This window comes from Lampris incognitus, chromosome 3 (assembly GCF_029633865.1).
Source record: "Lampris incognitus isolate fLamInc1 chromosome 3, fLamInc1.hap2, whole genome shotgun sequence".
In the NCBI taxonomy this organism is placed as follows: Eukaryota; Metazoa; Chordata; class Actinopteri; order Lampriformes; family Lampridae; genus Lampris; species Lampris incognitus.
In genome coordinates this window covers 109,498,831-109,570,919 of record NC_079213.1, presented here as the reverse complement: position 1 = coordinate 109,570,919, position 72,089 = coordinate 109,498,831, and the positions used below count along the sequence as shown (strand labels likewise).

Sequence of the window (72,089 nt, the reverse complement as noted above, 5' to 3'; positions counted from 1 at the left end):
CAGGCTAGCCACCTACTTTCAGTGTGGTAGTTCATCTTATTCTATTCCATCACTCATCCACTGACCCCCCTCCCCCACCGCCATTACCACCACCACCACCACCACCACCAATCCTTTTCTGTCAATCGTACTGGCAGCTACGTCAGCGTTGGAGATGCACTGTGAAAACAATGCCCTGAGGGACTCAGCCCAAAGGTAATCATAGTACTTGACAGTCAGATAGATGAGTTTGTCCGGCACCTTTTCATCCACTCTCCAAGTCTGAAAGAGTGCTGCTGCTGGCAAAACTCTCAAGCATAATCCCTGAACCCAATAATGGATGTTCATGTTTCCTGAAATAATTCAGGCCACTGGCATTGCCCCCATATATAATGAAAACCTTTGAGAGGCTGGTCCTGGTGATGGACGATTTGCATATCAGGACCACATACTGTGGGTGCGGAAGACACTATTGTTTATCAACCCCACCAAGTTTACTCCCATCTGGATCGGCCAGACACACAACTGCAAATCTGTTTGTTTATTTCTCTGGTACCTTTAAATCCATCCAGCCCCTCCTCCAATGGCAGAAGCTCGGGCTACACAGATGGACACTGGCATTAATCTCTTGGATTATGGATTACCCCATAAACAGGCTAAAGTTTATCCATAAACTCTGCATCAGATGTGGTGCGGAGCAGAATGGAGGGACTATCCCAGGGGGCTGTACTTTCACCCTCTATATCCACTCTCTAAACTGAAGTCTTCAGACACAGTTCAAAGCCACACTACTTCCAGAAGTATGCATCGGGTAGGGAAAGGAAGACGACTACAGGTTCTTATCAGAAAGCTTTGTTGGATGGTACAAATAGAGCCATCTGCAGCTGAACTTCAGCAAGAAAAAGGCTGATTGTAAACTTCGAGCAAAGCAGGAAGCCATCGGTAAAGGGTAAGAGGGTCAGGGTGCAATCCCACAAACATTGACAGGTGAACTTAGACAATTAATTGGACTTGTCAGACACAGTGGTGCTGTGCAAGAAAGGGCAGAGTGGATTTGTATTCTTGAAATGTTTCAGGTCCTTCCTTTGTTCTACATGGTGGGGTCCTGGGGAGGCACACACCAAGACAGGTAATGCAGGCAGGCTGGACCCCTGAACAGCCTGAACCTCTTGTGCTGCGTTCCAGACAACTCGGAAATCGAGATTTTCCGACCTCCTATTTGAAAAAGTACAATGGAACGTCACTTAAAGTTTGAGTTCCTACTTGTAAACTATGGGCAAATCCATCTACCTCGACTTCATGGAGAAGCAGTTGTCTGACGTCACACAACAATGGCAGCACCCATAGAGGGGCACAGTGTAAATGGTAAACCATCAACTGAAAGGCAACATAACATATATTTGTCTGTATTTAATTAGAATAATACATACTATCAGGGCGTCTGGGTAGCGTAGCGGTCTATTCCGTTGCCTACCAACACGGGGCTCGCCAGTTCAAATCCCCGTGTTACCCCCGGCTTGGTCAGGGGTCCCTACAGACACAATTAGCTGTGACTGCGGGTGGGAAGCCAGATGTGAGTATGTGTCCTGGTCGCTGCACTAGCACCTTCTCTGGTCGGTTGGGGCACCTGTTCGGGGGGAGGGGGAACTGGGGGGAATGGCGGGATCCTCCCACGCGCTACATTCCCCTGGCGAAACTCCTCACTGTCAGGTGAAAAGAAGTGGCTGGCAACTCCACATGTATCGGAGGAGACTTGCGGAAGTCTGCAGCCCTACCCTGAATCGGCAGAGGGGGTGGGGCAGCAACCAGTCCAGGACAGCTCGGAGAGTGGGGTAATTGGTCAAATGCAATTGGGGGGGAATAACACAAACTATCATATAGTAAAACTTGTTCTGCATGTAAATTGATGTCAAAATATGTTGCCAACGGTATCAGGTAGCCGGTTACGGTAAACAGTCTCTGAAAGTTATCTTCTCTGCACAACAGTAATTCTGGAAAACGTTAGAAATACCACAAAAAAACAAAAACAAACAAACAAACAAACAAACAAACAAACAGTGAAAATTGTTCTCCCAGGTTAGTTTGGCAATGACTTTAGAATCAGAATCAAAATCAGAACCAGTGGGTTTCGGACCAGTCGTCATTATTTTCGGCATACTGTTGTCAAGTCATAGTAGAAACATGGCAGATAACAGCTTAATAGAGTTGCATATCTATACATAATGGTCTACTGTCATTGATGTAATATCACATGTTCAATTCTTGATTAAGGGACAGAGAACTGCAGCAAGGGAAAGAGACAGGAACGCGATAGTATGGAGGGAGAGTCTTCTAGCGCCAGCAACCCAAGCAGTGTGTCACCGCAACCACATGATGGCTTCACAAGGGCGCAAACCCTGTTTCTAATCGACTTAATGAGGCAACACCTCAAGTCAGACGGCAGTGAACGCCCATAAAGCCTAGCTGAGCTCAATACTAGGACTAAAAGAAGCAAAGGATCCAAGAAACAAATGTGGAGGGATATGGCCAGTATGATTGCTGTCTGACCGCTTTGGCCATGTGTTTGATCCAGACAGAGTTTGTAGAAATTGGAAAACACTTGAGGATGCTTACAAAAACGTCAAAGATAATGGTCATAGCACATGAAGGGGAAGTATGCCCTTGAAGTTCTTTAATGAAATTGACGCTCTTTTGGGGGGACATCATGATGTAGATTTTCCAATTGTGGGAACATCATAAAGGATTGACATTGGCAGGCCTGATGTGCTCGGTGCTGAGGGGAGGATCCAGCACATCTCCACAGCGTAGCACAAGGGGGCACATGTAGACTGAGGAGAGCGCAGCAAACTCACTTGTGGAGTTCCTCTGTGAGTCAAAGGCCGCAAGCCAAAGGAGACGATGAATTACTGAGTCAAATGAGAGCTTCACAGGTCTCTTTTGAGACTCTAATGAAAGAGTATTTAAGCAAGTCTTAAGGTGAAGTTATGTTTGAGGCAGATGGGTCAATAATGTTCAAATTTTGGCTACTGTTTCTACATTTTTGTTTCTTTATACTTTCGTGTCAAGTTTTATTCTGTTTTTAAAAACCATGAGAACCTAGCAATATTTTGAGGTTACTATGATCCAGCCCTGCAATTTTGGTAAGCACATCACAAACAGTGGATCTTTAAGTGTTAAATTATAAGACTATTCATTGCCGTTTTCTGCAAGTTTACAAAGTGTGCTTGTTTGGGATTGAGAATTAAGTTTCCTTTATTATTCCCTTTGGGGGAAATTAAGTTACTGCAAATGAACCCATCCTAGCTGTGATCTGTGTAGCTAGGAGCAGTGGGCTGCCACTTTCATGCTGCACCCGGCGGCCTACTCCAGTTCTTTTCCCGTCGCTTCGGTCAGGGGCACAGACAGGAGTATTAACCCTAACGTGCATGTTTGTTTGATGGTGGGGGAAACCGGAGCACCCGGAGAAAGCCCACCGCAGACATGGGGAGAACATGCAAACTCCACACAGAGGATGACCTGGGATGACCCCCAATGCTGGACAACCCGGGGGGGGGGGGGTTCGAACCCGGGACCTTGTGAAGCAACAGCGCTAACCACTGGGCCACTGTGCTATTTGGAGATGTTTTATTGAGTTATTTTTCTGACTTTCAACTAGGCAAATGAACATGTCCCACCTCAGACATTATGTGATGTAACTTGAAATACTTTAATAAAGTCAAAGGTTTTCCTTTTCATAACACTCTTTGCAGTTTCCTTTCAATAATAATAACACTAATAATACATTTTAATTGTGGGCGCCTTTCAGAGCACTCAAGGACACCTTACAGAACACAATAAAAAGCAAGCAGCACTGTATCAGACAGCATATAATCAAAACAAAGCCGGGTAGACGATAAAAAGTTAACACAACAGATAAGTATAAAAACAACATCTGCCCAAAACTCAATGAAGCGTGGATCAGACTGAATACGACAGTTTGAAAAGGTGCATTTTGAGATGGGATGTGAAGGTTGAAAGGGAGTCAGTGTTGTGAATGTCTTGTGGGAGAGAGATCCATCAGCGGGGGTCAGAATGACTGAAGGCTCTGGACCCAATGGTAGTCAAGCGGGCCGGTGGTGTAGTGAGTTGGAGAGCAGAAGAGGATCTGAGAGTGTGAGAGGGCATGTGGATACGAAGGAGTTCGGAAAGATATGAAGGAGCTAGATTATTAAGGGCCTTAAAGGTGAGGAGCAGGATCTCGAAGTCAATACGGTATTTAACAGGGTGCCAATGGAGTTGCTGAAGAACAGGAGTGACATGACCTATGGAAGGAGTTCTGGTGATGATACGGCCATTGCCAGGTTAATAATGCATTGGCTATTTTGAAACTGCCAGCTAATATCACAAATGTGAAATAAATGACATTTCTCCTGAAAAACCTGAATCTATCATCACAACGACTGCGAAACAAAAACAAAAGAAATTTGTGTTTTGAATTATACAAAGACGGTCGGCCATTTGCATTACCAATGGCACAAGGTAGAGGAGGAACAGTATGAATCACTGCAGTTTCCATCACATTTATATATATATATATATATATATATATATATATATATATATATATATATATATATATATATATATATATATATATATATATACACTACCGTTCAAAAGTTTGGGATCACCCAAACAATTTTGTGTTTTCCATGAAAAGTCACACTTATTCACCACCATATGTTGTGAAATGAATAGAAAATAGAGTCAAGACATTGACAAGGTTAGAAATAATGATTTGTATTTGAAATAAGATTTTTTTTACATCAAACTTTGCTTTCGTCAAAGAATCCTCCATTTGCAGCAATTACAGCATTGCAGACCTTTGGCATTCTAGCTGTTAATTTGTTGAGGTAATCTGGAGAAATTGCACCCCACGCTTCCAGAAGCAGCTCCCACAAGTTGGATTGGTTGGATGGGCACTTCTTTGAGCAGATTGAGTTTCTGGAGCATCACATTTGTGGGGTCAATTAAACGCTCAAAATGGCCAGAAAAAGAGAACTTTCATCTGAAACTCGACAGTCTATTCTTGTTCTTAGAAATGAAGGCTATTCCATGCGAGAAATTGCTAAGAAATTGAAGATTTCCTACACCGGTGTGTACTACTCCCTTCAGAGGACAGCCAGAGTAGAAAAAGAAGTGGGAGGCCGCGTTGCACAACTGAGCAAGAAGATAAGTACATTAGAGTCTCTAGTTTGAGAAACAGAGACCTCACAGGTCCCCAACTGGCATCTTCATTAAATAGTACCTGTTAGAGCCTGTTTGTGCTGTCCTCTGAAGGGAGTAGTACACACCGGTGTAGGAAATCTTCAATTTCTTAGCAATTTCTCGCATGGAATAGCCTTCATCTCTAAGAACAAGAATAGACTGTCGAGTTTCAGATGAAAGTTCTCTTTTTCTGGCCATTTTGAGCGCTTAATTGACCCCACAAATGTGATGCTCCAGAAACTCAATCTGCTCAAAGAAGTGCCCATCCAACCAATCCAACTTGTGGGAGCTGCTTCTGGAAGCGTGGGGTGCAATTTCTCCAGATTACCTCAACAAATTAACAGCTAGAATGCCAAAGGTCTGCAATGCTGTAATTGCTGCAAATGGAGGATTCTTTGACGAAAGCAAAGTTTGATGTAAAAAAAATCTTATTTCAAATACAAATCATTATTTCTAACCTTGTCAATGTCTTGACTCTATTTTCTATTCATTTCACAACATATGGTGGTGAATAAGTGTGACTTTTCATGGAAAACACGAAATTGTTTGGGTGATCCCAAACTTTTGAACGGTAGTGTATATATATATATATATATATATATATATATATATATATATAGTATATGTGTGTGTGCGTGTGTGTGCCCTCCATTCCCAGCAAAATGATATTAGCAGTTATCTTCTTGGCGTGGACAGCCCCCTGGATGCCCTTCACAGATGCACATATTATGCAGCATCCATGCAGACACAATTAGCATGATAACCACATCATGACGATTGTTCAGGAGATCTCTCATCTGCCTCCATTTACATTTTAGTGTTCCAGATGCCTGCTCTACCACCACCCGCCCATGGCTTATTTTTGAATTATACAGTTGGTCCTGCATGGTGAAAGGACCATTGTCGCTTTGGAGTAGTGATAAAAGGGTAGGCTTGGCCAACGTAGGCACTATCCCTGAGCAGCATGAACCTTCCCATTTTATCTTTCCAGTTCTCAAAGAACTTTGATTTCCTCAGAATCCTTGTGTCATGAACCTTACCCGGTGTTCCAACAAAGATGTCACGGAATCTCTCCTTCTCATCCACAACCCCTGATGGACTATGGAGTAACAATTCTTTCTATTTAAGTAGTCCCCCCCTCTGATGCGTGGTCTCTGTATTTGAAGTGGCATCCGTCGATGGCACCAATAACTCCTTCTACTATGCCACACATTATGCTGAAGGCAGCAGAAGTAGCTGTCTTCTCACAAATGGTAAACCAGCTAATGAAAGATGGCACCATGGTGCAAAGGTTGCAAGCACTTCCACAACACACCTGTGTGCTGATGATTGTGACACATTGAACTTGTCAGATATTTCTCGGAAGCTATTTTGGTGGGCCGCATACCAAAGGACGAGTGGACCTTTGGCTTGAGAGGAATCTCTGGAGGACCTGCGGCCTGGCGGTTCTGATTTAGACCCTGCCGTTTCAGTACATCCGCGAGGTAATCAGACGGAGAACGGGTGATGTGCAGATGCCTGAAAAATGTCAGTTCACCCACACGGAAAGGAATCTCCCATTCAGTGCCGGTCTTGAGGATCGTTATCTGTGGCATTACAAATTGGGTAAGTATTGCATTTCTGAAAAGTAGAATGAGACACAAGTTTCAAATGGTGAATTAAATTAATAGAATCCTCATGATGAAATGAATACTGTTTAAATTAGTAAACGATATCGAAAACGTGACGGTACACTGTATTATGTGTAATATGCCAAATTAATGTTTTATTTCTGCTATGTTAAGCCTTGAGACTGTCTACAGCTAATACTTGTCCTTATTTCATTTTGCATTTACTTTGCTTTCAATGTCATTTAATTTATTTCCTCTTTTGTACATTTCAAAAGAATAGGGGGGAAGGGTAGGTCTGTATTTGTACTATTGTATTTGCATTAGTCTTAGTGTTGCCAACCGTTCCTTAAAATAAGGGATCATTGATAGATATAGATATATATAGATATATATACGTGTGTGTGTGTGTGTGTGTGTGTGTGTGTGTATAGTGTAAGGCACATTATATTTGTTATGTCTGCACCGCCAGGTCCATCCAACCCCTGTCCCTGTCCCCTGTTCCTTATTTCTATTTCAAGGAGTTGGCAACCCTAATTAGTCTAGTGAAGGAATTTTTTTTGGGATTTTTTTCCAAGTGTAAAACTGCTGTAAAATAAAATGTATAATGGCATCTGTTGCCTCATGCGTCGTTTTTCCTCCTCTGTTTCGTTTATATATGCATGGAGGCTGCACTGCTGACAGTTTAATTGTATATACACTTGCCAAAAACAAACAAACAAGCAAGAAACGCCAGATTGTCAAGGCCAGCTATGTTTTCTTTTTTCTTTGTCTTTTTCTTTGTTGTTACGTTTGGCATCGTGCACCTGGAACGCTTCGAGGTCGGAAATCGGACATTTCAGCGGGGAAATTCTGACCTCCGTCTTTGAATGGAACGCAGCATTCGGTAACACTTTAGTATGGGGAACATATTCTAAGTAACAAAAACTTAATTACTAGTGAATTAGTAATGATCAAGATGTCACTTGAGTAGGGGAACATATTCTAAGTAACAAAAACTTAATTTACAGTAATTTAACACTATTAACACTTGTAGGTTTGTGTTTTGTTATGTAAGAACAGACCATATTCATGAAGTGTTAGTAAGGCAGAATAACTCTTCTTGTGGTACTACCACCTTATAAAGGCCATACTAAGCAAAGCATATTGAGATGGTACTACTAATAAGCAATACTTCTGAGGTTATAGAGGGAAAACTCATAGTTAATGGCTTACTGGTTGTACAATAAGGCCATGCAGAATACGGCATTAATAAGTGCTTAATAAAGACCAATGAAGAGCCAATATGTTGCTAATTGGCATGCTAATACACACCTAATTAATGGTGACTACGTTCCCCATACTAAAGTGTAACCCTCTGTCCAAGTTTGCGTCTAAGTTTGTGTCGTATGTCAAGTTTTTAGTTTGATCTTAGATTTGTTTTCGTTTAATGGCCGGGAGAGCTTGGTCTGCTGCGTCCAGTGGGCCCAAGGACCAAGGCCTTGCCTGCAGCTGCGCCCGAAAAGGAAGCACCGAGGGCAATCCGACGGGACGCGGAAACAGGGCAGGCTAAGCTAACGGCTAGCCCACACAGACCGGCAATTCCGATAACACCGAGGGCGGTCTGGCGGCGGCCTCGCCTGGCGTTGACTGCGTTTGAGTGTCGTCGTGTGGAGGGCGGGGAGGTGTGTCGAAGGTGTCTGGCTGGGGGAGCTGGCGTTGGATCGGCTGAGGGAGCCAGGTCTGCTGCATCCGGTGGGCCCAGGGACCACGGCCCTGCCCGGCGCTGCACCCGAAGAGGAAGCACCGAGGGCGGAGACAGCGGGGCAGGCTAAGCTAACTGCTAGCCCATGCAGACCAGCAGTCCCGACAGTCATCCTGGCTGGCGTTCCTCTCTGCACAGTGATTTTTTTTTGTTTTTTTGGTCTGTGTTGCACTGAGTGGACTGTGTTGTTAACTGTTTGTGTGTTGTTGTTGTTTTGTTCTCTCTGTTTTTGTATGTTTTTGGAAGTTTTGGATGTGTGTTTTTATCTTCTGTGTCACACTGCTGTGGGCTGGGTGGAACGACATTTCGTTTCTTTTGTGTACGCAAGTACACGAAAGAAATGGCAACAAATTGTTCCCGATTCCTGATTAGGCTGATCACGCTGGGCGCACTCGAACGACCACGGAAGTCATTTTGACGGTTTTGGATTTTCAAAGTTTGATAACTTTGCTAGAAAAAAAAGATACAGAGCTGCCGCTCATTGAATGCACCTAAAATTGCACATATTTGCATTAAAATGAGTTTTAGATCAATTGCACAAAAAGTTATAAGATCTGCCTAAAACGACCATGAGCGGTCAACATGACGGCTCGTAATTTGCGCGAGGTCGTGCGCGCCATGTCACTATTTATGACATGCGTTGATCGCGTTATTTCCTTCGCGAAGTTCATTGCTCTGTCCTGGGGGTGGGTGGGGGGCAGCATTCTCCAGTGCAGAGAAATAGTCTACACTTAATTTTTAGATTATTGCCAACATGTCTGGTTACAGACACTGTTGCAGACGCACCATGACTGCCACCGACACGTTGCACGTTTGCAGGCGTTGGACAGCGGCCATTTCAAATTGTTTGAAAAATAGTATTAAAGTTGTTAAAATGTTAATTTTGGTGTCAGACATTTCACAACAGACATACTAACATTTGCAATGTATTAATATCTCAATTGGGTATTTATCTTGACACAACAGAGTTTAAAACCCGGTCGTCATTTTGACCGCCCATGGTCACTTTGGGTAGGAGCGCACGGCAAACCATACAGCTTTCTTTACAACAGCCGTTCACATTTGACATGTTTTCAGTAGTGAGAGGCGCATCTTGCTGTTGTTAGGCAGCTACACAATCAGCTGTCAATCTCGTGTGTCAGCATTGGCGATAAGTGAATTAGCTCCACACCACTACTCATACAATTTCTCATTATTTATTATTACTATTTCTTTCTAGTAGTAGCAGTAGTAGTAGTATTTCTTTCGTGTTTCCTGTTTTACATCCTGTAGAGCCGGGTCCAAACAATGGACCTGAGGCCCTATAGGGCAGATGTCACTTGATTGACAGTACTCATACTGGGCTGTTCCGAGTAGGGCCAGCTTCTGGACTGCATGGATGACCACTGGTGTTGTTTCAGTCTTCCTTCCTGTTCTTGATAACGATGTCGGGCTTGTTGGCTTTCATCTCTCTGTCAGTGTGGATGGGCGTGTCCCAGAGGATGGTGGCATCATTTTTCTCAGTGACCGTTTCTGGCTTATGTTCGTACCACTTCTCAGTTGTCTTGATCTTGTAACTCCTGCAGATCTTCCAGTGCAGGTATGCTGCTGCCTTATTGTGCCTGTATATGTACTCGGTCTTTGCCAGTTCCGGGCAGCCTGAGACAATATGGTCGATGGTTTCTTCGTACATTCCACAGATTCTGCATTTTGGGTCTGTTCCATCTTTGATGATGCGATGGTTTTAGGATCTGGTTGCCAGGCTCTGGTCTGGTGCAACAATTATCAGGTCCTATGTCTCTGCTTTAAGTCCGGTGCTCCTCAGCCACTGGTGTGTCTTTTGTTGGTCCAGGTCTGCGTCTTTCATTGTTTTTGGGTACTTCCCGTGCATTGCTTTGTCCTCTCAGGTTTCTTGCAGATGCTGCTGGCCATGGTGCTTTGCCTTCTGCTTCACTTGTTTGGCGTAGATGGTAGTTGCCTCATTTTCTGTTGGTGGGGTTTCTGGGACATCAAGCTCTTTCTTGAATTGTGCAGCTTCTTTATTGATGGAGCAGATCTGATGTTTTACTGTTCGGAGGAGTGGATCATCTGTTTTTGTCAGGTATGCATCCAGCCCGATAGTGATAGTCTTGGAGGTCAGTTCGAGTTGGACTAGGCCTTGTCCTCCTGAAGCTCTTGGTAGGTACAGCCTGTCGACATCTGCTTTTGGGTGGTGCATCCTTTCCATGGTCAGCATCTTTCTTGTCTTGGTGTTTAGTCTCTTGATGTCGTTCAGTTTCCAGTTGATGATGTTGAAGCTGTACGTCACTACAGGTACCGCTAGGGTGTTGATAGCTTCAATTCTGTTAGCCACATTGAGTTTGCTCTTCAGTCCCATACACACTCTCCCGTGGTACTCTTTCTGGATCTTCTCCTTCATGGTTGAGTGTTGTATGCCGTCTCCTTTGTTAACTCCTCGGTACTTGTCTGTGCCATCTTGGTCTAGCTCTTTGATTACAGTGTCAGTGTCAAGGTCTAAGTCTGCAGTCTTGGTAAGGCTACCTTTCTTGAAAGTGGCTTTCGCCACTTTACTACTACTATTATTACTATTATTATCATTACTATTAAACATGTCTTTTTCTTACCTCTACCATGTATTTTATTAAAACTAGAGAGGCAGAGAACACTTGCTGTAGCTCTTTCTCCTCCACATTTGTTGTAAACAGTTTATCTGAGAAGGCTCGTCCCTTTGCTCCTCCAGTCGGGCAGCAGAGGAAAAAGCAGTGAAGATATACTAGTAGGCTGTTTCCTACTTAAGAGTTGAACATTATTCAACTGAAAGGTGCAAAATCTAAGTTTGCCTGTTCAAACAAATGTTTTAAAAAAAAAAAAACATCCATGGGAACTGTATAATTATTCTTTTTTTTTGTTGACACTTTTCATTTAGTATTTCCAGCTTAAGATATGACATACAAACAAACCTACAGTAAGACTACAAAAATAGTAATAAAAACATGGGTGCTCCTCTGTTGACAGTATTATGATTTGTGTCCAGTGAGTTCAAAAGTCTTGTTTAGTTGACAGCATCCTCTAATCCTCTAATGTAGGCAGACCATTTCCCCCATTTTCCGTGAAAGATCGCTCCTCTGGACCTCAGACAGAATGTCATCTTTTCCATTGCATAGATTTCTTTAACTCTGTCCATCCACTGATTGAGACTCGGGGTCTCAGGTTTGTTGTATAATTATTCTTATCAAAGTATGTATTGCTTTGCCCCCCAAAAAGTATACTACCCATCTCTTTTTTATTTTTCCAAAAAAAATTGGTGGCCCTACAAAACGTGTTATGTTGTGGTCTGAATTCAATCACAACAGAGGGTCCCATGTGGGAATGTACGCTTTAGCGGCCAATTAAATTGCTTAGTTTGGATGAATCCAATTTAATTGGCTGCTATGTATACATCCCCATGGGACCCGGTGCACGCGCACACACACAAATATATGTGTGTGTGTGTGTGTGTTTCATTTTAATTCAAATTTAGTCAAATTAATCCAAATTCATTTATATTGTACTGTAAAAAAATAGTTTGCAAATCAGCTTTGCGAATAAAAAGGAACACAATCAATAAAATAGGAAAACATTTAAATGTTGCCAAGAAACAACATCATTACACACACACAAAAACACAGAGTTTTCAGTCGATTTGAAAGGGGAGATGCAAAAAGCTGTTCCAAAGTGCAAGAACTCTGGCGGTACAGAAACATCCGCTCCCGATTTATTTGCTGAGTTACATGCAGTATATGTAGCGTATTATACTATACTGCATCCAGGGTCGAAAACCTGATATCAGCTTTGGAGGGGACAATTGCATGACATGTTCTCAAGCCCAATTCCTGAGGGGGGCACCAAAAGTAGTGCTGTAACACACAGCCTACGTTGTCATATCGTTAGCCTCATAGGATAAATGCCTAAGTCATTTTTTGGCCAAATTGAGATTTCTGCCTACACGTGTTCTCCTCAAGCTGCTGCATCACCCTGGATTAGTGCCTATGTCCTAAGCCAATCAGAACACTTTTTACATTCAAAAATGACAATCTGCTTAAGTCACTCGTGTGACTTGAGCATTTTTACGCTGAAAAAAATAAAGAAAAAAGTTGCGTACAAGAAAGGCTCCCGGTGCTCGGCTTTCTCTCTTTCCTTATCTGGTAAGATAATTAATATTTCCTTGATTTACTGTAGGCCTAGTGTTTGTACGACATGTATTAAAAATGCCTAAGTCACGACATTATTCTCTTGAAAATCGCCTAAGTCACTTTTCTTTGTTAGGCAATCATTGTCGTGTTTATCTTTTTGTAAAATCTTGTCGATACTCCTTCAGGAACCTATTTTTAAAATATGCATTAAAAACTCTGACAAACTTGCTGGAAATGCGTTTTTTTCTTATTATCCGAAAATCGTAAAAAAGGACTTGGGCATTTATCCTATGAGGCTAACGATATGTTAAATGTATATTGAGTAAAGATAATTACTGCTACTGGATAATTGATAGGTAGTTAACTAAAGGGTTGTCCCAACTTGTTCAAACGTTTAAATCATTATACTACTACTACTACTACTACTACTACTAATAGTTATAGCAGTGTTCCTTATCAGTCCCGTATGCATGCAGGTATTTGTATTTACAACCAGCAATACCAAGAAAGGCCAGTAGGTGGCAATGACACTGTCCACTGTATGGGTGCAGTTTTCGTAAATACAACAAGAATGATGTGATCTCATCTAAAAGAATCTCCATTGAGAAACGTCACAAAGTTGGTCTCAGTATTGGGGGAGGGATATATCATATTTTTCCCAGGATGGAGGGGGTGGGGGTCGTGCCCCCCCCACCTCCCCACCTATGATTGCATCGCACGATGCATCCATCCACATAATGATTCCTGCTACATTAGTTTAACCTTGCTACATAAGTTTACGTTGATGCACTGCAGATTTTGCATTCTCCACTAGCGTAGTCCTACGCAGTATTGCTTTTTTTACATCCACCGCTTGACTTTCAAGTGCACCGGCGCCCCTGTTTTGATGCGAGCAAGCCTCACTGCAACACCGGGCACCTTTCGGGTGTTCTCATCACCTTACAAAACCCCGTGATCTTTCAAGTTCACTTTATTTTCCCGTGCTTTTATGGTCATTTACACCGCCACGCACGCCGTGCTTATTCACCCGCCTTCAGCTGCGTTAACAATTTATTTCTCCCACAGGGGTTCGCTGAAGATTACCCAATGAAATCAAGAACCTGGTGTGAATCCCCAACACTTGGCATCGGCATTTCGGTTTGTGGTGCCCCGTTTTATAATCGATTTGAAGATGTTCTGCTCGAGTCGAGCAGAACTGTGTTATCCTCTGTCCAAATGTGACAGCATGAAAACACATCTTCACCCCCCCGCCCCCCAACGTTATCTTGCATTAAAATCTTGTCACTAGTTTTCTACTGTTGGTCAGACAGTAGCTTCAGATGGGCCAGCAGGAGTGTCATCGGTGGCAGGAGGTTGCCGAGGCAGGGCTAAGTGTGAGCTTCCAGAAATTAGGGCCATGTTTTCTATTCTTTTTTTGGAATTTGTCCCCCTTTTTCTCCCCAGTTGTATCCAGCCAATCACCCCACTCTTCCAAGCCGTCCCGGTCTCTGCTCCACCCCCTCTGCCGATCCGGGGGGGGGGGGGGCTGCAGACTACCACACGCCTCCTCCGATACATGTGGAGTCAACAGCCGCCTCTTTTCACCTGACAGTGAGGAGTTTCACCGGAGGGGCGTAGCACGAGGGAGGATCACGCTACCCCCCCCCGTTCCCCCTCCACCCCAACTAGATGCCCAAGCAAGCCGGAGGTAACACGGGGATTTTAACCAGCGACCCCCATGTTGGTAGGCAACGGAATAGACCGCTACGCTACCCGGACCATATTTCCTTAATGCACTTGACGGGCCCCATTATTCATAATAAAAAAATTTAAACTCGACAATTGATGCTCATTAATTAACACCGAGGCACAACACTGGATGATGCTTAAGCAGCGGCGTCATGAAATACAACGCTGCGAATATCTGAAGCAGAGAACACTGTGATCATCAATGGTGCGGGAAAATCAATTACTATAGAGCCGGCCTCCGTGCAGCCAGCGATTATCATATGAGACGGGCAAATAAACACTTCTCTGAGACACGACGTCGCTAGAACATGACACGATGACCAAAAAAAAAAAAAATATAGTCTTTCATTTTCACGTCGAAATGGTAGCTATTTCCACATTCAAACGCCCGGCGAGTCTAACACAATGCTGTCTTTCTCTGTGCCAAATGACTCCGCTGACCACTCCAGTACTTCATATACTATATATATATATATATATATACATCCTGTCCAGCACCACGGGTACTCAAATTATACATTCCTTTTTGCAACAGCAGCAGCTGCTGCTGCTGACTCCCCCGTGTTGTGAACAATGTTTATTTGTGGTAGCCCCCAAAGTGCCCCCCCCCCAAAAATGCAATCACCGATTCACAAAGAGCCATTACATGAGCTCAAGGAGTGAGCACGGATGTGTGCTTTTCCATAAATTGCTCAATTGTGCTGCCTTTGAGGAGGACCCTCCATCTCATGTCTGTGATGTGATCTGGCTATTTCATAGACGGGGCAAGTGAGGGTGCCCATGTGTGAATACTCCTCCTACGCAGTTGAGGCACCTTTGAGGAGCTCCGTGGACAACAGCGCAGAAAGAAGAAAGAGAAAAGAAAGATGCTTAGAAAGGCAGTAAATGTAGTTAAAGTAAGGCACAAGTGGTGGTGGAGGAGGCAGCGGTCCATTCGAGAGGAGCCCGGGCTTTAAGTTGATTCATGACTCTATTAGGCCTCATGGCAGAGATAAGGACCAGCATGTTTCAGCGTGATAGCTGACCTCTGCGTTCCACCCATCACACCACCAACATGCCCACAGTGGCCTCCGTTTTTCAAATACATAAACACGACTCCTTGTCTGGACACAAAAGCACACACACACACACACACAGGCAAAAACCCGCGTCGACACACATGCACATACAAAGAAAACATGCAAACACCATCAGAAATGCACTCAAACGATGAGCTCACGGATGCACATACACACCACATGCACATGTACATGCCGCGTTTTCCTTCTTCTCCTATTGTTCACAGTGCTTGAGTTTGTATTGTGCAGCACAACTTGCAGTGAATTTGAAGTATACAGTACAGCGGGTATTGAGTTTGCAATGTATAGTAGCTGAATTAACTGAAGAGTAGGTGAGAAGAGGGTAGGGAAAAATAAGTGTGTACTTCTCCCTACTCCTTTTTGAACAAGTAACAAGTAATCTGAGGTGTATGGAGATTTGCTCGCTGAGTTTGACGTGTGCATTTGTTGATCACGTCAGATTACTGGCAATGGCTTATCTGTACGTTATATCCTGTTTATTTACATGAAATAAACCATTCATTCGTTCATACATACATGCACAAACATTGGCGGTCACTCGGGGTCGAGTATGACCGTCCTCCCTCTGGGCCCTTCTGAGTCTTCAGGTGGTCGTAGAGGCCGATCCTGGAGCCGCATAATGGGAGGACGCCTGCACGTGACAGCTTTTCACGTGGTGTGGCTGATGCTCCTGCAGCCACAACACGGTCCTTGGCAGGGGCTGGCCGGAGTCCAATGGCATGGAGAACCAAGACGATTGGGGACCACCCTCTGTTGCAGCCTTCATCCGCCTTCACTGCCGTTGTGACCTGGAGACATCTTCTACCAGTTCCGCCGTTGAGGTCTTTGTTGGATCGCGTTTCGTCTGGAACCTCCTCCTTGACCCGTCCGCCTTGGACGACACTACCAGGAGCCAAGCTCCGGACGGCAAAGCTCTTGGCATCATTGGTGCACGCAAGCTTCTCCACCACGACAAGGTGGCGATCCAGGAGAAGACACACACACACACACACACACACACACACACACACACACAACAAATTTGTGCAAGAGGGAACAAAGACATAACAGGCATACTAACTTAAGGCTCTATAAATCCACCACTTAATCTGTTTTGCAAAATGATAACTATCATCAATTATCTCTCTGTCATCTTTCCTCTCCAGGATATGGATAAGAGATTTGAGCTAGAGCAATGGTATTCAACTCTGTGCCATGGCAAGCCCTGGGTATGCAGGTTTTGGGATAGAGTGAAATCAGCTGGTGTAGTGTGCTGTGTGGAAAATAAGGGCTTTCCGTTGCACATGGTTGAAATATATCGCTGAGCCGAGAGTTTGGAGAGCGGCCTGCAAAACAACAACAGCAAAGTAAACCAAGACAGCCATGAAAGCAGGACTTATGACTCATCCTCACACACTTTGAGTGGCCGTTCGCTCAATACATGAGTAATAGAACATGATGAGAAAGAACAATCTGCTTCTCTTGGAAACAGACCGAAAGAATTCAAAAGGAAGTCTTAAAAGCATCTAAAAGAAAAACAAATAACAAAAATAAATAAATAAACAAACAAACAAAGCAGCCTGAACCAGGAAGAGAAGCCATTTCCACTACTTGAAATAGAACAAAAAGACTCTGGTGTTTCAGAAGTCCTCATCCAGCCTTATTATCCTTTTACTGCTGATGATGCAGACACTTTGCCTTCCATGTGCAAATATACATATGCAAATATACGTATATTTACATATGCTAAAAGCCACAAGTGACAAATTACCATGTCTGTCAGGGAATAAAAAAGCATCTGTCATGAAAATCAGTAAGACAAATACCACTTCTACTACATTTGTGTATATACACTACCGTTCAAAAGTTTGGGATCACCCAAACAATTTTGTGTTTTCCATGAAAAGTCACACTTATTCACCACCATATGTTGTGAAATGAATAGAAAATAGAGTCAAGACATTGACAAGGTTAGAAATAATGATTTGTATTTGAAATAAGATTTTTTTTACATCAAACTTTGCTTTCGTCAAAGAATCCTCCATTTGCAGCAATTACAGCATTGCAGACCTTTGGCATTCTAGCTGTTAATTTGTTGAGGTAATCTGGAGAAATTGCACCCCACGCTTCCAGAAGCAGCTCCCACAAGTTGGATTGGTTGGATGGGCACTTCTTTGAGCAGATTGAGTTTCTGGAGCATCACATTTGTGGGGTCAATTAAACGCTCAAAATGGCCAGAAAAAGAGAACTTTCATCTGAAACTCGACAGTCTATTCTTGTTCTTAGAAATGGAGGCTATTCCATGCGAGAAATTGCTAAGAAATTGAAGATTTCCTACACCGGTGTGTACTACTCCCTTCAGAGGACAGCACAAACAGGCTCTAACAGGTACTATTTAATGAAGATGCCAGTTGGGGACCTGTGAGGCGTCTGTTTCTCAAACTAGAGACTCTAATGTACTTATCTTCTTGCTCAGTTGTGCAACGCGGCCTCCCACTTCTTTTTCTACTCTGGTTAGAGCCTGTTTGTGCTGTCCTCTGAAGGGAGTAGTACACACCGGTGTAGGAAATCTTCAATTTCTTAGCAATTTCTCGCATGGAATAGCCTTCATTTCTAAGAACAAGAATAGACTGTCGAGTTTCAGATGAAAGTTCTCTTTTTCTGGCTATTTTGAGCGTTTAATTGACCCCACAAATGTGATGCTCCAGAAACTCAGTCTGCTCAAAGAAGTGCCCATCCAACCAATCCAACTTGTGGGAGCTGCTTCTGGAAGCGTGGGGTGCAATTTCTCCAGATTACCTCAACAAATTAACAGCTAGAATGCCAAAGGTCTGCAATGCTGTAATTGCTGCAAATGGAGGATTCTTTGACGAAAGCAAAGTTTGATGTAAAAAAAATCTTATTTCAAATACAAATCATTATTTCTAACCTTGTCAATGTCTTGACTCTATTTTCTATTCATTTCACAACATATGGTGGTGAATAAGTGTGACTTTTCATGGAAAACACAAAATTGTTTGGGTGATCCCAAACTTTTGAACGGTAGTGTATGGTGACTATGAATGGAGGGTTTCCTCAATGTATGTCCATAGAGAGGGTTAAAAAAGAGTGACTATAGCTGTCAGTATTTCTTCATTTCGTTTTGAGTTTAGTATAGTGATCACCACCCTTTGTTTGACGAGTCTTCTTCCTTCTATGGATGGTTGTAACTTTTTGACTGGCCTTCTTCACGTTACCCTGATCAATTCCTTTTTTTCGCTGTTGCTTATTATTATTTTTTTCTGTTAGACAGTGATCAGCCAGATATTAATACTTGTGCATCAAAGGTGTCAGCTCCTGCCAAACATGACAACATGCCGGGTTTAATGGACTTGTGGATCCAACCAAGAAGCCCATACAAAACAAGCAGTTAGCGGGCAGCTTGGATGGTACTATACTTGCCAAGAATGAATCACCAATACACACGGATGGGGATCAATAGAGGCTGAGATTTTAGGATAAAATCTCTTCATCAAAACCTCTTGAAACTTCAGAGGACGTGACAGATAGGGGAGTATGTGCTTTGCCAGTTGTAGCTTTAAATATTCAATTTCAATGTGAATTTCACAGACACATTTATATTTTACATGTATAATAGATTATATATTAAAAAAGAGAGCGCAAGAGGGAGAAAGGGAGAGATATGTATCATGCAGAAATAAATTGTAAATGTACAAATACTATTACAGATTTATATTTGCAATGTTTTATTTACATTTGTATGCAAATGTATTCCAGCTGAATCATATCCGCTGAAGACAACACCGGGACGTGGGGTACATGTAAATGCCAGCTGTAAATGGCCGATATACTGGTGAGAACGCACACTGAAACCCAGGCGGTGGTAAGTGCAACAGTGGCTTTTGAATTGTACTTGCAAGACAAATACATATCTAATTATCTAACAACTAATAAACGTAAAGTAAAATTTGCAATAACGGGAAGAGACTACCCTGGAAATAAAAGTGTCATTGAACAGTGACCCTGGTCTGAGTAAATGCAGAGATATTCCCACAGACATCCTTGGCCACACTTGAGGGTCTGCCACACAACATTGCAACTATGCTCTTAAAGAGAAGCAATAACAACTCCCATTTCATCCGGGACCTCATCGCTTAGAAGGTGCTGCGTTGCCGTTTTAAGACAACCGCTTTCCAACAGTGTCTGAGAAAAGTGAAGTAGGGACCATTTTAAAGAAAATGTGTTTTGGAAAGAATTAGAACAAAGAAAACTTATCAAGATGGATAAGCAGGAAATGCAAAAAGGTAGATATAATGGCATTATTCGCCATTTTGCTTGACAGTTCTTTTCAGAACCCGCAAATATGGTGAATTGGTCATGACAGAAAGCATAGAAATAAGAAATTATTCAAATGTGACGGGGGTTCCAGATTGTTATGCTAATGTTGGCCCATTTAAATTTATCGCTTTGCAGAGAAAAGGAACCACGGTTTGACTTTTCTTCAAACAAAAAAAAAACAAAACAAACTTGGTCTCAAAATGGTGTCAGTCTCTATTTGTGCTGCCAATGTCCGGTCAACCCACCTGGCATCAGAGGCAAAGTGACTGAACAGGTAAGATGGATAAATACTTGGGGCCATTCTGACATTAAAAGTTGTTAAACTGAGCTTTATGTTTTGTTTTTTTTATTTTCATACCATTATTATTATTATTATTATTATTTTAATCATCATGGCCAATGTGCCTTTAACATTATCAAAACAAAGTCACAGCTAAACCAGAACTCGTGGCCTCTGGCTGCCTCTTGCAGCCTAGTTCTTTGGGGTCTTACTTAGTTTGTGTTTTCTGATGTATTGACGTCTTTGGCAGACTGCTCAAAATCTAGCTATTTCTTAAAAAGATGAATGGTTGCATTTTGTCTATAGAGTCTCTGCTCGAAAATGTCATACCCCTAGGTGGAATTGGATTTCATGTGAAAAAAAGTTGTTACGTTCAACAGTTTTTCCTCTACATCCCTTTGTTTTGATAGATTCCATTTATCATCGATGGATGAATAATTCAAAATGTAATCGTAGCAAAGGAAACTTTTTTCGACTTCTAGCTAGAAATACTGCTCATTAAAGACTGCTCTTGCCAGAGCAGCATTATCTCATTTCAGGCCATAGAGAATTCAAAGTATGAAAAGAACAATATACTTAAAAATATGAAGAAATGTTTGCAAATAACATCAAACTGAAAGCTCAGCTCTTCATTTCTCTTCAGATTTTCTCTTTAAAAATGTCAATTGTACAAACAAACTGAAAAACGACCAAAATTCAACATTAGACGTTAAACTAGGTCCGGAAACTGTGAGAAGAAAAGGTTTAAGCCCCGTGATGGCCTGGCGGCCTGTCCAGGGTGTCTCCCCGCCTGCCACCCAATGACTGCTGGGATAGGCTCCAGCATCCCCGCGACCCCAATTGGGATAAGCGGCTTGGATAATGGATGGATGGAAGAAAAGGTTTAAAATTTGGATCTTTCCCTTGAATAATTATAATTATTTAATACCTAATCAATGCTTTAGCATGGCAGCATAATTGAAAGCCAACTTTTTTCCCTCAGAGATATACACCTCATCTTTTGCCAAAAACAAAGTGTTTTGTCCTCTCATTCTTTCATGGAACTCAGTGGAGCGGGACATGGACTGAACCCCACCTCCCCACCACCACCAGAAACACTCTAACGTCTGCCACCCAACTGCCCATCAGCCAAGCAAGGGAGGTTATTTGTAGTCCATGCAGTGGCTTGTAACTAAATGAATGAGTTAAGACCGTGACATTGAATTAGCTGCAAAATAAAGCCACTTAACATCTCATTTCCTGTTATTAGCTTGCTTGTCAAAGTGAGCGTTTTGTATGCTAATGCTAACGTTTAGCTAGTTTGGGCTGACCTAAAACCAGAGGAGGTCCTTCAGGGCCTTCTCTGCAGGCCCTATCATTATTTGATCGATGTAATTTTTAGTTAATAAAATATTACAAATTGGTAATTATAATGTTAATGTTAAAATAATTTCTAATAAGTTATTAAAGTTATTTATTTCATTTTTAAAAATAGTGTTGTTTCAATTTCAGTTACTATTATAACGATAAACCCACTATCTGGAGCTGGAACTTGATGTGCCCGCCTCTGCCTGTGTTTCTTCATACAGGGTCTGCTGTGTCCATGGCTACAGGCTCTGCTCATAGAGTGTATTTTGCATAAATATAGAGTGACAACAAAATTAGCCAATCAAAATTTGATTTGTGGTGATTTGGACACCTTTAGTGCCTGCTAGAATGCCCCAAGTGATTTCATCATATCAACCAATAAGTGTTGGTATTTCTTCATGCTGTGGGCCAAGTAATGTGTCTGCGACTGCTGGGATTGAGAAGAATGGCAGCTAACAATGAAATTGACTTTGTGGCTGATTTGCTTTAGATTTCATTTTCCAGGCAAAGTTTTAAAGATAGCAAGCAAGAAACCAACCAGACCCACGGCCAACCTGATGCAAGTAGCGAGTGTGTTCTGCTAAACGTCCCTATGAAGCATCCTTCTCAGGTCATCCATGAGTGAGTGAGTGACCAGAATATATATCCATGAGTGAGTGACCACAATTTGTGATGTATAGGTGGCAGTTGTGTGGCACTGTCAGAAAAAATATATCTAAAAGGGAGAGACTAAGACCTAAGCTCGAAGGGCTCACACAGGCAGGCAAGGGCTTCGTGAGGCATTTTACCGAAACCCGAAGGTGATCGATCATTTCATCAGAAAGGGACGAAGAATGGATTTTGTTTTCAAGTCACTAGTGAGTCCTGCTGTATTAATTGTCTATAGAGTTGAGTTGATTAGTATTGTTGTTGATAATGCCTAAAAGCCAGTGTGAACTTGAACTTGAATTTGCTGCTGTGAGATAAATGGCCTAGTTTCTATCTTTCAAAAAGTCTTTCCTTTATTGGTGGCTGATTATTGAGTAACATAAGTAAACATCTTTGCTTTATTGTTGGTTGATTATCGAGCAACATGAGTGAGCGCCTTTCCTTTATTGAAAGCAATTGAAGGACCCATCACCCTGACCTCTGTGGTAATGAAGTCTTTTGAGCGCCTTGTTCTGTCCCACTTGAAATCTATCACTGACCAATTCTTTTTTTTTTTTTTATAAATGTATTTCTAGTTTTTCCCCTTATCCCATCCGATTTACCCAATTCTTGTCGAATAACTCCCTGGCTCACGTTTCCACAGGAAGGAGATAGTTGTTACACCAGCTTCCTTCAAACTCATGTCGGCTGCTCTCGCTATTTTACACACTGAAGCCTCGCATGGATTGCATCGCCTTCAGGCCGTGAAGGAGGCGTAGGGAGAATGCTTTCGGTTGCTTGGCTGCAGGAGCCCGGATGAGCCAGAGGGGTCGCTGGAGAACGACGAGTCCCTGAACACTACACCGATCTACCCCCACTATCCCTCGGGTAAGGGTGGCCTAATGAATGCCTTACCCCGTGGACGCTCTGGCCATGACCGGTTACCGCGAGTCTGGGATACGAACCTCCCAGCCACATGACAAGTGGGTTGCAAGAACGGCGGTTTATTCCGCTTGGCCACCAGGGCGGCCTCACTGACCACTTCTGGAGTTCGCCTACAGAGCCAACAGGTCTGTGGACGATGCAGTAAACATGGCACTTCACTTCATCCTCCAGCACCTGGACTCTGCAGGAACCTATGCCAGGATCCTGTTTGTGGATTTCAGCTCCACTTTCAACACCCTCATTCCAGATCTGCTGCAGGACAAGCTCTCCCAGCTGCATGTGCCTGTCTCCACCTGCAGGTGGATCAAAGACTTCCTATTTGACAGGAAGCAGCACGTGAAGCTGGGAAAACACGTCTCTCACTCCCGGACCATCGGCACTGGTTCCCCTGAAGTCTGTGTCCCTTCCCCTCTACTCTTCTCCCTGTTAACAGACAGCTGTACCTTCAGTCACCAGTCAGTAAAGCTCCTTGAGTTTGCTGACGATACCAGCCTTATTGGGCTAATCTCTGGTGGGGATGGGCCCACCTAACAGTGGGAGATTGACCATGTGGTGTCCTGGTGCAACCAAAAAAATATGGAGCTCAATGCCCAAAGACAGTTGAGATGGTTGTGGACTTCAGATATTACACAGCCCCACCCGCCTCCACCACCATGTTGACACTGTGGAATACTTTGATTTACTGGGCACCATCATCACCAAGAACCTCAAGTGGGAGCTGAACATCAGCTCACTCACTAAGAAGGCACAGCAGAGGATGTATTTTCTGTGGCAGCCAAGAAAGTTCTACTTGCCAAAGCAAAAGATGGTGCACTTTTACACTGCCATCATTGAATCCATCCTCACCTCCTCCATCACTATCTGGCATGCTGCTTCCACTGCCAAGGACAAGGGCAAAGCATATCATTTGCTCTGTTAAGAGGGTGATTAGCTGCAACATGCTGTCCCTTCATGACCTGTGTGCCTGCAGGATACTAAGGCAAGCACAAAAGATCATGGCCATCCCTTCCCACCCAGGCCATGGTCTCTTCAAAACACTTCTCTCTGGCAAGAGGCTAAGGCCTATAAAAACCAGAAACTTGCGCCACAAGAACAGCTTCTTCCCTACAGCAGTAGGCCTTTCTAACAAGCCCACAGACACCCACAAATCCTGACATTCCCACCCACCCCCTTTTATCTTCCCTACTGTGTTCTCTGTATAGGGAGGCATGGTGGCCAAATGGTTAGCACTGTTGCCTCATAGCAAGAATGTCTTGGGTTTGAATCCCAGGCTGTTCCAGGTCCTTTCCGTGTGGAGTTTGCATGTTCTCCCCATGTCTGCATGGGTTTCCTCCAGGTGCTCGTTTCCTCCCACCATCAAAAACACATGCATGTTAGGGTTAATGCTCCTGCCTGTGCCCCTGACCAAGGCAATGGAAAGAAGAACTGGAGTTGGTCCCCGGGTGCTGCAGCTACCCACTGCTCCTATATAATAGGATGGGTTAAATGCAGGGAACAAATTTTGTTGTAACCTGCACAATGACAAAAATAAAGTGGCTTTCTTCTTCTATATGGACACCTTGCTTAAAACCTGCACTACCCTGTAGACAACTGTTATTCAGTAAATAACTTCTGAAAATTCTCATGTAACTTTTTGTAAACACAGCTCCTGCCACCCAGTGCCGGGCATCAGGGGCTGCCATGTGGTCTTGTGTTCAACACTGAACCAGTGTTGATTACACCTTATTGCACCTTCCTTTTATTTTTATTTTATTTCAACCTGTATCAAGATTGACACGTGTGGAGGAGAGATGCTGGGTATATTGAGAGAAGGATGCCGAATATGGAGCTGCCAGGGAAGAGGAAAAGAGGAAGACCAAAGAGGAGGATTATGGATGTGGTGACGGAAGACATGCGGGTTGCTGTTGTGACAGAGGAGGATACAAAGGACAGGAAGAAATGGAAACAGATGATCCGCTGTGGCAACCCCTAACAGGAACAGCCGAAAGTAGTAGTAGATTTCATCTTTTATATACACTACCGCTCAAAAGTTTGGGATCACATTGAAATGTCCATATTTTTGAAGGAAAAGCACTGTACTGTTCAATGAAGATAACTTTAAACTAGTCTTAACTTTAAAGAAATACACTCTATACATTGCTAATGTGGTAAATGACTATTCTAGCTGCAAATGTCTGGTTTTTGGTGCAATATCTACATAGGTGTATAGAGGCCCATTTCAAGCAACTATCACTCCAGTGTTCTAATGGTGCAATGTGTTTGCTCATTGGCTCAGAAGGCTAATTGATGATTAGAAAACCCTTGTGCAATCATGTTCACACATCCGAAAACAGTTTAGCTCGTTACAGAAGCTACAAAACTGACCTTCCTTTGAGCAGATTGAGTTTCTGGAGCATCACATTTGTGGGGTCAATTAAACGCTCAAAATGGCCAGAAAAAGAGAACTTTCATCTGAAACTCGACAGTCTATTCTTGTTCTTAGAAATGAAGGCTATTCCATGCGAGAAATTGCTAAGAAATTGAAGATTTCCTACACCGGTGTGTACTACTCCCTTCAGAGGACAGCACAAACAGGCTCTAACCAGAGTAGAAAAAGAAGTGGGAGGCCGCGTTGCACAACTGAGCAAGAAGATAAGTACATTAGAGTCTCTAGTTTGAGAAACAGACGCCTCACAGGTCCCCAACTGGCATCTTCATTAAATAGTACCCGCAAAACACCAGTGTCAACATCTACAGTGAAGAGGTGGCTGCGGGATTCTGGGCTTCAGGGCAGAGTGGCAAAGAAAAAGCCATATCTGAGACTGACCAATAAAAGAAAAAGATTAAGATGGGCAAAAGAACACAGACATTGGACAGAGGAAGACTGGAAAAAAGTGTTGTGGACGGATGAATCCAAGTGTGAGGTGTTTGGATCACAAAGAAGAACGTTTGTGAGACGCAGAACAAATGAAAAGATGCTGGAAGAATGCCTGACGCCATCTGTTAAGCATGGTGGAGGTAATGTGATGGTCTGGGGTTGCTTTGGTGCTGGTAAGGTGGGAGATTTGTACAGGGTAAAAGGGATTCTGAATAAGGAAGGCTATCACTCCATTTTGCAACGCCATGCCATACCCAGTGGACAGCGCTTGATTGGAGCCAATTTCATCCTACAACAGGGCAATGACCCTAAACACACCTCCAAATTGTGCAAGAACTATTTAGAGCAGAAGCAGGCAGCTGGTATTCTATCGGTAATGGAGTGGCCAGCGCAGTCACCAGATCTGAACCCCATTGAGCTGTTGTGGGAGCAGCTTGACCGTATGGTACGCAAGAAGTGCCCATCCAACCAATCCAACTTGTGGGAGCTGCTTCTGGAAGCGTGGGGTGCAATTTCTCCAGATTACCTCAACAAATTAACAGCTAGAATGCCAAAGGTCTGCAATGCTGTAATTGCTGCAAATGGAGGATTCTTTGACGAAAGCAAAGTTTGATGCAAAAAAAATCTTATTTCAAATACAAATCATTATTTCTAACCTTGTCAATGTCTTGACTCTATTTTCTATTCATTTCACAACATATGGTGGTGAATAAGTGTGACTTTTCATGGAAAACACAAAATTGTTTGGGTGATCCCAAACTTTTGAACGGTAGTGTATATATTTTTTATTTATTAATATTTTCAACTTTTATCTTTAATATTTACTGTTAATATTTCCCTCTTGCACCAACATACCAATACACATTCCTTGTATATTCTTGTACTTGGCAATAAATATGATTCTGACTGATTGAGCAACACGAGTGAACGTCTAAGCCATCGGAAGGCCGGTTGGCAGTTTTGCTAATGCATTCATTCACATGGGAACATATTTTCGCCAAGGGGGTGCTGCGCAGTATACATGTGCATGCATAACTGTATGTGCATGCGCTTACACACTTTCCTTCATCACATAGTGCAGAAGGATACATACATCACTTTTCAGTAAGAAAAGACAAGCAACTAACATAATTGCAAGCCTAAGGCCTTTTTAAGGATTAAAAAGGATAGGCTACTCCTGCCACATTAATAAGACATGAGCTCTGTCACTGAAAGATAGAAAAATAGATGATAGTTTAATTTGCCAGTTTCTGGGAGAAGTCTTTGATAATGAAAATCTATATTCTGTCAAATTCTGAGGCATTCTGTAAACATGGTTTAAACCATTACGTCAGCATAATATAAGGGCGGTGTTCCTATTGCTTGATGATTCCCAAGAAGGAATCATCTCCTCATCAGATGGTCATAACATCAAATCTGTCTCAGAATTAATTTACTCAGGAAGCAACATTGAATCCACCGAAAGAGATGTGCAGCTTCGAATTGGAAAGGCTTGGTGTGCCATTGAGGGACTTAACGTCATCTGGAAGTCCACATTACCAGACAAACTGAAGTGGGAATTTTTTCCAGCAACAGCGGAGTCCATTCTCACTTATGGATCATCTTCTTGGACCCTCGCTAAATGGCTTGAATCAAACTTGATGGGGCTTTAACCAGAATGCTGCGTGCTGCACTAAATGTATCCTGGAAGAAGCACCCTACAAAGAAGTCTCTCTATGGCAATATACCCGCCATCTTAAACACTATCCGAGAATGAAGGGTTCAATTTGCTGGTCATTGCTGGAGGAGCAAGGAAGAACTAAGTGACACTCTGCTCCAAACATGGAAAGACACGTGTGGGAAGGCCTGCAAGAAATTACATCAATCAACTTGTCGACGACACAGGATGTCCATCTGAGGATCTTCCAGCTGCTATACAGGATAGAGACGGGTGGTGTGGGAGGGTCAGAGCCATCCGAGGATACTCAACCTGATGATGATGATGATGATGTTCCCATTGCTTACCGGCAAGGACGCTGCAGGGGGGACTCCTGCAGGAGGACCCACGGTTGCAGCGGGAGGTGGGTCAGCCACCACAACAGCTGGGGCAGCCATTGCAGCAGGAGTATTCCAAGCTGGAGCAGGGACCAGCTCCACATGGTAAGAGGTAACATCAGCCATGAGACCAGCATCGGCCATGGGGGCATCAACAGAGTGAGCCAAGGCATCAGCCAGTAGTATGGTAAAATGAGAAGTTTATGGGTGGAGGCAAGGCAGCTTGGGGTCAGTCTGTCTTGCCACGTCTGACTACCACCTCTGACCAGGTAGCCTGTGAGCTGGGAGTGAAGCAGGAGGAGGGCCGGTAATGAGATGATGGGTTCCAGAAGATGGCACCGGAGATGGCAGAGTTCATGGCAGAAATCAATTTGGACTTTGAGGCTGCGGTGTCAATAAAATTGGATAAAAGAGTCCTTTTTTTTGCAGTTCATCTGAGAGCCATCAGATATTAGCCTTGAGGTTAGAAATGTCATCTGTTGTTTTTAGGCAGTCGTCGTAGGGCATAATAATATTAAACCGGTTGATAAGTGATCACAGAAAAGAAAGTTAACTCCGATTAGCCATTAGCTCCATCAGCTGAAGGGTGAGTCCTCACGATTCTCACCAGGAGTACAGGGAGTCAGTGCAGTAATCGATGATCAGGTAAAAATCCATAAAACAGGCTAACCATAAAGTCGATTAAAATAATCCAAAGGTCTCAAGGATTTACTAAAAGTTGTTAAAAGTTAAAAAGAAGGTAGAGCCACAAACAAACAAACCGCAGCAGGCAACTGGAACCGGAATGATTGATCGCACCTTTGCTCGTGCTGATCAGTAAGATTGTTCAGTTTAGACATAAATTACCAGTACATTTTGAGTAAAATTGCCTTTCTTTCACAAAATGGAAATTGAATGATGTAGAGAATGTTGGTTAAAGAGTGTATAAATCAGGGGGTTTCCTATTGTTTCCCTCTTCCCCTTGCCCATCTTAGTGAACATGATTCTTCAGACACTGGTAGAGCAAGTACGGACACACACGCCCAAAGTTCTCAATCACACAAAAAAGTGTGGGTGAAACAACAGATAAAGGAGAACAAAAATGGCAAGAACTAACACCGAGTCAATTTAACAAAATTTATGTACTACAAAGATGTTGCGGAGATGTTCTATTGCACATCAAAAATGCACTGTTTGCATGCAAATAGCTTATTTCCATATTGCTTATAGAGTTAGTATATTTGACACCCATGTCTATGGTTATAAAAATGATGTGTAGGTGAAAACATCTCTGCATCGTCTTCCTTGTACAGGTATGTATCAAAGGAAGAAAGACAAAAACAGTGTGCGTCCCAGAGCATTAAAGGTCACTGCCCATTGGAAGCATCTGATTTGCAGTGTATGTGTTAAAGCTGACAAACAGCCATTTTTATCCAAAGTTGAAAGTCCACCGGGTGTGGTAGACATTGTTGTCCTGGTGTTTTATTGTTTTGTGCCAGCCTTTAACTCCCACAAATATCAGGAATCAGATAAAAAAGATTTCACTGATCCCTGACTGCTTTTTTTTTTTTTTTTTTTTGGTTCAAGCCAGGGGAATATTGGGTAACATTTTAGGGCAATAGTCATGCAGCTTATTCAGGTAAGATGATTATATGTAAGATGCCGCACTGCACCAATTGTTACCTATTGATGTCAATGGCCGACACTGATTAAACTATGTAAACTATTCAATTAGTTAAATTCAAGGCTATTATTTGGAAAATATAAATTATCTGCCTTTTTACAATGAATCCATCACAGGATATCGAAGATGGCAGCGTACTAGGGCAACTCGCTACATGCTACTCTCGCTTTGTTGTTTGTTTTTGTGTTATCTAATGATAATAAATCAATCTTATATAGCGCTTTTCTAACACTCAAGTCACTTTACAATATAAACGGCAATGAAACAAGACAATAGATAAACATAACACAGACATAAAGGGATGGATGGGAAAGGGGGGGCTACAAGAGGGAGAAGCGGCAGCTACACACGGCACCAGCAGTAAGCTCTGATTTAAACACAATACAAAAGGGCAAGAAAAACAAAAACCAGCAGCACAGTAGATGTTGATTTTCTGTAGGGTTTACTCCCGTAGAATATTCCTCTCCCGAGGTGTCCACTAGGCAGTGGTGGCACTATTTAACCCATAGCTGGGGGCTGGTTCATGGGCATCAGGGAATATCCACACACCGGTGGGCCTGCGTACCACACGTCTAGGGGCCAGACCTCCTCCGAGTCCCTTGTAGTTCAGCCAGGGTCCAAGGTCTACCCAGTTACCGTGTGTCACAACGAGGAGGCACTACATAGGACTTGCTATTGGAGAGGCTATGTACTAGCAGGGAGAGACTTACGTGCTCGGCTCTCCTGTTCACATTTCTGCTAGCCAGCGGTGAAGGTTGAGAGTGAGACGTAACAGGCACAGAAAATTACACCAACACACTCGACGCTTCACAACAACCCGACTTCTTACAGAAGACACATATATGTTGCTTTTGGTGCACAAAACGTGTTGCACAATTAACGATGATTGCCAGACTTTACTGGACATAAGATTAGACATTCTCAACAGCTGGAAGCTGAGGGACTTGCCGAGAGAGAGATTCCCTGCAACAAACAGGTACCACCATGGAGTAATGGCCACAGGCAGCGCTGTCGGATGTGAGGTAAACGAGGTGGCGCCCTGGTGAGGCTATTACAGTGTCCTACCCAGTCCCCAATTCCCAGCATACTGCTGTCTAATCATAATCAAGTTTATTGGCCATGTAGGTTTGCACTTACATGGAATTTGACTCTGGTTCCGCGGCTCTCTCAATGTACTTAATATAGAATAACAACACTACAACACAACAGTCTTCAGATATATACACAAGGATTGACTTATACAGGCAAAATCAGAGGTGATAAAGTGCAATGGTGCAAAGAATATATCAGGGATGCTGAAATAGATGTTAGCAGGTTACTTACATGCCTGAGGTAGACATGACATGACATGACATGACATGACATGACATGACATGACATGACATGATGGAGCATACCAGTTTATATACAACGTACAGTACTGTATACAAAATGGCTGGATTTATTTGACAGTGTTAAGCATTCATTTGAATGATAGCCCACAGAAAGAAACTGTTTTCCATATCTGGTTGTTTTGGGGTACAGTGCTCTGTAGCACCTGCCAGAGGCGAGGAGTTGGAACAGGTTGTGACGAGGGTGTGATGGGTCTGCAGTGATGTTGTCTGCCTATTTCCTGAGACTGGAGGTGTATAAGTCCTGAATGGAAGGCACGTTGGCACCAATTATTTTCTCTATAGACCTAACTGTCTGTTGTAGTCTGTGCCTGTCCTGTTTGGTGGCTTAACCAAACCAGGCAATGATGGATGTGCAGAGGACAGACTGGATTATTGCAGTGTAGAACTGAATCAACAGTTCCTGAGGTAGGTTGAATTTCTAGAGCTGACGGAGAAAGTACATCCTCTGCTGGGCCTTTTTGATGATCGTGTCTATGTTTGATACCCACCTTAGGTCCTGGGAGATTGTGGAACCCAAAAAAATCTGTAGGTTTTCACCGTAGACACTGTGCTGTTGAGTATGGTGAGGGGGGCAATGTTGGGGGGCTCCTGCTGAAGTCCACTGTGACCTCCACAATTTTGCAGTTTTGACCGTGTTCAGCTCCAGGTTGTTGTGGCAGCACCAGAGGGCCAGCTGATCAACCTCCTGTCTATATGCAGACTTGTCACCATCCTGGATAAGGCCAGTGATGGTTGTGTCGTCTGCAAACTTCAGGAGTTTAACAGACGGGTCATGTGAGGTGCAGTCATTTGTGTAGAGGGAGAAGGGTAGAGGGGAGAACACACATCCCTGGGGGATGCCAGTGCTGATTGTCCAGGTGCTGGATGTGATTTTTTCCCCAGCCTCACCAGCTCCCTCCTGTCTGTCAGGAAATTTTTTAATCCACTGGCAGATGGGGGCTGGAACAGTGAGCCAGGTGAGTTTGGAGTGGTGGATATCTGGGACGATGGTGTTGAATGCTGAGCTGAAGTCCACAAACAGGACCCTTGCATATGTCCTTGGGGAGTCTTAAGTGTTGGAAGATGTAGTGCAATCCCATGTTGACTGCATTCTCCACTGATCCGTTTGCTCGGTAGGCAAACTGCAGGGGATTCAGCACGAGGCCTGTGATTTCCTTCAGGTGGGCCAACACCAGTCTCTCAAAGGATTTCATGATCACAGACATTAAGGCAATGGCCCTGTGATACAGGGTTTCTTGGGGACCGGGATGATAGTGGAGCTCTTGAAGCAGGAGGGGACGTCACACAGCTCCAGTGATCCGTTGAACATCAATGTGAAAATGGGGGCCAGCTGGTCAGCACAGACTTTAAGATAGGAGGGTGACACGCAATCCGGGGCCGGTGCCTTCCCGGTCTTCTGTCTCTGAAAGAACTGGTGCATGTCCTCAACATAGATCCTGAGTGTGGGTGGGGTTCAATAGGGAGGTGAGAGCGACTGTCAGGGAGTGCAGTTGGTTGTGTATTGTGGCTGGTGAGGGGTGTGAAAGTTTGCGTTTCAAACCTGTAGTAAAACCCATTTAGGTCGTCAGCCAGTTGATGGTTCCCTACAGTGTGGAGGGATGGTCTCCTGTAGTTGGTAATGTCTTTCAAACCACTCCAGACTGATGATGGGACGTTGGCAAATAACCTGTTTTTTTTTTACTTTTCAGAGTAGCACCTTTTTGCCACTCTGATTTCATTTGAGGGTGTATTCTGGCTTTGTTATACCGGATCATATCTCCACTCCTGTAGGCTTCGTCTTTGTTCTGACAAAGCTGCCTGAGTTTAGCTGTGAACCAGGGCTTATTGTTTTAAAGGTACAGAAGGTTTTGGTGGGCACACACATGTCCTCACAAAAGCTAATGTAATGTCCAGTCCCTTGGCAACAAGCAGGATGAACTTCATTGCAGAATAAGCTCTCTCAAAGTGGAAATGAAGGACTGTTGTGTGTTCTGCTTTACAGAGACTTGGCTGTACCCTAATACACCTGACAGGGTAATACAACCAGAGGATTTTTTCTGTGAACCACATAGACTGTTCCACGACAACTACTGGTAAGGTAAGGGTGTTAGGTGTATGCTTTATTTGTTAACAATTCACAGTGCACTGAGGTGGAAATAGTCTTTCAGTCCTGTTCGCCAGTGTTAGAACAACTAATAATAAAGTGCAGACCATTCTATCTCCCAAGGGAATTACCCTACATGTTGTTAATTGCTATCTACATACCGCCGCAAGCCATTGCTGCAGTGGTGCTGGACGAACTGTATGGAGCCATTAGCAGCCAGGAGAACTGGCACCCTGAGGCCATTTCAATTGTGGTGGGGGAATTTAATCACTGTAACCTGAAATCTGTACTACCAAAATTTTACCAACATGTCACATTCCCAACCAGATTTAATAAGACTCTCGACCACTGTTACGCCACATTCAAGGCAGCTCACAAGTCTATCCCACAACCTTCTTTAGGAAATCTGACTACCTGTCTGTGCTCTTGCTTCCTGCCAACAAGCAGAAAGGGAAGTGCATGCAGCCCACTGTGAGGACAGTACAGTGCTGGACTACAAAACACGAATCCAAACTTCAGTGATGTTTTAAGAACTCGAGACTCTGGTCAATCTTTAAGGACTCAGCCTCAAGTTTAATGAGTATGCTGAATTGGTCACTGGCTATGTTAGATTCGGCGTGGATAACTGTATGCCAGTATGGTCTATTTACTCCTACCCAACCAGAAGCCCTGGATCAACAGCAACATTTGCCTGAGGCTGAGGGAGCATACCACTGCTTTTAAATCAGGGGACAAGTAATGCTACAGAAAATCCAGGTATGACTTAAGGAGTGCTATCAAAGCTACTAAAAGACAATATAGGGACAAACTGGAAAATGACTACAGTGGCTGTGAGTCACGGCACATGTAGAGGGGCTACAGGCAATTACGGACTATAAATCTAAACCCAGTGTGGCTATCAACACCCCTGCCTCTCTGTCCCAGATGAGTTTAACAACTTCTATGCCCACTTTGAAGCTGACAACGTGGACCCAGTGACAGCAGCGCAGTGTCCACCCGATGATGTCGCTCTACAGGTGACAGAGGCTGATATGAGAAAAACTTTTAAAAGGGTTAAGGCTCGTAAAGCTGCTGGCCCAGACGGCATCCCTTCCCATGTCCTCAAGGCATGCTCCACTCAGCTATCTCAGGTTTTTACTGCCTTTTTTTTACCTGTCCCTGTGATTGTGTGTGGTTCCAATGTGTTTTAAGAAAACCACCATTGTGCTTGTACCTAAGAAAACTCCTGTCTCTTGCCTTAATGATTACTGACCTGTTGCTTTGACCTCTGTTATTATGAAGTGCCTGGAAAATTGGTTATATCATATATAAAATATAACATTCCCGCTACCCTTGACCCTTTACAATTTGCCTATTGTTCCAATAGATCTGTAGATGATGCTATCTCACTTGCTCTGCATACTGCTATGTAAGAATGTTGTTTTATTTTAATGATTACAGCTCTGCTTTTAATACAATTGTACCATCCAAACTGGTGTTGAAACTCAGAGGTCTTGGTCTGGGTAACTCTATCTGTAGTTGGCTATATGATTTCCTGACAGGCAGGCCCCCGACTGTAAGAAGAAGTAAAACATACTCATCCACATTAGTTCTTAGGACTGGTGCACCTCAGGGATACTATCTGAGTCCCCTATTGTAGAGTCTGTTTACACACCACTGCATTGCCAAATATGATAACAGTATCATTAAATTTGCACAGTAACTGGACTAATAAGCATCAGTGTTGAGAGGGCCTATAGGAGGGAATTGGAAGATTTAACCATAAGGTGACAAAATAACAACCTCTCTAAATGTCAGTAAGAAAAAATAAATCATTGTTGACTTTAGAAATATCAGCGGAAATCACATTCCTATTTCCATCAATGGGTCATCTGTTGAAACTGTGTACAGTTTTAGATTTCTCGGTTTACACATCACAGATACTCTCACATAGTCTCTCAACACCAATTGCATCCTCAAGAAGGCAAAGCAGAGACTGTATTTTCTGAGCTGTCTCAAGAGTTTTTGGTATGAGTACTAAAACTCTTATGAACTTTTATTGCAGTACCATCAAGATTGTTTTGACAAGCTATATCACACTGGTTTGGCAACCTGACTGCTCTGGGCTGCAGACTTCTTCAAAGGACTATAAAGACAGCAGTAAAGATCACTGGCATGGAACTACCACATCTTTGCAATATTTACACCACTCGCTGCAAAAGGAAAGCCCAAAAACATCATTAAGGACACCAGCCACCCCGTTCATGTTCTGCTCTCGCTCCTTCCTTCTAAAAAGAATGTTACCGGAGCATTAAATCACACACCACCCATCTCAGTAATACTTTCCTTCGACAGGCAGTCGGGTGGCTAAACAGATGACACACCCATATGCACCTTACATGGTTGCATTATCGCATGCTGTATAGTGTATATATAATGTATGACTTCATTGTGGACATAGCCTCGTTTTTTTTTTTTTTTTTTGGGTGTCCTTTGTCCTTGTGTCTCTTATTTTAAGGCAGAGAGAGCCAGATCATAATCTCTTTGCTATCCTTCTGCCAGCTCATGTGCATAACTCTGATACACTGCTGACTAATAATTAATGGTGGCAAAATATGAATATGTCGGTTTTCAAAAAGACAGCTTGGGATGTCACCTATCTTGGAAATGCCACATGATATTAACACACAGTGGCACTGCTTCCAATCTGGTAGCCAAGGGACATCAATCACCAAGCTGACATTATTTTTTTTCCTCTGGCAAATATGCTATTGCTTACCAGGTAGCACAAATGATTTGCCTTCAAACTATTTCTGCCAAAGACAGAGCTCCAATTAATTATTCAGTAACCTGTGTTTCTATGCTGTACAATATTTAAAGAGTTGACTCTCCTGTTGGCACTGCCAAGGGGCCACTAAATTAATTTCTTTATGTCTCCAACTACTTTAGGTGGCCCATAACCTTATCTACTCTATTCCTGTAGTGCAGGTGTCGTTCCGCTGATATGCTGAACCAGGAAATGTGACAACATGCGAGTGCTTTTTTTAATAGTTATCAAGAAATGCCCTTGTCAATGGAGGTGCCTGACTGTGTGCAAGAGTGAAGGCCGATGTGGGGTCTATATTGCGTCTTAGTCATTAATGAGGCGGGGTGGGTGTTTTGCCCATTCTTTGCTGTAATTGAGTAAGGCTTCGATGACATTCGCTTTGATGTAAATTCAGAGGAAAAAAGGGACCATTAAAATGGTTTCTTATGTGCAATTTGCACACATTTATTTCTTCCCTCTGTGGCTGTCATGTTATATAAAGTCAGTTATGATGTACATATAATAATGCATGGGTGTAGTCAAGGGAGGTTGGGTAGGTTGTTCGACCCACCCCTAAAAAGGAAGGTTGCTCAAAGTCCAACTAAAGTATATTCATTAAAACCAAGCTGCAGTTACCTGAGGAACAACAAAAGCTCATAGTCATGCTTTTAAACCTGAAATATCCATTATTTGGCAATCCTTCTAAATTCCAGGTTTTAGTGTATATTACAGTGCGTTCATAGCCACAGTAGCTCAAAGGCCGGCTTGCATAACGTAAGGCGACTTACTGGCTGAAGAGTGTGCATTCAAACTGTATAATGCACACGTGGTTCAGCTCACGTTTAATCACTCCTCTAAATTCTTGCACCGGCCACAAACTTGCTGTGTAACCATGGCAACACGCTAAATCAGTAGCAAAGCACTGTGAGCCGCCAGAACTAGCTTGGCAGCTAACTTTCGCTCCATAATCTTTTAACTCTGAGTCCGAAGAGTTCAACAGAAAACAAGAGAATGCTTTTTATTTTAATTCCTTGAAATGATGATCAGGGCATAAGTGGGATTACACTCCGCTCCGTGCGATTATCCCGTATTTGTATGGCGTTATTCCGATGATTCACATTAACGGCGTGACACAGAATTTAATGTGTTTAACTATCTTGCAAACGTATCAATGTTAATATTTTGCATTTTACTTATTTTTCCCTGATTTCTATACATATATTTTTTTTAAAGAAATGTATTAACCGGTATTTTATTTCACTATAATCGGTTTAGGAGCATCATGTTGGGGGCGAAACACAGGAACAGAAACATTGAAATGTTGGTTCTGCTTGGTACGAATGAACTGACAAAGACGATCCGTTCTTGCGCCCTGCCTTATAGTTTACTAAAATATCACCAAATGTCGACATGTGGCTGGGAGGTTCGTATCCCACACTCGCCGTAACCGGTCACGGCCAGAGCGTCCACGGGGTAAGGCCTTCATTAGGCCACCCTTACCCGAGGGATAGTGGGTGTAGATCGGTGTAGTGTTTGGGGACTCTTCGTTCTCCAGCGACCCCTCTGGCCCATCCGGGCTTCTGCAGCCAAGCAACCGAAAGCATTCTCCCTACGCCTCCTTCGCGGCCTGAAGGTCGTGCAATCCATGCGGGGAGGCCTCAGCGTGTAAACTAGCGAGAGCCGCCGACACGACTCTGAAGGAAGCTGGTGTTATGACTATCTCCTTCCTGTGGAAACGTGAGCCAGGGGGGTTATTCGACAAGAGTTCCGGCCATATGCCGTTGGGTTAATCGGGTGGGATAAGGGGAGAAACTGGAAATAAATTTATTTTGAAAAAAAAAATCACCAAATAATGGACATTTGAGGCTTAGAAACATCATATGGAAGTGACTCTAAACTTAATGTGGCCCTAAGGTGACTTTTGCTTCGTTTCATTGAATAATTACTTTTTTGGGGGGGGGGGTAGGTTTAACTACCCCCCCAAACACACACACACACACCACCCTTGGTTACATTCATGCAAGACATCCTCTGTTCGCAATATAAAGGTCCGCTTTTAACGGGAAAAAAAAAAAAGACAAACCCCTTCCTTAATTAGTAGGCTAACTTCAGCCTTGCAATGCAAAATAAAAAAAAAGCTCAAAGGTCAAATTATAAACAGGTTTCATTTGGTAAAACGTGAAGTATTTGTTCAGAAGACGACTCCAAACAAAACAGAAACCTCCCGAGCAGCGTTAATAAAAGAGCACAATGGTGGAAAATCCAGCTGTTATCGGACAACCGCTGGCCACCGTGCTCACACGGAGTTAAATCTCCCCTTTTTTTTTCCGCCCACAGAGACAGGGAGAGAGAGGGAGTAGGGGTGGTGGTGGTGGCGGGGGTGGTCGGGTGCTACGCTGGGGGAAGAATGGGATGGAGGAGGGGGGCTGGAGGTGGAGGTGGTGGGAGTGGGCTAAATGGGTCACGTGGGAAGAAGCCTTGCTAAGTATGCGGTGACGTGGGAGAGCTCCGTCAGTTTAGCGGTGCCTGACTGCCAGCCGCTCCGGCCCAGCTGCCGCTTCTCTCGGTGGTGGAGGCAGACAACAGGAGCTGGGTCCAGGAATAGCCGAGAGGTGTAGCGAGAGAGAGAGAGAGAGAGGGGGAATGAAAGAGAGAGGGGGGGAGAAGGAAAGAGAGATCCAGAAGAGCGAGAGGCAAGAGAGACGACCAGAGAGGAACTGGGCTGTGAAAACAGGGGGGCGGTGTACGTTTTTCCCCCTTCAGGACTCAGGAAACATATTTTTTTACAGCGATTGGAACCAGATAAGAGGACGAGAAAAAGGATTTTTTCACCCCCCCCTCCTTTCTCTTTCTCTTTTCCTACTCCTCACCCCCCCACCCCCCCCCCACCCCACACTCCTCCTCAGCCTGCATAGCTGCGCTCCTCACACTCTGCTGCCGCCGTCCTCCTCTTCGTTTCGGCTGCTGGGGAGCCTAATGAGCCCATGCATGCAGAAGGAGGGACGTGTCCGGACAATGTGGTCAGCCCTGTTTGGATTTCACCTGAAATGATGCCGCTGGAGAGGGAGAGCGGGGGACGTTGAGAGAGAGGGGAGAGCAAACCGGCCAGGGAAATGCAAAAGATCGGCGGACGGGAGGAAGGAGGTGTGTGTGTGTGGACCAGAGACAATGATCAAGGGAGGTAGAGGAGGAGTCGTGCACGTATACAGGAAAGAAGAAGAAAGAAGAAGAAGAAGAAGCCCAAACCTTAAGGTTAATAATGCAGGCAGGGGAGATGGAGATTGTTGTGGAACAAAGGACAATAGATGGACTTCTGCTATGCCAAGAGTACCGTTTCTAGATAGCCAAGCGCGCGGGGGGGGGAGGAGGGGGGAGGAGGGAGATGCGCGTTGAGTGATTAAAAAGGGAGAGGAGCCGGAGGAGGACATTTACTCACCCCCCGGGTTTTTTTTTTTTTTTTGGGAGGAGGCAGAGATGGCATGTCAGCAGAAGGCACCCGCGTTCACACACTCCATCTGCCAACCGCATCATCAGCAGCAGCAGCAGCAGCAGCAGCAGCATGAGGAGGAGGAGGTACGCATTACTGTACACTCGCCAGACATCCCTGTCCTCATTACTCATTTATCCGTCCCCACCTCTGTATTCCCTGTCATTCAATCTGCTCTTAAATCTTTCCAGCCGCCCCCCCCCCATCCCTCCATCTCTCTGCCCTTCTCCTCTAACCTGCCACCCATATCCTCCGTGTGATCCATCTCGCAGCCTGCCCTCCGTCCAGCGCACCTTAAGACATCTTAGAAAAAAAAAACATCACCTGCCACAGTGCAGTGATTCACAAGCGGCGCGGCACGCCAGGGGGGGGATCCGATCGATCCGGTTCAATTAACAGGACTTTTGTCCGATTCATCACGTCCATCCGTCTGGGCTAGTTGGCACTTAAGCCCGTGTGTGCTTAGGGATGTCTCCTAACTGCTGAGGCAGACGTTTGGAAAAAAGAGCAGCAGCCGGGCTCCCCATCTGGGTGTTCAAGTCTGCCCGCCAGCCTATGAAACTTTAATAGCGTCTAATTTCCAAAACCACCTCATAATTTATTGCTGCGGCGGCTTGACTGCTTCGCGAACCCGAACCCTTGACGGACCCGAGGCAGAAGCAGTGCGGTCGGATTAAAACAGTGCAGCCAAACAAATGAAGTACTCAGAACAACTGTACTGTGGAAAAACAACGTGCTTTGTGGTTTCACTGGAAAGGGGGCCGGTTATACTGTATCTGCCACTGTTAGCAGCTACTTAACTTCTCCTCCATTGTCGAGTTGATTATCATGAGAACCCTTCGCTCCTTGTTTTGCTGTATTTTTTTTTTTTTTTTTTGCTACGCGGTACCTCGGCAAAGTGTGACTTTGACTTGTTTTAAGGAGCAGATACAAATACGCTGTGAGGGGGGGGGGATGTGGACTCTAGTGGCCTGGCCCAGATCTGATCAGCCCTTGGGTGATGAAGTGTAAAAAAAAAAAAAAAAAAGAGCCAGATATCCTGTGATACTCAGTGCCTCTCTAACACTTAGTTAGAACACAACCGTCCCCATCTGCTGGTAGTGAGACAGCCTGTGTGAGTAGACAGAGAGAGAGAGAGACAGACAGGGACAGACAGACAGACAGAGAGCGAGAGAGAGCGAGACAGATAGAGAGACAGAGAGAGAGAGAGAGAGAGCGAGACAGATAGACAGAGACAGAGAGAGAGAGCGAGACAGATAGAGAGACAGAGAGAGAGAGCGAGACAGATAGACAGAGACAGATGGAGAGAGAGAGAGAGCGAGCCAGATAGACAGAGACAGAGAGAGAGCGAGAGAGAGCGAGACAGATAGAGAGACAGAGAGAGAGAGAGAGAGAGAGAGAGAGACAGAGACAGAGACAGAGAGCGAGACAGATAGACAGAGAGAGAGAGCGAGAGAGAGCGAGACAGATAGACAGAGAGAGAGAGAGAGAGAGAGAGAGAGAGAGAGAGAGAGAGAGAGAGAGAGAGAGAGAGAGTGTGTAAAACAACACACAGGGAACACCCCACCCTGAGGTCAGTCACTTATTTTTGCTGTTGTGTTTGTGTGATGCCCAAGCTCGTTTGTTGGCAAAAACGCCGCTGATAAATAACACCTCTCGGAGAACAGGAATGAACTTGAACTGGGGGGACGCATGTAAAGAGCAAGAGATTAAGGAACTTAACTGTGCAAGACCGTCTCTGTCTGTCTCTCTCTCTCTCTCTCTCGCTCGCTCGCTCTCTGGAGACTAAAGCGGTGAGAAGAGAGGTGAGTACTTACTAACAGCCACCTCTTCACTAATACGAAGCCCTGGTCTGATTTCCCCAAGATATTTCCTTCAGATCCTATCGACAACTCTGAGAAAACTGAGCGGACGCCCGTTTCATTGCTGGAGGAAAAGTGAACGATTTCGTTCACTGTATCAAATGGGGGAGGGGGGGGGGGGGAACAATTAACGCATGCTGGAAATCTGCATGGGCCCACTTGTATGATGGCTCCATGTTACGCTAGTAGGGCTGATTATACTGGGCTGGGATTTTCACTCATAGCAGTAATCAGCTCACAGTCGTTATCAAACTCATATTAGAGTAGAAAAAGCTGAAACAAAAATGATACAGCACTGCGGTTTAAATATTTTTGGCAGACAATGTAGGTGTGACAGTGGAGGGAAATAGCAGGGTGACTGTGCAAGGCTTTTGAGAACAAGGTGTGTACTGAGTGGTAGCTTTACAATTCCTTATATTTATTTCTATACATGAACAAGGACACATACAACAATAAGAACACATAGGGCTAGTCCACAAAACACAGAGAAGACTGAAAACAAAGCTAAAGGCCGCTTGGTTTTGGGCCCCATTCAGCATCAAACTAACAACCAACAAGTGGAAGTAAGGTTGCTGAATCAACACCGGGTGCAGCAATTCCAGTGTTGCAACAGGAAGTAAAAGTTGTGTTTTTTTTTCCAAGAGTAAGGACACAAGCTCTTGTGTGTGTGGGTCACTTCGAATAAACCACACATTAATGTGTTTAGAATGGGATCCCAGGTTCTAGGCAGTGTAATGGAATTAGAACGAGCTTGTCAGATAGTTTATGATAAACCTATAAAGGTTCTCTACGATCTTGCATTTGTGGAAATAAAAGTGTAGACCTTATTTTCAAGTAGTTTACTTGAACGTGACCCCTCTCTCTCTCCGGGCGCCTTAAAGCCTCTGGAAAATTGGCTTGAAATAGTAGAAATGCATATATGATATCAAACCTGGGCGTCTCGCTGAGCAGCCAAAAAAACAAAAAATGTGAGTGGAAGAAACGTTCATAACTATCAGAAAAGCTGGTTTAAACACAGCTCATTTCGCTGGTTAGGCCATTTCTCACGAGTGTGTAGGCGTGGCAGATCATGTTTTGATTGACAGCTCCCTCGGCAAGTGGCCCGAGCTGCGTCGCGGTTTGCGTGTAAAAAAAAAACCTTTTCAAGAACGGAACTCGAGCCTGACCGGGCTCGCACGGTCGACCAATGGCGTCCTTCGTCATGGGCTCCATGGGCTGACCGGAAACCGGCCCCGACGGGGGGGGGGGTGTTTACCACTCCCGGTGCTTTCCGGGCTTACAGGAAGTCAATTGTATTTGAACGTTGAAAAGCCTTAAAGCGGGACATTGAACTCCCCTGGTCTGTACACAGTTGCTGTTGTTCCCCCGGTATGACAATTGTATACCTCTTTGTTGTAAATAAAAGTTTTTGAAAAAAAAAACAACAACACAACTCTCGTAATGTCTTTATGCATGCGCAATAATCCACTTAAGAAAAGCTCCTCTAAGCGACCTCTTCAGACCGAAGAGGTCGCTTAGAGCAGTGGTTCTCAACCTTTTGGGGTCCTGGACCCCCTGCGTATTTTTGATCTACCCTGAGGACCCCTCCACCTGATCTTGGGGGAGGGGGGTTGCAATTTGATAGAAACAGTAGAAACTGCATTTTAAATTGCATTATAGCATGTATTCACTCTTTGGGGGCAAAAATAAGAGCTTTCAGTTGTAACTTAGATATATGTAACAAAACAGAATTCTTATGCAGTAACTTTCAGATATATGTAACAAAACAGAATTCTTATGCAGTAACTTTCAGATATATGTAACAAAACAGAATATGTATTTAGTAACTTTTAGATATATGTAACAAAACAGAATATGTATTCAGTAACTTTCAGATATATGTAACAACAGAATTTTTATGCAGTAACTTTTAACAATGCAAACGGGAGCGAGATCTCTTATTAAAATACAATAAATGACACTTGTGAAACAGATGTATAATTAGAGAAAAAAAGTCCTGTTACCCTTTATAGTTTAGGTAGATAAAGGTCTCAGTCACATTTGAGTAAAATAACCCTATTTCTATAAATGTCATAGGATCTTTTTTTAAAGAGATTTTATTTTCACGGACCCCTTGCAATTACACCACGGACCACTAGGGGTCCGCGGACCCCCGGTTGAGAAACACTGGCTTAGAGGAGTGATGAAACGTATCCAAAGGAGTTGAATCGAGTGCAACTGGACTTGGTATATATCCGTCAAGACGTTTCGCCTCTCATCCAAGAGGCTTCCTCAGTTCGTGCCTTTCTGACCGGTAGAGGCTAGTTCCCATCGATGCAGAGAACGATCAACTGAGCATGCGCAAGTAGTCGTTGCCTCCGTTGTTTGGGTAGGTTAAGGTTAGGGTAGGGTTAGGGTTAAAGTTAGCTAATCAGACGCAGAGTAGGGGCGGGTCTTCCTAGAACCCTAGCGCCTGGATGCTACGCGGGGCGTGTGGGGGCGTGGTAGAGGCATTTCGCGCATGCTCAGTTGACCGTTCTCTACTCCCATTTCCGTTCTCTGCATCGACGGGAACTAGCCTCCACCCTTTCTGACTAGCTTGGTCCAGTTGCACTCGATTCAACTCCTTCGGATAACCATGAGCTGGATGAATGACAACATTCACAGACAGGTGAAACGTATCTGTCAAGAAACGCTGTGTCCAGATGAACTGAGTCAACCTTCTTCGAAAACTGCCGGAACCATAAACTGAAGCCCTGATGTCCCCGCCGTGTGCCTCCGGGTACCCGACATGCCCCCCCCCCATCGCCCGTGCTGCGGCCCCGTCCGGAGCGTGCTAGCTAAACGCAAAAGGCTACGTAGAGGCAGGTTGAGCGGGAGCAGAGAGGTTTGGTTGCACCCTTTGGGTGGGGCAACTGACGTTTTGTTTTTTTAATGATTGTGTAAACTACTAATAAGACACGTTAGCCCCCTAGCTAGCGGGACTGACCCTTTAGCCGAGCGGTTAGTGATGTCGCCTTGTGGTGCAGTACACCCCGTATCGAATCCCGCACCGGGCAAGAAAATAACCGGTTACATTGGTGGCAGCGGTGGGATCCGGAAGTGTGCAGACTTCGGAGCGCGGGAAGAACAAAGCGCGAGGGCGCGCTTCCGGGGAGCGATATTATGAACCCTACATAGGCCTCGCCAAAATCCCGTTTCTGGCTTTGTCACGTGTGCGCCACCGTAGCAACGCGAAAATATGTTGTTATGGGGTTAGCGCTCATCAAGGAAACGCTGTACACCCACAATTTAACCTGTCTAAGTTATCCACAATCAACATTAACGTTTTTAACTCAATCTTTGCTTGCTCCACGTTTGAGCATAGGATACTTCACCCCTTATCATGACTACAAACAAAACGAGCTCCTATATTGTAGTAATATGACTTTTACATTTATACACAGGTAACAACTTACTGATCAGCTTTCTTAAATGTGAGAAAGTCTATTTATTAGATATATGTTCATTTTCAGACAACTAACGTTACTTACCTCCGTTCTGTTGTTGACAGCCAGCAGTCCAAAATTACAAAAGCAGCCAGCTGTCCAAAATTGCGAAAAATACAAAATTACAAAATTGAAGGTAGCTAACGTTAGCTTTGCTTCGCACCGAGTTGATAGTTGATTGTTTCCTTAGCAACGCAGCGGAAATCCGGCGTCCGTTCGCGAGATTTGGGACAGGGTACGGGATTTTGGCGAGGGCTATGTAGGGTTCATAATATCGCTTCCGGGGAGGGTGACGACTGTAAACTACTAACAAGACACGTTAGCCCCTAGCTAACGGGTCTGACCCTTTAGCCGAGCGGTTAGTGACGTCGCCTTGTTGTGCAGTACATCCCGTATCGAATCCCGCACCGGGCAAGAAAATAACCGGTTACAATGGGTTCATGGGATGGCATCATTTTCGTAATAAATGTCCAAGTATAACCACACCCAGTTGAAACTCAATATCAGGCAAGTTTACAAAAACTTACATGACGATATTTCAAATTTGGATTAAAACTATTTCTAATAATTTTTAGATGCTTACTATTATGTTTATAAGACCCTAAAGTACATAGTTAGGTGGCTATTGTGGATTTGGGTTCTGAGTGGCTTTAAGTTGAACTTCTGCTATCAGCCATTCCATGGAGAATACAGATGCATTTAGCTGAGTGGCTTGCTAGTCAATGTTAGCTTGCAAACAGCTAACAAATGTAGCCTACCACAGAACTGCTTATAGTTCCGAGTGCTTTGTCTTAAAACACTAGTGTTTTACAGCCATAAAAAGCTTTAGTGTTCTGCTCTACTGTGTTGTAAGAGTTATTACCAAGCAGCTTTAAACTAGGCAGTAAATTCTGGAAACAGGCTATGTTGTGATTTTCATTCAAAAACTGGATTTGTGTGAACATTGACAGCTAGGTATAAAGATTCACAGTCAAAGTGATGGCTTGGGGTGATGGCTTGGGTTGACCCCTCCCCCCCAGTAATGCAATTTATTTCCATGATGCAGTCCATCCATCCATCCATCCATCCATTATCTGCACCGCTTATCCTGCTCTCAAGGTCGCGGGGATGCTGGAGCCTATCCCAGCAGACATTGGGCGGCAGGCAGGGAGACACCCTGGACAGGCCGCCAGGCCATCACAGATGATGCAGTCATGTTTTCTTGGAAATTATATAGCTCTCTCAAGTCTCTAGGTGACAATACAATGTGTTACAGAGGTTCAGAGGACTTCTAAGTGTTTAACCTGAATTTCTGATCTTTAATTTACCTCTTATCTTCATGGTGCCATGGCATGAAAGCTAGAACCTCAGCTAATGGATGCTCTCTTCATCTGCAAATGTGTCACTGCTGTGGGATGTACCAAGGATTCTTGAACTCGAGTGCATGCAATGCTGGGGCATACTGAAATTATCATCATAATAATTATATATATATATATATATATATATATGGCTTGGACATGTGTGGAGGAGAGATGCTGGGTATATTGGGAGAAGGATATTGAATATGGAGCTGCCAGGAAAGAGGAAAAGAGGAAGGCCAAAGAGGAGGTTTATGGATGTGGTGAGGGAAGACATGCAGGTGGGTGGTGTGACAGAGGAAGACGCAGAAGACAGGAAGAAGTGGAAACGGATGTGGTGACCCCTAACGGGAGCAGCCAAAAGTAGTGTATATATATATATAAAATGATATCTGCGTGCATATGCAAGAATATAATTTACAAATCCTATTGAGGCCCAACACATTGGACTGGTTGGTGATGTATGCAAGGTATAAAATCAAACCAGAAGTATTTTTCAAATAATACTCCTGCAAATATTTCAGGCCTAATTGTTTGAAATTTTAGGTAACAGATTCTCATCATCATATATTCCATTCCATTCCATTATCCGAACCGCTTATCCTGCTCTCGGTCGCGGGGATGCTGGAGCCTATCCCAGCAGTCATTGGGCGGCAGGCGGGGAGACACCCTGGACAGGCCGCCAGTCCATCACGACATGTAAACCAGATATGTTGGCAATAATCAAAAATCAAATTTAGACTATTTCTCTGCACTGGAGAACGCTAGTTCTTTTTTTGTTTGTTTGTTTTCTAGGACAGAGCAATGAAGATCGTGAAGGAAATGATGTGACCAACACATCATTTCCTTCGCGTCATGTCACTATTTATGTGACATGACGCGCACAATCACCCGCAAATTACAAAGCGGTCATTTTAACCGCTCATGGTCCTTTTAGGTAGATCTTATCATACCTTTTTTTGTGCAATTGATCTAAAACTAATTTTAGTGCAAATATATGCAATTTTAGGAGATTTCGGGTAGCGGCAGGTCTGTATTTCCCCCCCACAAAGTTATAAGACTTTGCACATCCAAAACAGTCATAATGACCATCTTGGTCATTGTTGTGTTCATGTTTTGGTTATTGTTGTGTTGTTTGTTTGGGGGTTTGACTCGGACTAAGCAGATCGTTTACTGACTGACTGACTGTAGGACCGTTCAAAATTGTGCATCATGACATGACAATAATTACATTTCCTCCCGATACTACTGCATGGTAACAAACAGAAATATTGGATTATTGTCCAACCTTAAGTGTGAAGTCTTTTTTTTTTGGTAGTGACCACATATAAAACTAATTTAAAAAAATCCAAAAATTAGCCAGTGTGTCTTTGAAATAAACGTAAGGTGGGGTCACCCTGAATCTCAGCCCATCAAGTGTGCACCATGTGGTCTTAGTACTAATGCTGGTGTTCTGGGATTGAATCCATCTCAGTATCTTTGCTGCATGTCTTTTCATCGCTCTACATCTTTTTCTTCTCTCTTTTCACTATTCAGTCTAATAAATGCAAAAAGTACCAAGAAGATAAAGAAATGGGAGTGATGGGTGTGGCTGTAAAATGTGACATGATCTTTGATGAAACCATTTCAGATCATCTCAAACTGAACATTCATTTGTTGTATGATAAATGATGATGATGTTCAAAACACTTCACCGATGACTTCCTTTATTTTGCATTAGCGCTGCCTAATATTAGCTCGTGGCAGTGTTTGCAGCTACCAGGGGGCCATATCATGCATTCCAGTTGCATCACTCTCCTGTCAGACCTAAGAAGCTCACAGATTTCACATGAAAATAGAAACAGTTTTTCTTTCAAGACCCCATGTAGTGGCTAGCAGAGTGCAATTTAATTCCATATATTTACATATTTCCTGTAACAACAGGAAGCTAGGGAGGGACTTGTCGTGGATATTGATTAGCGTTTACAGTCACCAATAGCGCTGAATGAGCCGCAGACAGAAGGGTTGATGCTAGATCCAACAGGGTGTAAGCACGGAAGTAGACATGATTGGTTGTTGCATCGGCCAATAGACAGTGCGGAACCTTGAAGTGCACTGACTGCCAAACCGACATACAGAGCAATAGCTGGAGCGAATTAAGTTAACGTTAATTAGTTAGCTAGCGATAGCAATAGCGGTAGGGTTAGGACTAGGGTTACAGTACGATCGGGCAATGTTAAGGTCAGTTGTAAGCTAGCCAGCTAAATGTTTCAGTGCCCATCATTTGTTTCAAGTCAGTGCGCTTCGAGGTTCCGTGCCGTCTATTGGCCGACGCAACAGCCAATCATGGCTACTTCTGTGCCTACACCCGGCTGGATCTAGCATCAACCAGACAGAAGGGGCCCCTGCGAGAGGGTGTCCGACGCTGTGCCGGAGGCGGGGCTGGTGGAGGAGACTGGGTACAGTGATGCGCAGCAGCTGAGGTGACCCACTTGGGGGGGGGGGGGGGGGCTGCAGGAGTTAGGAAAAAACAAAAACACAGCGATGACCCATAACTGCTAGCTAGCTCATAGGTCCTGTGCACCGGTGGCTAACTAGCAGAATTCATATTCATGAGGGAGTGTGTTGAAAATTCGAGAAAGCGTTCAGTTGGACGCAAAATTAGTATACGACCTCGAGCGCAGGATGAGTCATCAGCGTTTTATTATAGTTTTCCAGGAAATTACAAACTAAAATACCATTAAGAATACCTAAGAATAGATCAGTGCAAGACATATGTGATAAAAAAAATAAAACTTACTTTGATTTCATGGGGTCTTTGCATATTATGCTGTGAAATGGCTTTTCTTTAGCTTTCTTTTTTATGTTTGAAGCTGATGTTGTGAGAGTGGGAGCACTATAATGGATGCCCAGAACTCCCGCAGCCCTCTTTCTGATTATTGACCGCAGCAGAGCTGCTGGAGCCTCAATTAGTGCTAGTTTAACTAATTGGCTTGCATTGAAGTGACATTGATGAGAGGCAATGAAATGAATTAACAATATGAGATGTTGAAAGAATGAGCGGGGCTGCTAAAAAGTAGAAAAGAAATATAGGCTCAGACTGTGAGATTGGCATTTAACTACATGGGAAAAATAAAGGCCAGTCATATGCCTCGTACCAACGGCTCCCCAGGAAACAGTGTGTGCTTGTGCATGTGCATGTGCATGTGTGTCTTTTTAAGATATGTGTGCTCATCTCTCTAGGTGTGCACACCGACTCACATATTTAGATGTCTGAATCAACAACAACGAGAAACTCTAAAGCGCTGAACATCCTGTCGTGGAGCACATTAACCTTTAAAACAAAGCTGTCCTTGGCCCCCACTCATTTTTCCATAACCGCCCGCACTGAATAAGCACACTCGGCCGAAAAGGTTAGCGTGCTCCTAGCCAGTTGTCGTGATGAATGAGCCCCACTGCTAGAAATTGGAAATTGGAAGTTAAGGAGCGAGCTCACACAAAGAGACTGCGTGGCAAAATAACGCACTCACTAATGAACTTTCTTCTATTTGCAGATTATTAAAGAGAAAACGAGCAAAGACAAAAAGCAAAGTAGGCAACCGTTGAACAAACATACACTGGAAAGAAGAATTTAGTGTTGCGCTGTGTGCCCATTGATATTCACTAGGATCCAGCATAACCTGCCAATTTTTGCTGGCATGTTCTCTTTATCAATGATGTTATCTGTGTGTGGGTTCGCTTGTGTTTGTGTATTCAGGGCACCGTGAAAATGATTACGTGTGCAGTATACTTATGTGATATTTGGTGTCTATGTGATTATACGTGGTGTGCAAATGAGTGTGTTTTATGTGTTTGCGTTTGATGCGAGTGTACACACAAGTATAATCCTGTGCACAGTATCTGATGAGTATCTGTTTATGTGCGACGCACGCTGTATAATGTTCTTGTGCAAAGCCGTCTGCTGTGGCGAGCGAGAAAATCAATCTGTGTGCAATATGTGAATGCTTTTGTCGCTCCTTAGGTGAATTGTTCCCTTTGTGCAATGAGTGCACGCATGCATGTGACAGTGTGCCATTATGTGTGTGTGTGTGTGTGTGTGTGCTTCTGCATGATTTTGTGTCTTTGTGTGTGTGTGTGTGTGTGTGTGGGTGGTCAGAGCGCGGTGGTCTCTCAAGGTAGCAGGGATAAGCTGAAGGTGGAAGGTGAATGGCTGTTATCGCCAGAGGCCAGCTGAGGCTTCAGCATCCCTGTTTGCTGGACCCTGAAAATTCGTTTTGACAGATGTCTCTCCTCCCTGACTATCGAGACACGGTGGGGGGCTGATGGCACACGCTCGCCCAAAGAGGCTCGGCGTAGCATTAACCAGCACCATGTTGTGCAAACGTGCAATTTATACTTCGTCCTGAGGCACCGAGCTGGCTAATGAATACAAAAGTCAACCATCACCTACTATGCTCCTTTCTCATACTGCGTTCTCATACTTGTTGCCACAAAAACATAACAATTGCTGTATTCTATAAAACTATTTGATATGTTTTTTGTTTTGTTTTTTTTTTATTGAAAGATAATGAAAAAGCTCCCGTTTGCTTATTCCTGAGGAATTCATCAAGGTTGTAACATTGAAAAGTACAAGACACCGCGGATATTTTGTGTACTCAGTACATTGTGTTTACTATAAAATTGAATCATTTCAGAAATGGGTGTTAAACAGTTTCCCAGCAGCCTGGTAAACATCTGGATCCATCTTGCTTTGATCTCCAAAAAAAAAAAAAAAAAGAAAAATGTATGCAGAATCATTTTATTCAGCAGCAAAGCATCTTTCCCTCCGCCACAAACAGGCTTGCTGTATTTATCTAAAGCTCCCGTCTTCTCTTCACAGGAAACCGCACTCTGCTCAGTTATAAGTCCAAATCCAATCAACGCAGCTGCAACACTGTCATATCGATTCTGCTCCTCTTGTTCAAAATCTCAAGTCGAATCGTGACAGAGACATTTATCGTAGTGAGCACCGTGTGCACAGAAGGCTGCAGTTGGGTCGTCTGTGCATGAAAAGATTAATGTAAAGTTGCCATGAATGTGCCAAATAAACAAAAATTAGAATGATTAAGAAATAAGCTTTACTCCTCCTAGACTAGAAAAAATAACATCTCTCCAACTGAGACATTTGAAACGTGGCTGAACGCCAGTGAATATGAGGTGCATTTTGGACATTTGCCAAGTTGTTTTTCTGTTTTCTTTTTTTCCCTCTTTAGATGAGAAAGCGCAGCCACTGAGGAGGTGACCCTTATCACATCCCGGAGGAGCCCAGACACAGGGCGTGACCCACACGTTTGTCAGCATCGCCAAGGAAGAGAACCGAGGAGTAGCCTCCATGGCCAAAGAATCATCGCCTTCCCAGCTCCCCCAGGAGTCCTGATAACATTGCTCCAAGCTGCCGACCGGGGCTCCAAGCATTCCCCCTGACTGCACTAGGAGGCTCTCTCCAGCCCATCTGCCAGCTCAGATAATCCTCTGGCTGTTGGCAACCACATGTTCGAGGTGACTGTGTGCGATTGTCGCCGCCGCCCATTCCCGAGCAGCAGCCTCCTGCTGGCCCAATCTGCACCATGCAGTGGAGACGGCGGCATTGCTGTCCCATCAAGATGACCTGGACCATCAAGCGTTCCCTCTTCCGGACCCATGTTGCTGGCCTTCTCTCATTGGCTTTGCTCTTCACCCTCTTCCTCTTCTTCAGTCACCAGGACTGGTTACCAGGGCGCAGTGGGCCCCGGGACAACCCACTGGCCTACACCATCAGGGGCTTCCGCAGCTCAAAGTTGGAGCCCAATCAGAGCACATCGCTCAGGAGCCTGTGGAGGGAGGCAGGGTATGTTGCGCCCAAGCCTCTACTCAACTTCAGCATTCAGCAGGCAGAGGGGGCCGGCGAGGGGGGCGGAGGAGGACCCAAGACAGGTGTGATGGGGCTTGAGGATTCCATGAGCACCAATAACAGTTTACAGAAGGAGATGGGTGTTGGAGGACGGCTCAACGCTCAGCCGTACCACTACATCCTCAACGAGCCCCTAAAGTGCCGGGACAGCACTCCCTTCCTCATCCTCCTCATCGCTGCGGAACCTGGCCAGGTAGATGCCCGCAATGCCATCCGCCAGACATGGGGGAACGAGAGCGTGGTGATTGGGCTAGGGTTTATCCGTCTCTTCCTGCTCGGCAGGGGAAAGAGCTCAGACAGCTACCTCCAGAGCAACATAGAGGAGGAGAGCCGTGTTCACCGAGACATCATCCAGCAGGACTACCTGGACACATACTACAACTTGACCGTCAAGACGCTGATGGGCATGAACTGGGTCGCTACCCACTGTCCACACGCCAGCTACGTGATGAAGACGGACAGCGACATGTTCGTCAACACGGAGTATCTCATTCAGAAGCTGTTGAAGCCCGAGCTGCCTCCCAGACAGAGGTATTTCACGGGCTACCTGATGAGGGGCTACGCACCAAACCGAAACAAAGACAGCAAGTGGTACATGCCGCCCGAACTGTACCCCAGCGAGCGCTACCCCATTTTCTGCTCGGGGACGGGGTACGTGTTCTCGGGGGACATGGCCGAGCTGATCTACCAGGCCTCCCTCAGCATACGCAGGCTGCACCTGGAGGACGTGTACGTGGGGATCTGCTTGGCCAAGCTGCGCATTGACCCCGCACCGCCACCCAACGAGTTCCTCTTCAACCACTGGCGAGTGTCCTACTCCAGCTGCAAGTACAGCCACCTGATAACGTCCCATCAGTTCCAGCCCAGCGAACTCGTCAAGTACTGGAACCACTTGCAGAGCAACAAGCACAACGCGTGCATCAACACGGCCAAGGAGAAGAGCGGGAGGTACAGACACCGAAGGTTTCACGGAGAGAGGCCTCAGTGACGCACCCTGTACATACCACCTGCCTCCGGGAACCAACCAGCTGAGGCATATTTACGACCACTATAGCCAGAGGGCGGCATGTCGAAAGATCTCAGCACTATACACTATATGGGAGAAGAGCACATTGTTTTTTGGTATTGTGTACAGTCGACGATTAAAACTATTTTTTTAAATTGAGAGAGATGTTATGTATTGTAAACCCGTTCAGCCGTTTCTAAAAGGGCCAGTGGAGTACAATGTTTATGTGCAATATGACGCATGCACACAAAAGTACGAAAGTCTACGAGAGTGGCGATTGTGACGTGTCAGATGCCAGTGAAAAGGTGGAAATTATGCTGGGATATATAGGACTAGCTACACCGGGGGGGCATGAAGTGGGGAAGGCGAGGCCAACCTGCTACAAATCATCACGAAACGTAGGACACAAATTGTGTGTACGCAGACGAAGGAAAATGTAAATGTATCATGTTGAAAGTCGCGCTACCTAAATATGAATGAACGTGTCTTTGGCGTGGACCATTTATGCCGGCCTATTTCTCAGTGTTTACTTCACATGATTATCATAACAAGAAGAGTATAAAAGAGGGTTTCTCCGTCATAATCTGTATTTTATTTACGACCGAGATGAAAGCACTCAGAATCACAGGTCAGAGATGACTGAGATTGTATTTTTTAAAGCTTTACATGGAGTGAGTCTGCACTTGAGCAAATGTTCAATGGATTAACTAACTATTAAATGTATTCAAGTTTCATTTTGTTTGCAATTGTGTGTGTGTGTGTGTGTGTGTGTGTGTGTGTATGTGTGGTTTCTTTTTTGCTTGGGGGGGGGTTGTCCCCTCTTTATCTCCCCAGTTGTATCCGGCCAATTACCCCACTCTTCCGAGCCATCCCGGTCGCTGCTCCACCCCCTCTGCTGATCCGGGGGAGTCTGCAGACCACCACATGCCTCCTCTGATACACGTGGAGTCGCCAGCCGCTTCTTTTCACCTGACAGTGAGGAGTTTCCCCAGGGGGTAAGCACGCGGGATGATCACGCTACCCCCCCCCGTCCCCCCAACAGGTGCCCTGACCGACCAGAGGAGGTGCTAGTGCAGCGACCAGGACACGTACCCACATCCGGCTTCCCACATGGGGGACGCCCCGGGGATTTGAACCGGCGCGCTCCGTGTTGGTAGGCAGCGGAATAGACCGCCACGCTACCCGGGCACCGGGCGTGTGTTTTGTAAGATCCTTTCATGACACATGACCTTAATTTGCACATCCGTGTCTTCAGCGTCAATGTTTAATGGTCAACAAAGGCTCGCTCTGTTTAGCGAATCACAAGACACAAGCTTCCCTTTTTTCTTTTTTCTTTTTTTTTGGAGGAAAGTTTCGTTCAAAACAACATCACAGTAATGAAGTCACATAATAGCACTCATCCATCCATTATCCAACCCGCTTATCCTTACTCAGCGTTGCGGGGATGCTGGAGCCCATCCCAGCAGGGGAGAGACCCCGGACCAGGCCGCCACATCAGTGTTCAACAGAACAGTAAATCACAATAAAAAGATTACTTCTGAGCAAGATGAGCAAATACCGTATCCACTTTGCACCCTGGGGGAAATCTGTTATCTTAAACGGAAAGCCAACACGTGCTAATATACACAAGTGACTGCGAGGTGGAACCACTGCAGAAACAAACCATCTCAAATGAGTGATGGGGGGGGGGGGGATGGAAGACATAACGCTGCATGACCCTGGGAGAGCGTAAAATATTTCACACGAAAACACTCAAGATTAAATTTTAATTAAAAAAATGAATGCTCATGAATTCAAAAAGCTCTTATGTTTACTGAAGTGTTTACCCCAGACGGAACTGCACAGCAAGTGTGTGAGTGTGTGTGTGTGGGTATTAAATGTGTACACACTCCAGTGCTCAGGGTCACCAATATAAACAGCCTACATAATTGGGTGATGACTTGGAATGGCCTATATCAGATTAAGGTAATCTAATTAAGTTAATGGAGAGTGGGGTTCATGCACTTTAGCCACAGACTCCATTGCACATCTGTCAGTCTTATTTTCATCACCTATGCATCTGGGTAATTGCATTGAGGGTGCCGTGTGTTCAGATGGAATAATCGACCCATCGAAAGGGCGGGAAACCGAGAAGCGGGTGAGAGAATACGGGGAATCTGAAGATGTCCGGATACTGTATACTCGGCACGGTGACAAGAAAACACGGCGAGCGGAGAGGCAAGCTGGGTAACAGCCTCCACCCCTCCCCTTTTTTTTTTTTAATGCTCTTAGAAATTTAATTAAAGAGTTTTGCCATCATATAAACGGCGATGGAGACAGTAAAGGGAATTTTATGACCATTTTGAGAAAAACGAAATCGGGATGAGCGAGCGATTACAGCGTTTGAGGAAAGAAACGTGCCTCCCGACGACGAAATCATGACCTAACAAACGGCGTAGACTGGTTTTTACATGCACGAGTTCGGCGCCTGCGGAGAGAGAGATTCGGGCACCGGTTATGCAAAACCCAAACTATCACAGAGGCGAAAACAAAGAAAAGCCAACTGCTGCCTCAGCGCTGCGCAATTCATGTAATATTCAACCACACGTAAAGTATTCATCGCCATCAATTACTGATGATTAAAATACTGCCTCAGAGCAAGAGACTACTGAAAACAAGGGCGGGTACTATTCACGCCTGGCCTCTGCGACACAGGCTTATCAGGATCCTGTAGCACCTCGCCTGTAAACAAATGTTGATATGGCGCTGGAGAGAAGAGAAGTGTGTGTGTGTGTGTGTGGTGGGGGGGGGTGTTTTGGGTGGGTGGGGTGGGGGTATTGGAGGAAAATGAAGCAGCGATAGATAAGCAGGCCTGCTTTGGGGGGGGGGTAACGGGAGAGGCGCTGCGAGCTGTCGAAGGAGGGGAGTGTAGGGAGAAGCAAGGCGGGAAGATGGGTTAGCCGTGGGCCGAAGGGAAGAAGACACGGGGGGCGGGAGAGGGGGGGGGGGGACAAATATGGCGGAAGAGGGTCGTGACGAATGAACGGGAAAGGAGCTGTGACTGATCAGTATTGAAAACCTGTGCAGCTGTAAATGCGGTGTAAAAGTCGACCGGCGGAAACGGATTGAGACGTCCGCCGTGATGGAACGGAGGCTGCGGCGAGGGCTTTGGAGCGCGGCTCGCTGTTCCTCACCAACCGGAGAAGTGGAAAATACACTTGAGGAGGAGACGAATATCCTGACCTTTCTGTAGCAGCTGGGCCAGGGACCTTACTAATACCTCTCTGAGGGAGTGGACGCACCGAGATGAATTCTAATGAGCGGAAGTCGCAGAATAACTGAATTGGACAAAGAGAGAGGGGGGGGGGGGGGACACAATTAATGTCACCTGCTGCAGCATAAAAATGATTAACTCGTTCTCTCTGGAGTAAAAGACAGCATTTAAACATTTAAAACAGCAGAAGTGCCCTGCAATTATTCCCCTTAATTAAAACAGACTTGAGTGATACTTAATTATGACTCACTAAGAAGGCTTGGTGGGTTTATATATATATATATATATATATATATATATATATCAACAACTAGTGGCATTCTGGTTGTAAAATCTACAAAATGTGATGCAGCTTTTGCAGGGTTCTCTACCCTCGTCCTTCCTGCAGGAAGCAGTTTGCTTCCTATGCTGTTCCTATCAGCAGAGGCAGAAACCAGAAATGCCTTGGAGCGGCATATGGCAGGTTCCAGCCAAGGCTCGGGAACTCAACAATGGGGTGCAGCCAGCAGCCAGCCAAAATCTATATATAAATCTAATTTGACAGTGGCACTGCCCAACGCGGGAGGACTGCTGGACATTTCACCTGCCTGAGCCCGGACAAACCAACGTGATCCCATCAGTACTTATAAAGGCCCTTTTTGAAGGCGTGTGCGGTACGGTAGGTTTGCAACGCTGCTTATAAAACCCACAAGAGGAACACAAAGTGAAGGTGGGGAATTGGTATACTGTATAATGGGGACCCCCCCCCCCCCGTGTAGAAGTTAAGCGGGTCACATTGACAAGTAATTCAAGGAGCCCAGTCTCACACACAAAAACCTTCATATTACAACTTGTTCGCAGGTCCTAAAACATGCTGATATCCAAGGCATCGATAAATGAGGACATAATTGAGGACATCTGATCTACTTGTAATGCTGATTTAAACCCAATTTACATTCAATGGCCTCCCAGATCCTTACGTTGACCGTAGCCACGCCAAACCAGTGGTGGACTGGCCATCTGGGCCGCTTGACTATTGGGGTCGATGCAATGCAAAATGTAAATAACCCTGGCCCCCACTTAAATAAACATAACTTAGTGTTGTGTGTCTGACTGGCCCAGGCGAGTGGGCCGCCACCCCACTGGGGTTGGGTATTAAATCTGTCAGCCTCTCTCTCCCAGCCAATTCCCTTTTGGTCCGGTCCATTCTAACGTTTCCTGGGCCCCGCCCCTTTCCCCATCTCCATTAAGTGGCGACATGTGGATAAATAGTGGAGTGGAGCAAGACGGACAAAGAAAAAGAGGGGAAAAAAAACGTAAAGGTGGTTAAAATTATTTCTTTTACTGGTGAGATGGTTCCCAGAGATTCTTGCCACCTTGCTGCCAGTGCCGTCGTGCCAAAATGTGCTCCTTCTAGCCGGCCTCCTCCTAATAGCAACACGTTCCCCTTGTTCTATTTTACATCTATTTTACTAAAGTTATTGTTATCGATATTGTTCAGTAATCTCGTTTACATAAAGTGTGGCGTGGTTTGTGTGGGTGGGGGTTTATCGCTGGGGGGGGGGGCAGTCTGAGTCATAAAGCCCAGGGCCATTTTTCATTCCGAGTCCGCCCCTGCACCAAACCACCAAACCACCAAACCCATACCTAAACCAACTCCAACGTAGTACCGAAACCTGACGTCTTGTAGGCTCATACCTAAACCTAACCAGCTCTAATCTAACGGTACAAAGGGGATGATCTGAGTGGATGTCCTGAACACTGCCCTGTTATAATGCATCGTATGCATGTGATAGAATGTGATTTGATATGTTCACATCTAGTTTTCTATTTTTGCATGGGCCAGGCACATTATATATATATATATATATATATATATATATATGTGTGTGTGTGTGTGTGTGGGGGGGGGGGGTTACAGCCTCCTCTTCCTGCCTGCTGGCTTTCTCTCTGTTTCAGTTTCAGGTTGGCAGGTTTCGCGCTCTGTTGTTCCTGCGCTCCGGGGAGGTTTCCGAGGGGGGGGGGGGGATCTGTGCATTTCCTGAGACTTCCGGGATCCCACCGCTTCCTCTCTCCGACCAGCACGTTGTTTTTATAACTTTATTCATTTTTTGGTATTATTAAATATTTTGATTGTTATTGCAACCCTCGACTTGTCTCCCTTCTTTTGTGACGTCCTTCAAGCCGGGGTTGTAACAAGTGCTGCTTCATCGCAAGTGGGTGATGAAGCAAGTTCAGAGGGCCAGCGAGTTTATCGCGAGGTGTCTACGTGCACGGAGTGGTCATCAAAGGACTGTCAGATGAGTTCTTTGATGACCAGTAACACGTGGGAGCTAGTCCGGATCTGGATTTGAACCAGATCCGGACTCTATATATACACACTTTTTTTCCCCCAGAAACCGTTAATGGTGTCGATAGAAGTCCTCAACTAATGAGGAGCAGAATACCAATATCAATATTGAGATATATATATAATAAAACTTTTTTTTTTCTAAATGCTGCTATTCAGTGTTGTTTGACCCATTTCCTTTGTGGGTGAGCAAATTCAGCAATGCACACACCATTACCAAAACACCGTTACCAAAAATAGAAAGAGAACATTCAACGAAACCTTTTCCTTTCCCTCAAAAGTACATCGATCCCTTCAAATCACTGACAGACGTAGTATTTACCTCTGCTAAAGCGGGTCTTCTTCCTCCTTGATGAGAGCTGCAGAGGACGACCCAGGCCAGCCGAGCTGGTCCACCTCTGCCAGGCTCGTATTTCCATGTAGTGTTTGCCATTGCACTTTCAGAGATGACAAACGAGAACAAATCGCCAGCCAACGGTGCATTAGCAGGGTTATTGTGTTTGGTGTTGGTAAAATATAAGCCTGACAAAATACCTTATCCCGGAGAATCTGAAAGGTGTCATCCGGCAAAGTGGAAAACAGAGCACCTGCTCCGTTGCAATCCTTCATGGTGCTTTAAGCAAACGTCTGCTGATGCACATTGGGAAACATGGCACGGTATCCATTTTAATTAGGGTGGAGCTAATGGATGTGATTTTTAAAAGTTTCCAGCAAAAGAGCCAAGGTTAAGAAATATATCATCTCTCTCTGGGGTGAAGCATTGCAAACCCATGAAGTGGAAGACTGTCCCACTTTAGCTACTTGTCATTGCTGAGGCCCATGGTTGTGAAAATAGCTAAGTCTCTTATTACAGCTAGGCTAGGCAACTCTCTTTCAGGGCTACTTGTGAGGAAACAGACATCCCTCTTACAGATACGAGTCATTCAAATGGCCTGAGAGAAAACCAAGCTGCTGTGTTTAACCCCGCGGTGTATTCAGGATGACAAAAAAATCTCCCCTGAGCTCCCCTGATTGGTCGAGGCATTACTGCTAATAGTAGCCCTCAACCAATCAGGGGAACTCTTTGTGAAGGGGTGGTTGTACTTCCTGTCAATCATTCGTGTGCGTAACAATTTTGTCACTTTTCTTCTCATCACTATGGATGTTATTTATTGATTTGATTTTGATATATTTATTAATCCCTCTTGGGGAGATTCAGCTCTGCATTTAACCCAGCCTAGCTGTGTAGCTAGGAGCAGTGGGCAGCCATCGTGCAGCGCCCAGGGACCAACTCCAGTTCTTTTCCCACTGCCTCAGTCAGGGGCAAAGACAGGGGTATTAACCCTAACATGCATGTCTTTTTGATGGTGAAAGAAACCAGAACACCCGGAGAAAACCCACCGCAGACACGGGGAGAACATGCAAACTCCACACAGAGGACGACAACCCCCTAAGGTTGGACAACCCCAGGATTCGAACCCAAGTATAACAACCATGGATGACTAGACTCGCTAGCCCTTGGCTAACAGGTCAGACCCTTTAGTTGACTGCTTAGCGCAGTCGCCCGTGGTGCAGGTAACCCGGGTTCGCGTCCTGGCTGTGGCAGTTCCCGGCTACCCCCTGAATTCGCTACACTGGTGTCAGAAGTGGGATGGTGAGACCGTGAGGCCATCGGAAGCGTGTGCGCCCAGAGGTGTGAGGGAGCTGATATGCTAAAGCGCGGTAACGCGCTTCCCAAAGGAGGGAGTTAGTGTAACAATCACAGAAGACTATATTCGCTAGCCAGTTGGCTAATGGGTCAGACCCTTTAGTTGACTGGTTAGCGTATTCGCCCATGGCGCCGGTGACCCAGGTTCACGTCCTGGCTGCGGCGGTTCCCGGTTAACCCCTGAATTCGCTACACGGGACCTTCTTGCTGTAAGGCGAGAACGCTAACTATTGGGCTGCCCAATAGCCTTCATCTTAACAGATACTTCACCTTCAAGTACAAAAGTGCTTCACAACATCAATGTCGGGGTACCTAAAAGATTCGCCGAAAAGAATAATTTTAATACGCATACGTAGACTGTCAATGGAAGTACGAGTTTTGTCAGACATAATAGCCAAACGTGTGTGTTGACCTCATCTGCAAGGAGGGGTTACGGGAGGGAAGGGGGAAGCAGAGGCAAGTGTGTGTGTGTGTGTGTGGGGGGGTATTATGTCGAAATTGCTCATTTTTCCAAACTTGCCTACCCCAGCTTTAAGCCAGAAACCAGAGAAGCTGCACTCACTCATGTGGGGACAAAATTACGTAAAGTCTTGATCCATCCATTATCCGATCCGCTTATCCTGCTCCTAGGGTCGTGGGGATGCTGGAGCCTATTCCAGCAGTCATTGGGTGGCAAACACAGAAATTTATTTATTTATTCAAGATGCAACCCAAGATTTACTTACTTACTTACTTACTTACTTGGCTTTTTCCCCTTCCTTTTCCCCCCAATTGTACTTGGCCAATCACCCTATTTTCCAAGCCGTTCCAGTCACTGATCCACCCCTTCTGCCGATCCAGGGAGGGCTGCAGACTACCACATGCTTCCTCCAATACATGTGGAGTCGCCAGCCGCTTTTTTTCACCTGACGGTGAGGAGTTTCACCAGGGGGACGTAGCAGGTGGGAGGAACACGCTAGTACCCCCAGTTCCCCCCTCAAACAGATGCCCTGACCGACCAGAGGAGGCACTAGTGTAGTGACCAGAACACATACCCACATCCGGCTTCCCGCCCGCAGACACAGCCAGTTGTGTCTGAAGGGACACCCGACCAAGCCGGAGGTAACACGGGGATTCGAACCGGCGATACCCGTGTCGGTAGGCAACGGAATTGATCGCCATGCCACCCAACTCAAAATTCATGATATCGCAGTTCTTTACAAATATTGAGTATTAGTCATGAAGCTAAAACTTGTTCAAATGGGTTGTTGTCCTCTATTATAAACAACAATCCTGTTTTACAGGTTGGAGATTTGGAGGCCGCGGCGTCGCGTTGCCTCATAAAACCAGCAGGGTGGCGTTTAATGGTCTGTCAACTTGTGTATTTACAAAGGCATTAAAATAACGGCGTACAGGTGTGTCCCTGGGACATTCGCAGTACAGTGTGACTCCTAATTTGTGTCGAATGAACACAGGCACACGGTGATCAGGTGTTTTGGCAGCACACTCTGCTAATGCAGCTGTTAGATTAGGTCCTAATGTTGACATCGGGTTTGGCAGCGATCCCCCTTTTTTTCCCTCTGTCCCAACACACTCCTATCCTCGCTGCTCCCATAACGGTCTAATTAACTACGACCCCCACTGTGGAATTCATATTGCAATGCTGACTCCTTGTTGGAGGACGCTGATTGCTACATGGTGCAGAGGAATCGTACAGTCATCTGTAGTAGTAGTAGTAGTAGTAGTAGTAGCAGATATATATATATATGGCTGAGAGAAGAGATTTCGACAAGGCCCTCTGCAGATGGCAGACTGGTCTGAGGATCTCTCCTATCTACTGAGTGACCTTGGCCAACATTAGAGAAAAAGTGTGTGTGTGTGTGTGTGTGTGTGTGTGTGTGTGTGTGTGTGTGTGTGTGTGTGTGTGTGTGAGAGAGAGAGAGAGACTATAGAGCAAGAGATAGACAGATATGCAGACAGAGAAAGGCAGAAACTGTGATGCAGGAAAAGGAAACGGTGCTTTCTGGTGCAAAACGGCATCAAACAGTACGACAGGACTCACACAGATATCAGATAAACAGACCTGCAATGCTGCAGAACAGTGCATGCGAGACGTTTTTAAGTAAATTAACAATGAAATTATACTCTAATCAAATCTTGCGGTTCCCTCCCATCTCCATGTGCTCCATGTGCTATCACACCTTATTCTCACATATCCACATAAATAAGGGCATGCACCAATCCACCTTTCTATTCTTTCTCGCTCATACATACACACACATACACACGTGCAAACATACAAAGCTCCTGCGCTAATTCACTAATTTAGGTGATTGATGCTGTGGTCTAACTTGTGACGTCCAAATGTCATCAAAACAAAACGCAGGAATCAAGATAAAGGCAACTGAGGCCTAAATAAAAGTGACAGCCTTGAAATTGGAGCAGATCTAAGACACAGTTTATATTTAATATCTGAAAAGACAATATGAGAGACTGCTTTTCTTTCATTTTCTTCTTTCCATTATAATTAGCACGAGACCATAAATGACAGCAGGAAGAAGAGGCTTCCTGATTAACACCCTCCCCCACACTGGTTTTTACTTAACAGTAAATCTGAAGGTTAACTTGTTGTGGGAGTTCTCTATTTGAAAAATGCGTTACTGACGAAACAAGTTGGAGGTGTGTGCAACTAGCCAGCTAGCTAGCTAGCTGCTTTAGTGTCATTGCATATTAAACACAATGAAACTTAGTTTGGCAGTAATCCACTTCACTAATCAGCATAATATATGAATATATAAAGGAAAATGTACATAAGACTATAATAAATAGTCAAAGTCATATATATATATATATATATATGACAATTTTGCATGCCCATACATATATATGGGCATGCAAAATTGCAAAAAAAAAAATAAATACCATACATGGATGCAAACATTGACACTGACAACTAGCCTATAATATAACTAAAAGAGCAATCTTAATCACCTTTCTTTCTTTCTGTCTGTCTTTCTTTCTTTCTTTCTTTGTGTCTGTCTTTCTTTATGTGAGTATGTTTGCAATATGCAAGTGAAAATCAATGGCCTATTCATTTTAAAGTAACTTAATCAAGTGTGACTTTGTTGTGAACAGAACAATATGGGATCATTGGCTCAAGTTTGTAACTAGAAGTAGGTCCTAGTGTTGACTGCACATTTTCAGTTGCGTTGCAGATTTTGCATATCATTTACATCCTATCCTGACTGAACAATTTAACATGGACATTGTAAAATAGATGCTTGTGCACCGGTTCAAGTTAACTCGTCTGAATCATGTTTTTAGCTAACCGACAACCCAGAAAAGCCAGCCAATGCATCAGAAACACTTGAAAACTTTTTGTCAAAAATGTGGTTTGAGCAGGTTAAAGGTGATAGAACACATCTTACCTGTAATCTCTGTCGATGGTTTCTGTGACATCCTACCTCAAATGAAACTGGATGGACAAAACCAAGTGATGGAATATGAGCAAGAGGCTCAGAGAGAATAGTGGTGTGGGTGCAGGAAAAACAAAAATTGTGCCAGTTTTCTTGCCAATGAGGATAATATGCTAAAGAAAAAAAAAACAACAACAAAGTATTTAACAGTTTACAAGATCATATAGTTTTGGATGTGTTCACTCACAAACTTCTTTGAAAGGGTTGCAAACATTCTAAAAACGGGTGGCGTGGCGGTCTATTCCGTTGCCGACCAACACGGGGACCGTCAGTTCGAATCCCCGCGTTACCGCCAGCTTGGTTGGGCGTCCCTACAGACACAATTAGCCGTGTCTGCAAGTGGGGAAGCCTGTTCGGGGGGGGGACTGGGGGGAATAGCGTGATCCTCCCACGTGCTACGTCCCCCTGGTGAAACTCACTGTCAGGTGAAAAGAAGCGGCTGGTGACTCCACATGTATCGGAGGAGGCATGTGGTAGTCTACAGCCCTCCCCAGATCGGCAGAGGGGATGGAGCAGCGACCGGGGTGCTGGGGCGAAAATCTGATATCAACTTTGGAGGGCACAATTACATAAAATTTTCTCAAGCGCAATTCCTGAGGGGGACACCAAAAGTAGTGCTGCGACACATCGCACTACTTTTGGTGGAGGGCTATACCGAAATCCCCACTAGTGTGAACTAAAAGCTTGACTATAGCTATTCATCAATAAGAGGAATGTAAGTCGGAAGCTTAGCGAATAGATAACTTGCTAAACCATTCTTATGCACTGAAAATGCTATTCTTGCATGTATTCATTTTATTGAAGTTACATTAAAATTTCAGGATTATTGAAATTACATTGAAATTGCAATAGGGTTACACTTTAGTATGGGGAACATATTCTCAGTAAAAAAACTTAATTACTAGCGAATTAGTAATGATCAAGATGTCACTTTAGTATGGGGAACATATTCTTAGTAACAAAAACTTAATTTAGAGTAATTTAACACTATGAACACTTGTAGTGTTGTGTTTTGTTATGTAAGAACAGAGCATATTCATTAAGTGTTAGTAAGGGAGAATAACTCTTCTTGTGGTACTACCACCTTATAAAGGCCATACTGAGCAAAGCATATTGAGATGGTACTACTAATAAGCAATAATTCTGAGGTTATAGAGGGAAAACTCATAGTTAATGGCTTACTGGTTGTATAATAAGGCCATGCAGAATAAGGCATTAATGAGTACGTAATATTGACCAATTAAGAGCCAATATGTTGCTAATTTGCATGCTAATAAGCACCTAATTAATGGTGACTATGTTCCCCATACTAAAGTGTTACCTTATATAGTTATGTTTATAGTGATATATTGGGGGGGGGGTATATCATATTTTTCCCAGGATGCCCCCCCCATCCCCCCTGGGATTTCCGCCTATGCCAGGACGGCTTCAAAGAGTGGGGTAATTGGCCAGGTATGTTTTGGAGAGAAAATGGGAGGGGGGGAACCAAAAAAAAAAAGAAAGAAAAAAAAGGGTATTATACAGTATGTACTACAGTATGTACTACATACTGTACTACAGTAGTATGGGTATTTGGACACAACAGTTGGGTGGGTTTGTCAGTGAGTGAGTCAGAGGTCCGATTCACGAGGGGCTTCGTATCTGAAAACTGCAGAGTGACGTTTTGCAGAGTGCGTCACCATCGCCTCATGTTACCGTCACGTGTCTTCGCCCTGATGTCACGGCACCGGTGATGAACGTGTCACGACGTTACAAAGCAGCATGCAGAAGCCCTGGCAGAGACACTTGGGCTTTATTAGAGTGAGGCTGGGGCTAATTGAGGTCAAGACACTGACAAAAAAAAATCAAAAAACCAAGAGATCCTTGCCATGGGGATTATGTATGAACATAGAAATGTAAGTATGGAAATGTACAGAAGGCTTGACGGCGTTCAGGGAAAATTAATGAACAGTACTGAACTAGGAAACAGCAGTTTTTGGGGGTTTTTTTTAGGGGGGGAGGGGGGTTTCAGCCCCTATAAGACCTGCTGAGGGGAGGGAACCCTACTCGTGCACTGTGAAGACCCAACACAAAAGACCGCCCCGAATGCTGTAGGAGCAGCCTCTGTTGCAAAGTCAAGGCAGTCAGTCACACAAACAGGAATTTAACGCGGCGCCGTCAGACAAGAGACCGCACAAGACGAATTGCATCCCGGCACCGCCGGCTCAGCGGGGGAAGAGGGGAAAAAAAAAGATTCAGAATTTATTTTCCATTTGCCGTGATTTACATAGCGACTCCCTTTATTTGACTAATATATTTACTTGCTTCCCTCACTTTTCCTTTGCCAGATTTTGAGTAATGAACCCAGCCTGACTGCTCGTTTTTTTCTTTTCCCCCCCCTTTCTTTTTTATGTGGTGTCTATTCCCCGTTTGTAAAAACTCCAGGTTTTCTTTTCTCTCTCTCTCTTCTGGCAATACTGTACGACACAACACTGGAATTACTTGAAGGAAATCCATCAGCCCTCACGGTGTCGGCACTGGGACCTGACTTCATTTTAAATAGCCTTCTTTTTTTCTTCTTCTTCTTCTTTCATGCAAACATCAAAAAGGTAATGTGAGGGATGGGGAAACAGTGCCTGCAGTGAGGCAAATGCCTGGGGGGAAACTAGCCCGCTGACTTGTTTCCTTCCTCAAAACTCGACTAAACTTTGTAAACCGGTTTCCCCCCACCTCCCTTGGCGCGCATGTTATCCGCACGGAAAGCTCTCTGTGCCAATTTATGAATAAGCGCTGCCGGCGCAGCTCGGTATCGGCACGCGGTCGAACTTTGCATTCAATAACGCCACCGTCTCCGTTTAATAAAGGCCGGTGGTAGATAGCAGAAGCATCACTGATCGGTATGAAAGGCGCAGATCCCGCGTTATCACGGTCGCACGCCGTCGTGATTAGCATCCGCAACGGATTAGCCGCAATTAACTTCATCTCTGACAGGCCGTCTTAGCGTGTGGGAACATTCATGAGGTAGAGTGCGATGCTTATTACCGGAGATACACACATACACACACATTCACTGATCAGTGAAATAGCAGCGAGGTGTTTGACCTTGGCCAACAGACGATGCTGAATTTGATCCTTGCCGATGCTTCAGTAGGTTATACGGCTTGTGGCTGCAAAAACAAAAGTAGTCCCTCTGTTGACCGTCACTGTTCTTTTGCCTCAGTGGGTAAACGAAGATCCCGTAAAAAGCAGTTAAGCGCGCAAGGTGGAAAATGAAAATAACGACTGCACCATATCTGTTGGGAGGCACGGCGGCGCAGCGGTTTAGCACCGTCACCTCACAAGCAAGAATTCGAACCCCGGGGTTGTCCAACCTTGGGGGGGGGGGGTCATCCCAGGGCCGTCCTCTGTGTGGAGTTTGCGTGTTCTCCCCGTGTCTGCGGTGAGTTTTCTCCGGGGGCGCTGGTTTCCCCCACCATCAAAGAGACGCGCTGGTCCCCGGGCGCCGCAGGGCGGCCGCCCATTGCTCCTAGCTACACGGCTGGGATGGGGTTAAACGCAGAGCGTAATTTCCCCCACAGGGATCAATAGAGTGTGGAGCCTCCGAAGCTTGTTAAGCCACACCAACACAAGTCCGGTGTCCTCTGAAAGCATGGCTGCTGACCGTGAATGGTGCAACGCTCTCAGAGACTTGGTGAAGGACTGAGCTTATCCAGGGCAGCGGGGAAAAGTCATTCGATGTTGTCCGGTCGGCCCATCTGCTCAATGGAAAACCATGTAATGCATTCTCAACAGCCTCATTCATATTGATTTTTCAACCCAGGCAAATCAAGGGGTGCTGGTAATGTTCAGTGTATCCTCCCTACATCTGCACACGTTTGACTCCGACGGTCACATTATCATAGAGGCAAATAAAGAAAATACGTGGTCGAGAGAAAACACAGCCAAGGTCATATAACCAACCATAAGGCGACTTGTTTGGACAAACAGCATTGCATTCTCAGAATAAATCATCCATCCACAAGTATTTTTTTTTATAAAAATGCATCAGCTATCTTTGTAAAATTTTCATATAAAAGGCGATGAGGTCAGATAACCAGACTTTTGACTGACGGTTGCTGGTTCAAGTTCGCAGAGTTTTTAAGAAAATATGGGCAGGTGAGAGTGAATGGATAGCCTCCGGAAGTTTTGAGAGACCACAACCACTGAGCAAGGCATTTAGTCCTGTCAGCCAAACACTGTCATATACAGTTTATTGGCAGGTCCAAAAATATATTGATTGCTAACGTATTGATGAATGATGACATCTGCTCAGATCTACTGTAAACCCTGATTTAATACTTTTAACAGCCCACCTCGTGCACTACCCACACCTCGACCAAACCTCAGCCATACCTAAATTTAACCCTCTCTAACCTAATCCCTAAACATAACCTTTTGTCACCTCTAATGGTTATAAATTGGAGGATCAGAGAGGACGTCCTGAACAATGTCGACATTCAGTGATAGAACATGATTTGATAAGTTGACATGTAGTCTCATGAGGCCAGACATACACACACATATAGTATATATATATATGAAATATATATATACTATAAAATGTATGTCTGGCCTCGTGAGACCCTCAACATGGGACGGCACAGTGGTGTGGTGGTTAGCGCGTTCACCTCACAGCAAGAAGGTCCTGGGTTCGAGCCCAGGGGTATTCCAACCTTGGGGGTCATCCCGGGTCGTCCTCTGTGTGGAGTTTGCATGTTCTCCCCGTGTCTGCATGGGTTTCCGGGTGCTCCGGTTTCCTCCCACAGTCCAAAGACATGTAGGTCAGGTGAATCGGCCGCACTAAATTGTCCCTAGGTGTGTGTGTGTCGGCCCTGTGATGGCCTGGCGGCCTGTCCAGGGTGTCTCCCCACCTGCCGCCCAATGACTGCTGGGATAGGCAAGAGCAGTGGTGCCCAACCCTGCTCCTGGAGAACTACCCTCCTGCTGGTTTTCACTCCAACCCTGATTTAACACATCCGATTCAATTAATCAAGGTCTTGGTCAGTAGGTAATTAGTAGAATCAGATGTGTTAAATTAGGGTTGGAGTGAAAAACGGCAGGACGGTAGCTCTCCAGGAGCAGGGTTGGGCACTACTGGGCTAGAGCATCCCTGCTCTTTCCCCCCTTTTTCTCCCCAACTGTATCTGGCCAATTACCCCACTCTTCCGAGCCATCCCCGGTCGCTGCTCCACCCACTCTGCTGAACGGGGGGGGGGGCTGCAGACTACCACATGCCTCTTCCCATACATCTGGAGTCACCAGCCGCTTCTTTTCACCTGACAGTGAGGAGTTTCACCAGGGGGACGCAGCGCGTAGGAGGATCACACTACCCCCCCCCCCAAAACAGGCACCCCGACTGACCAGAGGAGGCTCTTGTGCAGCGACCAGGACACATACCCACATCCGGCTTCCCACCCACAGACACAGCCAATTTTGTCTGTAGGGACGCCCGACCAAGCCGGAGGTAACACGGGGATTCGAACCGGTGAGCCCCGTGTTGGTAGGCAACGGAATAGACCAATACGCTCCCCGGACGCCCCCGTATAAAGACATATTATGTTAAATCACTAATGTTTTGACTGTAAACCGGGTTGATCAGTGAGCTCCAGCAGAAGACGACGGCTTTAGTGGGCAGCTCTCAGTTGGGAGGTGTCCGGCTGTTGGGTTCGATTTTTTCCAGTTTTGTTGAACAACTTATTAGGTGGACATGCAATTATACAATTAACACGTGTTTTGCTTTTATTCTGTTCTGTGACTCTTAAAAATAAATTTGGGTGGATATCAAAAAGGCGCGTTCTGGTGCCATTGGTGGTTCCCTGGCTGCAAACATGTCACTTTTAACCAAGTAGGCGAAATTTATTTCATGTTCCTTTGCAGGAACTAATCACCCCCCCCCCACACACACACACACTCACTTTGAAACCAATACAAATTCAGCTCCTTGAGGTGGGGCAATCAGTTACACAAGGTTTCACAATAGTAGCACATCAAAGCCCCTGCTCCGGGGCACGGTATCCACCCTCTGACACAGGCTGTAAGAAAGTTTGGGTGCAGCACGCGACTCCACCGGCTTTTATATGGACACCGCGTGTCAAACGTGCCCTCGTGTAAACCTCGCCCCATCGTTTCATCATCTCCCGTCTGGATTACTGCAACGCGTTCCTGGCTGGGATCCTGCTCTCTCCGCAGCCTGTGTTGCCACCCGACGTGTTTGGGGTGTAGGGCTGGGCGATATTGGCAGGGTCAAACGCCACGATATTTTGACTGAATAGCTGGATAATGGGACGATACTCTGAGGGAGGACTATTGACGCTTTCAACAGATATTCACGCGCAGGTAAATTTGGATAAATGATCGTTAGTGGTGTGGATGTGATGGAAAAAGCAGACAGAGACACCCGTTTTTCACTTCGCTCAGCTAAAACGGTCGAATAAGTTGAGAAGATTGTATCGTTTTACTGAAATGCAGCTTTTACGACCGAGGGATGAAAACATTTAACCCTTATGTTTTGATCACTAATTACCAATGGATGTCATATTGACCCAAGCCACCCTTTGGATTTTTATAGCAAAGTATTTGGGAAAATGTATTCAAAAATGCCAAATGTATATATATATATATATATATATATATATATAAAATCTTTATCATAATTATCAATAATATTAACAATATTTATTAATATTAGTTGTTATTTGAAATGGGCCACCCCCCCCCCTTGTTCTCCCCAATTGTATCTGGCCAATTACCCCACTCTTCCAAGCCATCCCCCGTCGCTGCTCCACCCACTCTGCTGAACAGGGGGGGGGGGGGGGGCTGCAGACTACCACACTCCTCCTCCGACACATGTGGTGTCGCCAGCCGCTTCTTTTCACCTGACAGTGAAGCATTTCGCCAGGGGGAATGTAGTGCATGGGAGGATCACACTTTTCCCCCCAGTCCCCCCCCCCCCGAACAGATGCCTCGACAGACCAGAGGAGGCGCTAGTGCGGCGACCAGGACACATACCCACATCTGGCTTCCACGGCCAATTGTGTCTGCAGGAACACCCGACCAAGTTGGCGGTAACACGGGGACTCGATCCGGCGATCCCTGTGTTGGTAGGCAACGGAACAGGCCGCCATACCACCCGGATGCCCCTGATATGGGCCATTTTGGCCTGAATAGAACACATGGGTTAAGTAATATCATGATAACCAAAATCCCACATGACATCTGGTCTCATATTATACAGATATATTGTCCAGCTCTATTGGCGCAGTTTAGATGAACTCTGGTGGGTTTGCCGATTTAGTCTGGTTCATCTGGGCTGCTGTGGACGATGCCGTTCAAACTCTGGTCCAGACCCAACGGTTCCGTTCGTTTGTGGTGTGAATATTACCAACACCAAATTTAAGGAAACGATGCAAATCAGATTACCTGATTTCCTGCAAATACTGTCAAGATGGACAGAAATAGATCATCTGTGTTAGGTATCTGATTCACATGGGGGTAATCAAATCATGGATGTGTTTACCATCACTGTCTTCATGTTTCTCGGGCGGTCTCATCACCGCAGAGCACATGAGGATGTGATTCAGAGACAGCGAGTGGATTTATTGTCGGAACCTAAGTGCAACCAAAGGAGGAGACGCGTCCCCCTGATGTGAAACAACCACATCATGGGAAGATTTACGGCTCTCCCCCGAACGCACATTGGGTAAGTTTACCTAGACCGTTATACAGGAAAACCCACGGAAACACAAAGCGTCGGCTCCCGTTTGACTTGGGTTTGTTTGCGAAAGAGATAGTGTCAACCCCGTGTGGTCCAAAGACAAAATTCAGCGAAGTACCCTTCACCAGCTGATTTACACCAAAGATCCAGACTACAGGTGTGAACCTGAGCTGGGCAGAAGGTCAATATCCTTGTTTATTGTTTTTCAGTGATATTGTAGTGGGTTGAAATTCAGGTATTGTCATTTCGTGATACACAATTTGTTGTATAAAGCGATAGTAATGAGAATCTATTACTTAATATTACTTAACACACGATCCGAAATAGGTGAGGTAGTTTTATTTGAAAACTAGTTTTAGTTTAACATTACACATTATATTATGCATATATATATATAAAATCCAGTGAGTCAAGTAAATTCTTTGTGAGACAATACAAGCCTGTTTCCTTATGGCGAATACACAAGGATCTACTCTTGTATTTTCACAATGTGTGTCTGGTGTGTGGTGTGTGTTTGTGTGAGAGTCTATAAACGGCCAACCTAAAGCACTTGGGGCCTTGATTCTTTTTGGAGGTTATTGGGGATGATCAGGGGCACCTATAAAGAATAGCAGAAAATTAAAATTATGCATAATTAAGTATGCATAAATATGCAAAATATGCATTTTTCTAAAAATGGCTAAAAACCACTTTTCT

General features: G+C 44.7%; 1 protein-coding gene across 1 annotated transcript; it reads left to right on the top strand.

Moving 5' to 3' along the window:
- The first annotated feature begins 38,400 nt into the window (after positions 1 to 38,400).
- b3galt2 (UDP-Gal:betaGlcNAc beta 1,3-galactosyltransferase, polypeptide 2) lies at positions 38,401 to 53,635 on the top strand. The gene is made up of 2 exons (XM_056276401.1): positions 38,401 to 39,440; positions 51,255 to 53,635. The coding sequence occupies exon 2, from the start codon at positions 51,609 to 51,611 to the stop codon at positions 52,917 to 52,919; it is 1,311 nt and encodes a 436-aa protein (XP_056132376.1). The 5' UTR covers positions 38,401 to 39,440; positions 51,255 to 51,608; the 3' UTR covers positions 52,920 to 53,635.
- The last annotated feature ends 18,454 nt before the right edge of the window (positions 53,636 to 72,089 follow it).

Coding starts and splice junctions, on each gene's coding strand:
- b3galt2 (XM_056276401.1), top strand. CDS start 51,609: ATGCAGTGGAGACGGCGGCATTGCTGTCCCATCAAGATGACCTGGACC.